Raw genomic sequence first — 66,397 nt, 5'->3', positions numbered from 1 at the left:
CACCACGACTGGTATATCAAAGGCTGTGGTATGTGCTATCCTGTCTGTAGGATGGTGCATATTAAAAATCCCTTGCTATTAATGGAAACGTAGTGTGTTTCCTCTCTAAGAATATATGTCAAAATTACCAAATGTTCGACATCTAATAGCCGATATTAATAAATCAATGTGCTATAATGGTATCGTTAAACAAAACTTTTACACCATCTCACTGAGCCATAAAAACTCATCATGCGTGGATGTTGATACTGGAATGCAAACACTATACATATATAGTGCAAGCCTCGAGGCCAATAGCTTGATCACCATACCATCTCACTGGTGGTACTATATGGATTGCTGTGTTTTAAACTGTTAAACATAGAAACTGATTCTGAACAATGGAATATGCGTTCGTGTCACAGAGAAAAGAAGGTGGGATTGGGGGATCGACCAACAAACGTTTTGACTAAACTATTTCTTAGGAATAGCATCTCGGTCAGAATAACATGTCCAGTTTTTTTCTCATTTTTGGTTTGAAATGATTACAGTATTCTCTCGAGACTATATTTATCGGCAGTTTATTTGTATGCAAATATATATTTATACTCGATTAGAACAATATGTTGAAAGTACCACAACATGAAGAAATTAAGTGGAAAAAACCAAGGGCTTATAGAGGCAATTTATCTACTACTATAATATGGCCTATTGTATTGTGGCGCTATTCTCATAACTTGGTCATGCTATCGCAGAAAGCAGCAGCTACGCTTTGAACACAGACACACATACATACACACATACATACACACACATACATACACACACATACACACACATACATACACACACACACACACACACACACACACACACACACATACATACACATACATACACACACATACATACACATACATACACACACATACATACACACACACACACACACACACACATACACATACATACACACACATACACATACACACACACACAGACACACACACACACACACAGACACACACACAGACACACACACAGACACACACACACACACACACACACACACACACACACACACATACACACACACAGACACACACACACACAGACACACACACATACACACACACATACACACACACACACACAGACACACACACACACACAGACACACACACACAGACACACACACAGACACACACACACACACACACACACACACACACACACACACACACATACACACACACACACACACACACACACACACACACACATACATACACATACACACACACACACACACACACACACACACACATACATACACATACATACACACAGACAGACACACACACACACACATACACACACACAGACACACACACACAGACACGCACACACAGACACACACACAGACACACACACACACACACACACACACACACACACACACACACACACACACACACACACACACACACACACACACACACACACACACATACATACACATACATACACACAGACACACACACACACACACACACACACATACATACACATACATACACACAGACACACACACACACACACATACATACACACACACACACACACACACACACACACACACACACACACACACACACACTAGCGTTCAGTTAAATGGGTACTCTTTAAGATGCACATGTCCAATGGTGGTTCAGCCATGTCAGACCTTGTCCTAGGTCAGAAGCGTTCAGTTAACCACTGATTTACTTACATTGACGTTTTGGTAGTAATAGCATTGCTGTTGGGGTTGCAAGTTAAAGATTCAATATAGGCGTTTCCCTGTTCCATCCTTTTTGACTCTGTAACTGACGTTTGGTTTATGTTGTAAACATTCACCCGTCTATACTACATTCATTCCATTTGTCCACTCATAGAGGGTATAGTTTTTTTTCTTTTTGATTTCAATGTTTTACTGGATTATCCCGGTGGATACATGACCAAGATGGACTAAAACCTTACGGTTTCTGATATCATGGCGGTTGTTGACATAAGTAGTAACGTGGTTATAAGCGGATAAGGTTTAAACTTAACCAAACAGATTTTAATGTTCTAACTGGTAGAAATTACAAATTTCATTAAATCAAAACCCGATTTGAAAAGCTTATGGGAAGCAATCTATCGAGGACCAAGAACGATAACCAAAGTCATGGTATTTAGAATAACAAGTTCTAACTTTAAACAGTTTAGTAAATATGTAAATGTATTTATTCAGGTTATGTAGCTTTGGATTTTTTAAAGTGGGGTGGGTGAGAAATAGTGCACTACTCTCATTTTCAAAGATTGGACAACCATTTGTCGGCCTACGAGATGCATTTATTTAAACAGAAACTGATCCTTACAAATAAAATTAATCTTACTACAACCTTTGCGTATACTAATATTCCATGGCATCATTTTCATCCATTGTAATGCAGGTGATGAAGTCACTGATGAATGTTTAACGATACATGGACAATATATGAGCCACTGGGTGTCAAACAAGTGCGAATAGAGTCGATGACTGAACAGATTGTGGGGGTGTGTTGCTTTTACATCCATACATCAGATGTAGAATTAATTAAAGGTATATTCCTGGATTATTTTGAATCGAAGATGCCCAAGTACATATTGGGACATTTAAATCTGAATTGTGGTAAAAATGGAGGACGGAGCTCACAGCCCTCTTTGACCCAGCCCTATTAAGTGACAAAAGAAACGCTTAGTGCAAATTTATGAAATAAGTCGTTTTAGGTGGTCATGTGAAATAAACACTGTATCGGTACTCGGTTACAGCGAGAGTGGAGTGTTGACAATTTTTGTAACGGCGTGTTGCTTGTTTCTTGCACGAGCTCCGGTAGATATTTAGACAATATTGTTTATACTTATACGGTAATTTTCATATTTAATTATTCAAACCACTCCGATATTAATTTTAACGTACCGTGTTTAATTTAGTGCATAGCGATGTATAGCGTAGTTTAAAGTACTATTTAATACAGTGTCGTGCAATATTGCATGCAAAAAAACACAAAAAATAATACAAGCAATACAGTTTGTGTATAGAATAAATATGTTAGCATTTGTTGTCAAAACATTGCTTTAAAATATCAGAAAATGCATGTTTATCTTTTCTAAATCAAAACAGAAATGATACTGAGTTTGATTTCTATTTATAGGTTACTGCGTTTTTCCAACGCTGTTACGGCGTTTTTTTAACCGAATTCGTTTGATTAATGAATTGTCATTCATTAATGAATCGTCTGTTATTAATGAAACTGATATATCAATGAACATACCTTTGCCAGATGTCAAAGAAAATAATATCAACAATTCTGACAACTGTACTGGTATTAATGTTGACATTAACAACTGTAAACATGTTATACCATTAACCCCAAAATCAAAGGTTAGTGAAGTATTAAAGAAAAACAAAAGTGATTTTTGTACTTACGAAAGTCCATTTGGCAGTAATTTGAAACGACATGTCAAGGCTAAGCGTACGTATTTGAAACATCCATTCTTCTTAATCCAGGTTACTGTTTACAATTCAGTTGATTTTATTGAGTAATGCTAATTACTCATTTGCAAGATGCATTTAAGTTTAATAGGGTTTGGACGTGGTACAGCGTTCACTCGATGCGCGGTCGGTGTGGGATCGATCCCTGTCGGTGGGCCCAATGGGTTATTTCTTGTTTCAGACAGTGCACCACGACTGGTATATCAAAGGCCGTGGTATGTACTATCCTGTCTGGGATGGTGCATATAAAAGATCCCTTGCTGCTAATCTGAAAGAGTAGCCCATGAAGTGGCGACAGCGGGTTTCCTCTCTCAATATCTGTGTGGTCCTTAACCATATGTCTGACGCCATATAACCGTAAATACAATGTGTTGAGTGCGTCGTTAAATAAACATGTCTTTCTTTTAACATTTAATAATGAGTGCTCTTTTGTTATGTACTGTAAAACTATTACAATACTTAAATAGCTTATTGTGATTTTCGTTACGCCAAACCAGTCACTATCATCATCACAGGCCATCTAACACATTACATTAAAAAATATGGAAAATTTAGTATGACTATTTTGTTTTCAATTCAGTTGAATTGTTGATTTAATTGTTCATTTGACTCTTTGTCATTATGATACTGCATTGGCTATTCCTCCTCAGATATTAATAATTGAAAAAGTACATTGTTATTTGACCATTTTAAAATGTTTTTGTTTTCATCAGATAAAACATAGTTGATAAACAATGAATATGGTTTTGTCACTTCTAAAATTCAGAAGTGCATTTAGTTTATATGTCGGATAATCCCATCCGAATATGGGCCAGGATCTTTGAGCTATCCATATGGTGGAATTGGCGAATTGGTCGTGTTTCCGTTGCAGGTTGTTCGACACTAGGCACAGCTGCTTTCTTTCGAATTGGTTTGAAACGTTGTCGTTCAGTCAAATCAAAACTGTGATTTCTGCAAGATATATATACACACACGGGTATGCATATATACACGTAAACTCGTACACACACATTCACAGTTTATTGTGGTTTATTTTAATTATTAAATTAAGATGTTACAGAGAGAAAGAGAGAGATAGAGAGAGATGGGTGGACAGACATACGGAGAGAGACAGAACAATGGAAAGCAATATAAACAGGATTTGGAACAGAATTTAGTATTAATAGATGTTACTGGTATGTTTAGTTTATTGGTAGTTTCATCAAAATATACATTCTTAATATCGCATCCATTTTCTCTACATACATCAAATGTTCTTATTCGAAATTTAGATGTTAAAATGTCACTGGATGGTATAAAAATGGACACTTTCTTTTTTGGGTGAATCTCCAATGTGTCTGACAGCTGACGTAACATTTTCAAATTATTTTCGACCATATTTGCATCTTGATATAGAATTCTGAAACAAATAAGACAAAAATCATGAGTCGAAAATCGTAAACACTCCGTAATTCGATTAAAAAAAATCAACAACAGTTCGTATCCAGACCGTAAACGTTCCGTAGCATTTTCAATAATTTTATTAATCTAATTTAGTCATAAATACTATATTTCTGTCATAATTGCGGCTTTTGCTGAGAGTTATGATATATGTATTCTACTTTAATTATAAAATTTAAACAATAATCAGGAAACTATTAAATAATATTAATATAATGTATGCACAGTTCCTGTAAATATACGTCCAAATCTGTACAATACTACAGAATATGTATTCATTTTAAAGCGTATAACGTGTTTGTTCTATATTTCAATGTAAATAGAGGTCTTACCTGTGTTTTTGTCGTCTGTTCGATAGCAACAGCCACAGCCATGTGTTCATTGTACTAAAATCAGTAAAATGTAAAACGTCCGGATCAAAAACAAGCAACACGCCGTAACAAAAATCGTCAACAGTCCACTCTCGCTTTGAACATTGAAATGTCGCCACTTCATATTTTAATTAAAATGATACATGATAATTTACACTCTGAGATTATTTACAGGGTATGGGAGTTACTTGCGTTTCATTTGTCGTCCAGTGTATTTATTACACCAAACGTAATTTTTGGAAACTTGTTTTTTTTGGCTCTTCCTTTACCGTATGCCATACATATTTTATTTTTGTTTTGGCATTTTGACAATGTGATACCTTGTTATTTAACATCTTAACAAGATGATAAACCCGTTACTGGCTCAATTTATACTAATTTTAGAACCGACCTTTTTAGACACGTTTTGATCTATAGTTGTTGTGCATTTATATTTGTTGCTAGTATTATATACATACTTCAGTATTCTTTTTCTAAGTTGCTAAGATTTGTGCAATAAATAGATATTTTAAAGTTAAAGCGTTTTTTTTTTTTATGTTGACCCCTGCGTGTGCTGTAACCTCACCGTGGTGCAGGGGTGTAACATTCTCTTTGAGAATGGCCAATACAGCACAAAATTGAAGTTTTGAGTAAAATTCAGTATCCGTAAAATTGTGTTTTTGCACAGTTCTTTACACTGTTTTTGTTTAAGTCTTGAATTTTTATATTGATGTTGATCATCACTTTATTTATTTGCATTACCATAGTTTGACACCCAATAGCCGATGTATTTTTCGTGCTGTGGTGTCGTTAAACATTCATTCATTCATTCATTCTTTTTATGTTGAATTCTATCCACGTTTCATAAATGTCATCCTAGACTGAAAACTGTTAAAGTTTTGTTTAATGACACCACAAGAGCACATTGATTTATTAATAACTGGGTATTGGATGTCAAACATGTGTCTCTTTAGTTGCAAAGGATATTGGACATCAAAACATTTTTAAAGGATTTTTATATGCACCATCCCAGGACAGGATAGCACATTCCACGACCTTTGCTATACCAGTCGTGGTACACTGGCTGGAACAAGAAATAGCGCAATGGGTCCATTGAGGGGGTCCATGTTTGGCATACTAATAGTCGTGGTAAATGTGTCCTGGCTTTCAGAAAGTACAGAGACTCTGTGTTGCTAATTTAAAGAGGTAGCCAATGTTTCTTAAGGGGCATCTATAAAGTAAGGACGCCCAGGGGAGGGGTTTGGATATTACGTGAAAAACATATAGAGAAGGGTGTTAAGAAAGGAGCAAGGATTTGGAAGAGAAGTTGAGGAAATTAAGGGATGGATGAGATTGCTTCCAGTAGTACGCCTTTTAACTTATATCGCAACCACGTTAAGTACAATTCGTTTACGCCAGAATCGGGATTTAGCTCGCTTTATTGGATACACGCTTGAGGTGCTTACGTCGCAGGATCGAACCACCTCGGTGGATCCATTCAATTGATTCGAATTTTTTTTATCGTGCCAACCAGTGCACCACAAATGGTCAAAGGCCGTATGTGTGTTTCTGTCTGTGGGAAAGTGCATATAAAATGTCCCTTACTGTATTAGAAAAAAATGTAGCGGGTTTGCTCTGACTACGTGTCAGAATTAGCAAATGTTTGACATTCAATAGCAGATGATTAATTAATCAATCAATGTGTTATAGTGGTGTCGTTAAACAAAACAAAATATAACTTTAACTATACCCGTCAGTACGCATACATATACACGTTGGTAATCTCGACCTCCCTGTTATTGAAAACAAAAACATATATGCTTTGACTGACAGCGAGGTGCTCCGACTGTTTTCTCACTTACATTGTTGCCTCGACCGAACTGTTTTATTAAGTCAAGTCAGTTCAGGTCATAGGTTTTAGCGGACACATTCAGAACAATTTGCTAAGTTAAGTGTTTGCAATTTAAATATGTTGCCACGAGTATTGCATAACACTTGTGTAATATAGATCACGTGATCTTCTTGGCCAATCAGGAACTCTGGCTCCCGGTAGCGTTAAAATATGATCTTCTTCGTCAAACAGAACAGAACAGAACTTTATTACACTCAGACGCTACCTAACAAGACTGATCAAAGTCGGCTTTGTTTAAAGTTATGACCTAGAGCCTTCTCTTTTTACTCTTCATACGAAGTTCGAGGTTCTGTCTACGACAGATGTGCTTGAACAGTTCTATGATGGAACGAACCATTCACACCCAACTGCATTCGTTATTGTTTATGAGGTTGGAATTGATTTTGTTCGTGAATTTAAAATTCATGAAGTGCTTGTATAATGTATAAAAACTGGGGACAAAAATGTGATATACAAAATATGTATCCAATAATAAATGGGGAGGGACGTAGTCCAGTGATAAAGCGTTCGCCCGATGCGCGGTCGGTCTAGGATCGATCCCCGTCGGTGGCCCATTGGGCTATTTCTCGTTCCAGCCAGTGCTCCACAACTGGTGTTAAAACGGCCGTGTATGTACTGTCCTGTCTGTGGGATGGTGCATATAAAAGATCCCTTGCTGCTAATCGAAAAGAGTAGCCCATGAAGTGGCGACAGCGGGTTTCTTCTCTCAATATCTGTATGGTCATTAACCATATGTCTGACGCCATATAGGCTAACCGTAAATAAAATGTGAAGAGTGCGTCGTTAAATAAAACATTTCCTTCCTTCCAATAATAAATCTTTTTTCTAAATTTCAGTTGCCTTCTTTTACCCCTACCCCCTTTTCTCATTTGGGCCACATTTTCTGGCGCGTCTGTGCCCCCAGTGAGCGTGTTTGAACATTAATTTGATATAAGCACGTTAAATTCCGACATTAATTTGATATAAGCACGTTAAATTCTGACAGTCTTATATGGGCATACATACATAAATGTGATATTTATTTTTATCATATAATATTTTACCTTTTCAGTGCAATCAAAGTATGTGATATTTTTCAGATCACATACTTTAAGAATTTGATAACTTTGCAAATAAGATGTAAATTAATCGAGGTCACGGCACTAGGTTTATTGACATTTAAGCAAACGTACTAAGGCGACAGTCCATAATTGACGTATGCATTCATAGTCATCAAATGACCGGCCTCGGTGGCGTCGTGGTTAGGCCATCGGTCAACAGGCTGGTAGGTACTGGGTTCGGATCCCAGTCGAGGCATGGGATTTTTAATCCAGATACCGACTCCAAACCCTGAGTGAGTGCACCGCAAGGCTCAATGGGTAGGTGTAAACCACTTGCACCGACCAGTGATCCATAACTGGTTCAACAAAGGCCATGGTTTGTGCTATCCTGCCTGTGGGAAGCGCAAATAAAAGATCCCTTGCTGTTAATCGGAAAGTGTAGCCCACGAAGTGGCGACAGCGGGTTTCCTCTTAAAATCTGTGTGGTCCTTAACCATATGTCTGACGCCATATAACCGTAAATAAAATGTGTTGAGTGCGTCGTTAAATAAACATTTTCTTTCTTTCATAGTCATCAAATAAAACATTTCAATAGCAATTTTACACTGAAAGCTGTCAAACGTTCAGAAAACAAAAAACGTTATGCACTAGTTTATTTTGATGTAAGGACAAAAAATGACGTCATTCGAGTTTGACGTCATTTCCATTCAAAAGGCACCGCGCCACATATTCTTACGTCATTTGAATATCTAGTAATGGCGGACTGGAATTAATGTTGCGTGTACAGTTTACAAAAAACACGTTTTATTAAGCTTGAGATTATATGATAAAGAGATTATTACCATCGTGTGTTTCAGTATCTCATAATACAATTTTTATTCCTAATATATATTGAGGATACCGAAAAACCACTATGGTAATAACCTCTATGTATGAGACCATACATGCGAAGAAAAACGAAAAAGAATATTATTGAACAAAGTATAATATTTTATTTTCTTAAGTGAAACCTTTTGGATATAAAACATTTCCTGAGACCGTATGCGACAAATTGACAAGTTGTAAGTATACATGTATGTAGCTAATGATTAATACAAAATAATAATATTTGATATAGCTGAACAAACAAAACAATATATGGATAGCCAAAGTACAAAAAGGGATGGGTAACAAACGTACATCACACCTTTTGGCCGTAAACATTAAAATATTTTGGGCCAAATTAATACATCTGGGGCCTGTTCCACGAAGCGATCTTATGTAACAACTTATATACTTAAGGTGATCTTAGCGCATGAGCGTACTAGACAGGGGGCGGGGGGGGGGGGGAGCAACTGCCCCCTAGTGCTGAAGCAAAACCTCAAATTCGGGCAAAAATGATACCGATATTCGGGCAAAATGTGCTAACCTGAAACCTTTTCACCATGTATTTCCATCATTCTACCCTCAAAATTAGTTGCAATCCATGTAAAAATGCTCAGTTGCATAGCTGTTTGATAGTAATGCTAATATGAATAAATGATGTTATCCAGATTCTAGCATTTTCGTTTAATTCGGGGAAAAGTCAGCCTGCACCTTACACAAACTGGAGCCCGTACGCCTGTCTTAGCGCTAAGATGGCTTCGTGGAACTGGCCCTAAACGACAAAACTGTAATACATGGTTAGGGCCGTATTTCTGCACAATGCAGTCGAATGGACATTTGGCAAAATAGTGGTCGATTACATAAATCTATCTAGTGCTTAGTCTACAGGAGGACAGCCACTTTCGAGAAAACTGGAAATGTCTTCCCTCTTGCGCAGCAAAGATGATTGCCAAGCCCAGAATACGCCTGTTTGTGTTTTACACGCATGGAATTTTTAGATACATTTACAATGCTTAAATACCTGCGTTTAATCAAAACAGGTTTCGTAAATTCGACCCTTTATTTCCTAATATATAATCAGAATTATAAAAATTATTTTTGACTGAATAGAAAAGGACAGAGTTTTGGTAAAGGTCACCATCGTGCATTTAATTTTTCGATGCGTTCAAAAAATGTGTGCATGTGCGTTTATCGTAAATAATTAAATACATGTATACAGCTGTTAAGGAGACTTTCACATGACTAATGAATAAAATACCGTTCATATGTTCGGCTCATAATATTCTGTTCCTGTTTTGTTTTCTTGTATATTTCATTTTAAAAAATGTAAACATTGAAACAAAGCATTAAAGAAATCGTTCAACTTGTGTTTGATTTCTCATTACCAGTTTCAACATTAAATGTTGCCAGGGCTATACTATGTAAGAATGGGTAGTTGCCTCCTGAAAATTACAAAAAGTGTTCAGTTTAGTTTAAAAATACCACTTTGTGTACATAAAAAGGATCGTATATTACAGCGCCTTGATTCTCTTTTTTTTAACTCCTTTCTCCTCCCTAATTATTTAGACTAAATACGACTCTAGGCCCCGTTTTACGAAGCGATGTAAGCTACTTCATGCACTTAAGGCGATCTTAGCGATAAGATCGCACCGTTAAAGAGGGCCCAGGTGCTTATTCACTGATTAGCTACCGCACGTTCTACATTTCTGGCAATTGCAAGTTGCAACCATATTTATACAATCATGAAAAATAAAACATAATTTTTGTGCGTCTGACGTGGATATACTAGTTAAGCTGCCGATTACGAATTCTGATGACGACCAGTTCAGATGTTCTTGTCATGACCTGTGTGTAGTGCTCCAGAAACTGTCAAAAACGTATTCTCTTGCATACACTCCAGGAATCCACACGACTTCAGAATATCCAGGACAGTCTCTGAAACAGAATGTGTACAACATTAGTGTCTGGAAGTACATGTAGACGATCAGTCAGCGTCGGGGTTTAGCTACACTACTACGAGGTCAAACTGTTTTACGCATCAGGGATCAGTTTCACGAAAACGTCTTAAGTCTAGTTTTGCACGTAAACAGGGCGCGACGTAGCCCAGTGGTAAAGCGCTAGTCTGATGCGCTGTCGGTTTGGGATCGATCCCCATCGGTGAGCCCGTTTGGTTATTTCTCGTTCCAGCCAGTGCACCGCGACTGGTTTATCAAAAGCCGTGGTATGAGCTGTCGTGTGTGGTATAGTGCATATAAAAGATCTCTTGCTACAAATGGAAAAAATGTAGAGGCTTTCCTCTCTAAGACTATATGTCGGAATTACCAAGTGGTTGACATCCAATAGCCGATGATTAATAAATGTGCTCTAGTGGTGTCGTTAAACAAAGATTTTGGACGTAAACGTAAATCAAAACTAAACAATTCACATTACTAATAACAGTACATCTAATATAGCTTGAAGGAAATATATTTCTATTTCTGTTTCGTCCTTACAGTGCGCCATCTCCCGTAATGATGCAATGTTCTGCGTGAAAACACATGTAAACGTACGACAAAGGTAAAATGGCTCCTGGTTTTTAATGTTTAAAAAGACAAAGTTGACATTTATTCAGTTTTTGTTGCTTACTATAACATTTGTCTATTCTTTAAGTCTGATCGAAGAATGCAAGCGATTTTCAACAGGTCTAGTTATACACATTCATTATTGATTTGGCATACGTTGTAACATAATTGTTGCATTTGTGTTTAAAAGTATATAATCGCTTAAATAAAAATGATAATTTCCGAATTTTCTGTACTCACCCGAAAAGCCAACCAGTGACACTCGGACACCACAAGACTCAAACTCCGTAACGATCTGGCAGAAAAATGGAATATTAAGTAATGGAGAATGCACGCCAAAATGTGAATTCGTGAAAAATAATTAACAAGCCCCTATAGGTACGAGTTAATTGATTTTCACGAATTCACACCTTGGTGTGCATTCTCCATTATTCATTAACTTTTTAACGTGACTGCCAAATTAGCTGATATTTTACATTAATTAATGACAATCCATAGTATTAGGTTTATACAGCTTAAATTACATATTTTTTCGATGATGCAGTTGTGTTGGCTCTTGGGCTAAAGCATTGTCCTTGTTTACAGTGTACAGATTTAGTCAGTTGTGAGTTCGAATCCCCGACTTGAACACACAAACATTTTCAAACTGCATTGTTCTCAACTGTGAATTCTTAAAAAATAATGTACAATTAGAACAACATTGTGACGTCACAGATGTGAATTAAAAGGCGAATATTAAATACTGCTATATTTAGTTAATGTAATAAACTACGAAAATATACTGTACATTAACATGACACAGAACTTAGGTTCACCCAAAGTGACTTCTAAATACCAATGACGAGTGCGTTTGTTTTCATAATGAACTAGTACGTTTTTGGTTAACATTTAATTTTTCAAGGCGAAGAACTGAAATAGAATAAAAAAAGGAAAAGAATTGCTAACATGAAATTAATTCACAAAAAACGATGCCCATAGTGAGTTTTGGGCAGAAAGGTTTCCATACTAGTATGTTATGTTATTGCATGCAAGGGGCTACAAGCGACTGAGCCATTAACTAGCATACTAGGAGAAACCACAGGAATGTTAAACGTCTACTACAAATGTCAGAATGGCCAAACAAGGACGGAATTTGAAATATTGTTGAACATTTCACAAAACGCTCTAAATAACATACCTGTTTGATGGCATTGATTCCCATCGTGTCAATAAAAGACACATTACTCATGATGATAATGACGTGACTGCACGTTGACTCAGAGTCAAGGTTATCTACTACGACATCAGTTTTGTTTCTGTTGTGTTTTTCTTTTTCTTCCTTTTGAATTAAAAATTATAAATATCTCCTTTTTTATACCATAAGAACTCTGTCATGAATAAAACTAATATGTATTGCATATTATTTGCGAAATATAATTGTTGTTTTAATGTAAAATCACGGTTAAAATTTTATATTGTCATGTTTAATATTTCACTAATGATAAGGTACCAGTACAACACGTTACTGAGATATCTAAAATTATGTCTTAAATATTAAAAAAGCTCTTTTCTTATTGCGCAATGTTTGTATAAATTGAAAAAAGAATGGTCATGAACATATATGCAGGAAGAAATGGATGTTTTCTTTAAATACACACTCAACACATTTTAATTATGCTTATATGGCGTCAAACATATGGTTAAGGACAACAAATATAATGAGAGAGAACATGGACATTTGGGTGAATAAATACATTTAGAAGCAAGCTAACACATAAACTAAATAAACAAAATGAGTTGATTTTTTTTTTAAATGGTACACTAAAATATACATAGTATGGTTTGCATACAAATAAAGTACTGCATATACTAATATTCCCTCATATACTCACCTCTGACACTTCACTTGAAGGTGTATGTGCCTTTAACACCTTTGTCTTTATGAGTTTTCTGGGGTTTATCGCAGTAACTTTATAACAATCCTCTTTGAACTTCTCAACGTTCGCAAAATAAATTGGAGAGTTGAAAGTCAGCATCACGGTACCTGTATATTTTTGAACCTACAAGAAGTCATTAGTCACGAATAATCATCAGTCACGAATAATCATTAGTCAATAGATGAATGATCAAGAAACAAAACCTTTGTATTGTAATAAATAAAAATAAAAATATACACAAATGTATATTTACAGGATTCGAATCAAATGCAGCGAATTACATTGTAACCTCTAGACTAACTGGAAGACTCACGGTCAGTCTTAGTTACGATCCGTATTGTCAAACACTTGGTTCCAATGCAATGTGTACTTGGCATCCAGCAGTTAATGAATTGCAACATGGTTTGTAAAGCTAATCCACCAGCAAAAACACAGAGCCTGTATATTATTAGTATTATTATTATTATTATAACAACACAAATGTATATATGCGTGTTCGCCACTACATCAACAGCTATGACATTCACGTGCCAAGATCTAAGGCATCATGTTCCAAAATATTGTAAGAATTAAGACAAATTAAAGAATATTCCAATATTTATTTTGTAAACTGGTTATATTCCAGACAAGATACCTTTGTCATGAATAGCTTTACTGCATTTTCAACATTTCCTGTCGTAAAAGCTACAACAACAACATGACGACAACAACAACTACCACCTGCAACATACTTCTGGTTCTACCTGTATCACAGTTTTTATTTGTATGTTTATTGCCAATCATATCTGTAATCTGTTACAAAAAATATGCCCACCTTACTCGTTAAAATTATTTTAACAAATCGCTTTATTTAGCAGTGTAAAATACCTTCCACTAATTTATCCTTCGTATAGAATTATAATAAGGTGCAAAAAAACCCACCAAAAAACACAACTGAAACTCGTTTCCTTACACTGTCATATCGTTTTTCCGATCTGTATTGACACGAATCTGATACGGGACCGACCTTAGTGAACGATGATCTGGAAGAACAGAATGGGTAACAACAACGTTTAATGATCATAATAATTATGCCGCAGTATTACTGTAATTAGTGAACTCGTCAATCAGCTTCCAAAGTGACTAGTCTACGGCTAGAAGCGTTTATAATATTTTGTTCAATACATAATATACACAAATGAAATGTTGGTTGAAAGTCGAAAGTGTATGGTGTGAATAGCCACAGTAGACGGTCAGTCGACAGGAAATGATATCACAAAAGGAAGAAAAAACCCCAAAAATAAAACCCAACTCAGGACTGATCTTAAATTTAAACAAATCCAGATTTGTCCTTACCATTTCTTTAAACATGAATATATTTACGATCCTAATTTAATGTGAGCATGGTTTGACAAGTTGTTATGATGACAGTATATTGTATTTAACAAGAACAAACCGTTGAGTTCTGATGACAACTGAAAACACGGAGAAGACGATGCCAATCAACAGTCCAATGTCTGTGTCTAGTACAACAGCGGAGGTGAAGGTCACAACCCAGATCCACTGAAACACAACATGACAATGTACATTGTATGTGGTATCAATCTGGAGTATCATCGATGGTTCTGGGAATCTGTTGGAATTGTATTATCGATCATCGGCTATAATCGGTTGACACCAACCGATCAACTTTTGATTACACTATAGGTTAAAATTATATGAATCTGAACGACAGAACTGTTATTCGTCATTACAATACACCTGCGAAGTCACAGTATTGTCTCAAAGCTCCATTATTTTTCAGTAATGGAGAGATGAAACCCTACTTAATTAACCCACCAAATTCATTGGTGTTAAACTCCATACTAACATATATTCACATAAAATTATTATTTAGTGGTGTATTTTAAGTAGGTTAATATCCTCGTAACTCTCAATTCCTAAAAAATAATGGGACTCGGCTCTAGCGGGCATCGTCTCCATTATTTTTCAGGAATGGAGAGTTACAAGGGTATTCCCTTATACTTAAGACAATGAATGAGCAATTGACAAGATAGTGGTTAATTCCTTGAATATTGATCTAGTGTCTCGTCTATAGGTGGACTGCTACTCCCGATGAGATCCTTTGCTGAAAATATATCCTTTTGACCGCCACAAAGAGGACTGCCATTCCCAGTCTAGTTTACTAAATCAAAACGAACACAGGACGGACCTCATTGGTATGAATACAACTGTGATGACATGCAACCACGAATCACTGTCAAATCAGCGATGATATCAGATGAGTTTGTATATAAGAAGAATGTGAATTATAAGCATCATGTACCTATTATTATATTCACAGGGATAGACATCGCAAATTGCTAATTTCACTTTTAATTAAAAAATAATATTGGTTTTCTTTATATACACATGGAAACAACATCAACCTCAATATATTTGCATCATTTCCATCATTTAAACTGGAGGTGTAATTAAAAGTAACATTTTTGGACACAATTGATTATGAATTTTGATAATCGACTATCACATCGGTACAGGCAAAACGATCAATTTTCGATTATACACGATAATTAGAAGATCGCTAATCACCAGTGTATGAACTTGTATACATACGACAAAACAACTAACGATCAAAATCTCTTTTCTACATTCACAAGGGCATTTCTTATATCAAATGGATTCATCTACCCATCCACCTCTTGCATGCATGCATCTATTCATCCATCAGTCCATTAGGAAAAATATTACTGCTACCATACACAAACATTGATTTCAATTCTTTGCAAGAACATTGCAAACAACATATCAGTTTTAAAATAAGAGAAAAAGATTTTTAAATGTTCAAGGACCCATAAGTATTATATCAACAATATGGATTCAACATTTACACTAACTATAACTATATGTTCTAACTTCAAATTTATTAGTAGCTTTTGTTCTGCATGCCTAAAAATGTGCAGGCAACAGCGTAACTAAATAAATATAATTATAAAATATATAGATCGTAAATTAAACATACGTTTGTAGATTTTTTCCAACAATAATTCACAAGATTAGAAAGACGCTTACAAAGTCATATCTAGATTTCTGCCACAGTGGTTTTAACTGAAGGAACTGTAGAAGTATTCCACGAAGATTAACAATTATTATCGAAGCCAGGACACACTGAAATTGAGAGAGGAGAGCGTATGCAAATATATCAACATTACATAACAACACGTAATAATAATTCAAAGAAAGAAATGTTTTATTTAACGACGCACTCAACACATTTTATTTACGGTTATATGGCGTCAGACACATGGTTAAGGACCACACAGATTTGAGAGAAAACCCGCTGTCGCCACTACTCTTTTTGATTAGCAGCAAGGGATCTTTTATTTGCGCTTCCCACAGGCAGGATAGCACAAACCATGGCCTTTGTTGAACAAGTTATGGATCACTGGTCGGTGCAAGTGGTTTACACCTACCCATTGAGCCTTGTGGAGTAATAATTCAAACGTTATAATATTATGAAACACAAAAACACGACTCAAAATAAAGTGGATACATCTATACAGACCCACATCTCAGTAGAGGCAGCTGCTACAGGTTTTCAAATAAACAAACTTAGTACAAATTCGCCTACAGTAAGTTAAAGCCACTAAACCTAGTTTCCAAAATACGTACTTTCTGTTTCGAATAACATATATGTTGAGCTACAAGAAACAGCAGGAAGACTATTGATTTGCCAAAAAATTATCATTTAAAAAAGGCGATGTGTGTAACGTGTATGATAATGGTAAAACAAATCAGAAAAAGCCAAAAATATTTAACACTGTCCAAAAATTGTTGCTGTTTTTTTTTTTTTTTTTTTTTTTTTTTTTTAAATTCCGAGTATTAACTTTTTATTGTCCCCAGAAACGAAATACGGTAATGCCAGGGTTGGGGGCCCTGGTATCACTACCTTACATTAGTGTTATAGGATACACATCATATAATAATACAAATAATATGTTATGATATTATTAAACGTTACCACAAAAAGGAAAGAAATAAAAGGAAGTAAAATACACAAATAGATTTTTTTTTTTAATAATAACAATAACAAATTTAATAAATGAAAAAACTAAAGATGATAATGAAAATAAATAAATAAATAATCTCTAGCGTTGTTGTCGGCTGATGGGTTTCTCAACAGCGTACTTTACATTCACCTATGTCTTTTGTTCTTCTTTTTTTTCTTTTTTTTTAAAAATAAATGTTTATTGCCCCAGAAAAATAATAGATAATGTCACCGTCTAATAATTAGTGTCAGTGACTTTAAGCAGTCAATTGTCTGTAAGAAAAAACACACAACACGTTTTGACATACATCTGGTTAAATATAGTCGTTGGTGGTTGCTTTACTCGCGCTGTCCCGGAGAGGCAGTCCAGGCTACTGGAATGTGTGCCTCGGACATTGAGCCTGAACTTTAGGATACAAGAATGTTAAATATTTGTAAGTCAATAAGTAAGTTTACTTGTCTTACTTACACTCCAAAGGCAGTGTGCAGTGTGCAGTGTGCAGTGTGCAGTGTGTGCACCCCCGATTTCCAAGTGACTGGAAACATCAGGGTTTAGATAATGAATACAATTACATTGTGTAATACCAGAGGAGCCTTCTTACACGTTTCACTCCCTGAATACTGTGGGTGCTCTTTTTAAGTGTTGTAACTCCTTTATAAAAAAACATTTCCTGCATCTGCCCTGTTTTCACATTTGCAGCCACACGGCTGGCACAACAAACGATACAATAATACACTAAAGCATTTTCTCTACTCGTCAGCGTCTATTTAAATGTGAAACATGTATAGGCCAACATATTCGCTTCCTACATCGTGATACGATGTATAGGGCGTGTCTCACCTGTGGTAGGGCGTACAGCAGTGGACCAACAGCCATAATAACTACGAGGACAATGCAACATGAAGACAGAGCCGCCACCTGTTAATGAAGAACACTGTGTAAAGGAAACATAGACGAATCATTATGTATAGCTATACCATTCATTCACATTGTCAGTAATAATACATATTAAGACAATGATTTTAATAAGTTAGTACTACCTCCTGTACTTTGCAACACAAGTTACATTCAGTGATGTGACAGTAACGCATTTCATTTGTTTTTGAAAATCTCCTGTTACTGACAAATGGTGAATCCATTAAATCCATTATCTGAATTCACCTTGAAAATCAAAGGTTTTCTGTTATTTAAACACATTTACCAAACTGCTATAAAATTTATTTTCTCGCAGTATATTAACAGTGTACTTTTACTACGATCTCCTACATCTATAAACCATAAAATATCGTTTTGGGTTGTGGAAAAGAACCCACAATAGTCCTTTTGGTAACAGCGTTTACACAAAAGATACATGTGTGAGGACGTTGACTTTAAAATTAATACCCGTGTTTATGATTATGATAGAATATACAGTAATAAACTAATTACAAAACATTCGACCACAACTAGCTATGACAGAAACAGATTTTATTATTTTATATTTCTCTTCGTTTTTATCCCCTGCGCGTGCTGTAACCTCACCGTGGTGCAGGGGTGTAACATTTTCTTTGAGAATGGCCAATACAGCACAAAATTGAAATTTTGAGTAAAAGTCAGTATCTGTCTGTGATATTTCTTTTTTTGCACAGTTCTTTACACTGTATTTTTGTTTAAATCTTGAATTTTTATATTGATATTGATCATCACTTTGTTTGTTTGCATTACCATAGTTTGACACCCAATAGCCGATGTATTTTTCGTGCTGGGGTGTCGTTAAACATTCATTCATTCATTCATTCTTCATTTGTATGGGCCGAATGTACAAAGCCTGTTTATGTCTTACACGCGTGTAACCACAATGCTTAAACACCTGTGTTTATGTCTTACACGCGTGTAACCACAATGCTTAAACACCTGTGTTTATGTCTTACACGCGTGTAACCACAATGCTTCAACACCTGTGTTTATGTCTTACACGCGTGTAACCACAATGCTTAAACACATGCATTTAACAATAACAGGCTTCGTCATTTCGGCCCTATTTCTTTAACAAAATAAAACTTATTTCTATCTATTACAAAACGTCGGACATACCTTGTTATTTTACAATTTTGCAATATAAGCCAACATCAAAATATTGTTCTATTGCAATGCATTATTTATACTTGATTCGTAATATTATTTAATACATCATCAGGATATCAATAATTCTTGACTGCACCTAGGATGTTGACTTTTATACTAATATAAAACATCAAGTCACAAATAGGATTCCATCGAACAATTTAGTTAAAATAAACCATTAACACCATGGTGCAAGGCACAAGTATAAAGGACAAATAGCCATGATCTCACTTGGACTGAACATGAGAAGTGTTTTACCAACACTGTAAAATTACTTTGATAGGTCATTTAGTGAATGCACCACGAAAAAAAATATCTGCAATCTCCCAAATGACAAGAGGGACTGAAAGTTATATGATCTTTCAATGGTGCACTGTGGTACAAGTTTATGATGTTGAAGAAATTCGAACACTCAATCGAAAAGACATTCTCGAAAAAGTTGCAGAAACATTTAGAATTTTAGACGGTCTCTGTGAACCTTTGTTATATTTGATCTGTACATTAGTGTAAAACATATCTACAGACCTGAGTCTTGCCTCCAGCCCCCTCTTGAAGGGCACTTCTTGCTACTGATGCTGCAGTAATGTAGCCGGAGAAAAAGGAAGACAGCACACTACCAACGCCGTAGGCGAACATCTCCTGTAATAAGAAACACTGCAATTTAACAGGTATTCTTTTAATATAATTAACAAAGTAAACCGATATTATGATTAAATGTAAATTATTATTGCAGTCGACGATGCTACAGAACACTACATAGAAATGGACTGCATATAAATATACTGTTTATTTTACAAATATATTTGAATAACAAAACCGTAATATATGACCAGAGCTGAGTCAAATGGACATTTGACGAAATAGTGGCAGATTCCATTAATCTATATATAGTACCTTGTCTATAGAAGGACAGCCACTCCTGAGATCTTTACTGGAAATTTCATCCCTCTTGCACCGTCACAAAGAGGACGGCGCCACTCCCAGACTAGTTTACTAAATCAAAACATGCTCTTGCACCGTCACAAAGAAGACTACCACTCCCAGACTAGCTTACTAAATCAAAGCAAACAAAGGACAAAGCTCATTAGAATAAGTATAAAGTTTGCTTTGCTTTTGTAACCAATAAACTAGTGTATATACATATGTTCATGGTTGGGTACTTTTGATATATTAAACTAATGGCGGTGCCACACGATACGAGAATAATTAATTGCATTACAACCGATGAAATCGTAACCATGTGTGTCTTGTCTATTAGCTAATCTCGTGGTTATTATCGTACGAGGAACTTAAGGGTCATGGATCTTGATGTCAGCCAGTTAAATAGTGTTTTAAACACAGCATCGGTGGCCGTAATACTCGCCTGATTGGCATCAACCGTGTAGTTATTCTTCAGTGCCAGCGTCTTCGCCATGGACACGGACTGCGCAAACGCAATGACCCCGATAATGAAGGCGTCACCAATGAGTGACCTCACCAAAGATACATCCGGAATTGTTGGGTTGGGAATCCTAAAACACAGAATGTTATCTTGTGTACTGAATTGTATACCGAAGACTAAAAGAAACGCCAATATTTTAATATCTTTTTATAATAAAATTAACTCGGTACATAAACTAGACACTGATAATTTTAATAGACACAAAATGTAACGGGGTTCAACTGAATAATTTAAAATAAAATAAAGAAAACAAAATTAATAATTCGCGTTTCTTTTGTTGATCATTATAGTTTCTAAAAGGAAATATTTTAAGTTTTAATGAATTTATAATAAAGTGAGACACTTGTTTTAATGAGCACTTTGAGAGGTAAATCTAGGATATCCCTCAGGAGAAGATGCCCCAAGCGTAATTATGGTTTTCATAGACCCGGGAAGGCATCGCCACCCCTAAAGTACTGATTCACTAGTAGGTCGATAAAATAACCACCTGTTTTTAAGAGACAGATGCGCATATTATTTCTACGCAAAATTGTCTCTTGAAGGCTACGTCTGTTTTGTAGAATTTCACTGTATTGTATTTGACGTTTCCTTGTGACGAATAACCTATACTGCATGCCTTTTATCGACCATCACTTTGTCATACTCGTAAATATTTCTTCTCTTTTATCTAACGATTCCCCCTCCCCCGTCCTTATTGGATCCAACACACGGTCTATTATGTTAAAAAAAAAGAAACTTGCTGTCATGCTACCCGTTTCGAGTTGCATCAAGGGATCTTTCCCAAACAGAGAGCACACCTTATCAAGACACTGTTTAACTGCAAGCAAACCACAGAGCGGGCACGATGCCAACATTCATTTCGTAGCATATCGTTTCCTGACTTGTACATAGCAATCACTACTTTGTTTTTTAGTGTTGTTAATATTTAGATATTCCATCTTATCAAAATTAAAATATGAACACAGACACTGACAAATTGTCACTGCATAAACCTAATGCTAACCCTGCCGGAATTTCCCCCAAAATTCTCAAGTTGAAGTTGTCTCCAAACTGGGAAAAGTATGACACAACAGTTGATAGGATGACCTGCAAAGCAAAACGAGAAAAAAAGTCGATAAATTAAAATAACGCATTACAGTATATACTTTTAAATCCTTCAAAATTAGCATATGGTGTGTGTGTGTGTTGCAAAATTAATTAATGTGGATACATTAATACAAAAGTGTATTATACATCTTTCTTGGCAACAGAATTCGAAGAAGAAGAAAATCATACCACCATGAGTTCAATGGGGATTGGTATCCGCAGCCTTGATTGGAATCGAAGGTTGACGCAGACTTTAACGAGATAAATAATCACCATGCTGATCAGCGATATAACCACAGGAAGCCAGTTGGTTAGATGGATGTATCTAAACACTTCAATCCAAGTCTGCAGGAAAACAACAAAAATACCAAAATGTTTACATCACGTCAAAGTGCAGAATACAAATTGTGTTGATTCTGCACAGCTTTCTATCACTCCATTCTATATTCCACTTACTGGCAACTGCGTTTCAAATGATATTTTACCCTACCTTCACATCCCAGTCCTTGTCTAACAGTCCCAGATAGCTGTATTGTGCGTTTAGCTAATCATTTCAGTGTTCGATGGTAACTTTGGACCATAAAATACGCATAGTAATCATTTTGTTTACTGCCCCATTGCGTTCGTTAATTTACGTCAAAGAAGACAAGTTATTAATTATGATGGTATTTCCACATCACTGAACTTTAAAGAAAATCTGGTAACTAAATTTATTTTAAAACTAGTTTAGCAATTAGCTTCGATATAAAAAAAAAAAAAAAATTGTTATCAGCTCTATTCACTGATTGTATAGTAATTAATTCATTCATCCACTCATTCATGAATCCGTGAATTGATTACTGAATCCGGGACGGGGTTTAGCTCAGTCGCCCGAATGCTCGCTTGAGGTGCTTGCGTCGCAGGATCGAACCACCATGGTGGGTCCATTCAACTGATTGGGTTTTTTTCTCGTTTCAACCAGTGCACCACAACTCGACAAAGGCCGTGGTATGTGCTTTCCTGTCTATGAGAACGTGCATATAAAAAATCCCTTGCTGCATTGGGAAAAATGTAGCGGGTTTCCTCTGTTGACTACAAGTCATAATTACCACATGTTTGACATTTAATAGCCGATGATTAATTATTCAATGTGCTCTAGTGGTGTCGTTAAAAATATCACTGAATTCATTTATGCATGCATTCAGCCAACCATCTATCCATTAATCATTTACCATTAATTACTATTTCATTCTAAGATTCCGTATACAAGCATTATTATAATGTCACAAACCCTAATGGCCTTGAATATCCCGTTAAACCTGGCGATCCTCAGCCCGAGCAGGATGCTTGCTTGACTGGTGATGACGTGGATACCGACCGCTGTCGTGAAGCCGCTGATGAGGTGCTCCGACATGTACGTCGTCACTACCCCCAACCCCAGCTTCCCTAGAACAATCTGACAGAAATATGTTATTAGTAAACTGTATATACTTGATGTTACATATAATTTCCCATCACCATATCTACCTTCCCCAGAACCATCTGACATTGAATACACAATACAATACGTACATAAACATTTTATGCTGAATGTTATTCAAGGTTCTAACGGCCGCTCATGTAGTATTCTCTATGTAGCATTCACATATCACATTCGTTGACATAACAGGCTAAAAGTCGCATTAACATGGTACATTTCTTTAAATGAAATACTGAAACAGTCCATGGAGGTGCAGTGGAAGATGGTTATTGATGTACTTACCTTATTTGACACCCAATAGCCGATCGTTATTGTTGTGCTGAGGTGTCGTTAAACATCCATTGATTTATTTATAAATATACAGACAATAAGACTGCATATTTGAAGACATATATGTAGGCAGAGAGAAAGACAGACAGGCATACATACAGCTGTGAAGTTTACTTCTTACAAACCAAGATTATTAGGAAACATTTTATTAGAACATATAATAGTCTTACCATTATCAACCCTGATACTAGAGTGAGTGCAGTCACAAGTTCTATTTTCCGCATGTCCAATTCTGAAAACCCAGACTGGGTGGAACTGACAGTACTATCTAGTGTACCCCCGAGACCATCAGATGGAAACGCAGAATCCAAAAGAGATCCAAGCATGAGACTCACAACAGCTGTAGTACCTGCAGAAAATTAGTTTTAAAACAAGTAAGATATAGAATAATGGTAGTATCTATCCCAGGATATTCAATATCGACAATACAAGATAAATTATTATTGATTAATTTATATTTGGGTGAATATGTAATTTATACGTTTTATTATATGTGCATTTTAATAAACATTTTGGTTTATTAATAAATTTGGAACATTTCAATCAAGACGTGAAAAAGTGTTTAATTATAATGCTGGTGTTATATATCCAATTTGTTTTAGTTAGAAAATAGTCAACATTTTACTTTCAATGCCTTTCGTTTTGGCTTAAAGCTCCAAAATAACTTTTAAAATAAATATTCACAATTCTTAATTTTAGTAGCTTTTTTAAAAGAATAAGTGCCATATATTCAAATTGGCCGAAACAAAAATTGCATCATTGTTTTTGGCGTCTGGAACTAATAAATTCCAAAAAGAAGTTATTGTCTAAATTATTAGTTTATTACAATTTATAGTTTTACGGCATAGAATTACACAAATGTTCATTAAGCGTCGTACTGTAAAGAAATACAATTGAACGCACCCATTGACGCGTGTTTTGATGACCCCAGGAAGAAATAAATCAGGGGAGCAAAGAAACTCGTGTAGAGGGCGCAGATCGGCGGGAGAGTCGCCAGATTAGCGTACGCCATTCCTGTAATTAACATAAATATTAATTGACATTCATATTTTATATTGAAGAAACAGATTTGTTCATTCACTTTTCCCTCATTTTGTACAATTTGTTACATACGGTATTACTGAATACATAATGGTGTATCTACCCTTAATGATGGCGCTTGGCCTGTATTGTCAGTGCAATTTTTAAGAACTATGCAAACTTTGGACGTTAATCAAAGGAATATTATTAATTCTTTGGATTCATTTTGATTAATATATAGCCAAAATGTAATTACAAAAAAATATATAGTCTAAAAATCACCTAAACGTAAATGTTTTAGATGTCTCATAAATGAAAGCAGAATACTGAATTAAAACTGGCTTTGTTTGCTTTTTTCATATAATCCAAGCAACAACGTAACCAGACTAACCTTGTGGTATTTGCATAATTCCGACTGTGACACCAGCGATTACGTCATTGGGTAGATCTCGTAACAGCGAGTATCCTCGCATGATCGTCAGGAATGGAAAGGTTTTAAACAGAGTTGTCTTCAGGCACTGTTTGGAACAGTTGTCTTTCACCCAGGCTCTTCCAATGTCGCGAATCGTCTTTTCGTTCGTGTCCTTTCTGTAGCGCTTTTCGAAGTCATTTAGCTTTATCGGTGGGCTTTGGTTTACATAGGCTTCTTGATCGTTACCTTTCAGAGAAGTATCGTCATTAGGAGAACCTTTCTGTTAAAAGAGCCACAATGATAAGCAACGGTTATGGAGACTAGGCCTAGTCTATTTTTAGAAGGAATTTTCTCATTGCAACATCACAAACTCTTGTTTCACTCTATTGAAACTGTATCCAGATGTATTAGAGGTTTGTATATTTAGTATCAATTTTCACGCGTTCAAACTAGTGTCTGTGACTTTAAGACTGGCAGGCGCTTGGTTCGTATCCCAGTACTAACTCCTACCAAGAACTGAGTTTTTAACAGCTTACGAATGAGACATAAGACCACTACACCAACTTCACTATCACTAACAACTAACTATTAACCCATGACCTGGACAGACAACACAGATAATTGTTTTGTCCCAAGAACAACGTGTTTGATCTTAAGTGGATACCAACATGAAATTAAAATGATATGAAATGAATTGACTAACTTCCCTGTTATATTAGTACGTTAGTTCTTTCAGAGTTACGGGCTCATAGACAAATTAAAATGATATGAAATGAATTGACTAACTTCCCTGTTATATTAGTACGTTAGTTCTTTCAGAGTTACGGGCTCATAGACAAATTAAAATGATATGAAATGAATTGACTAACTTCCCTATTATATTAGTACGTTAGTTCTTTTAGAGTTATGGGCTCATAGACAGATTTAAGTTGCGCAAACTGTTTGACTAGTTATTACTAAGTGCATCGAGAAATCAAACAGAGACCGTCTCGTCCCCCTAACTCAGCTTATATTGCTAATGAACAAATTCAATTATTGTAAGAAAATGTATATTTTAGCACAATGACGATTTGGGAAACATTTAAAAACCCCACAAAAAACCCAGAGAAAATGAACAATCCCGGCACTAACCCCCCAAAAGCACAAAACAAATCTTCATTATACTAAATTTAAACTTTTATATACACTATAATTAGCGAGTGACAAGTATCTTAGAAATCCATATCAAACCATCGCAAACTAACAAAACCAAAAAGACGTTTGTTGTGTTTAACGATACCAAAAGAACACATTGATTTATTAATCATCGTCTACTGGATCTCAAACATTTGGTAATTTTGACATAGACTCACAGAGAGGAAACCCGCTACATTTTTCCATTAGTAGCAAGGGGTCTTTTTATATGCACCATCCCATAGACAGGATAGCACATACCACGACCTGGAAAGAGAAATAGCCCAATAAGCCCACCGACGGGGATCGATCCCAGACCGACCGCGCATCAGGCGAACGCTTTACCATTAGGCTACGTCCCGCCCCTCTAATATAACAAATTCAAATAGCAGCTTTTTTAGTATTTTGTGCTCAACCGAGAAACCATGTACGATTGCGGTGTGTATTTTTTTATTTTTTTATTTTTTTAAAGAGAGCTTATAAAGATACATATTTTCGTAATGTACCTCTGTAAAATAACGGACATTTTATACATAAGACATTACTTAAATACTTTTCTTTCTATATTTTAATTAACTATTTGGTACGTTTTTTCCTGCTTTTATTTTTATGTATTATTCTTATAAATTGTAAAATGTTTATCGAACTTGTAGCGGCGTTCTAATTCTTTCATCTTTCATATTTAACTGAATAACTGTTGCAAATATCAAACAGTTGCCGCAGAGGCAATAACTGACGAGCTGAAATTATTATTTCAGCAATGGATGTTATTTTATTTTTAATACCGATTTACAGTTAATCCATTTTTCAAGTACATGTATATAGAATATTTATTTTAAGTAGATGAAATACTTACAGGTGTACTGTCGTTTATACTCTCGTGGCTTTGTGACTGTGTAGTTTCAATTTTACCCCCAAGTTCATTCTCCGGAATACGCGTAATTTCAACTTCACGATTATTCGTATTTTCACTCTCCATTGTACCCGTAATGTCACTGTTTACATTACCCGTAATGCCACTATCCTCGTTATCTGTTCTTTCCCCTTCTGGGGTATCCATATCATCACTTTCCGGGACACCCATAGTGACGCGCTTCTTTAAATCAAAATGAATTAACTAAAACGAAAACCAATTTATACTAGCTGGTCACTACAATATTTGGATTTTTAAAATGATCAATGAAGTTTAAATAGGTGCATGTGGAATGAAAACAACGAAAAGAGAAAAGGAGTGTTTCTAAAATTCCCGTTCAGTGTTTGTTTTGTTTTTGTTACCTCGAGGAAGATGGGTGCCCGTGTCGCGTGCAGGAAACTGGATTTGACGAAGAAGTGTGAAAATAGAAGTTCGAAATGTTAATGCACGTAGCGAAGAAAAACTGTGTCATTGTGCCACCTTCGCTGACCACTGTTACGAATTAGGCAGTTTGTTTTCTTTCTAAATGGGTGAAATACGTGAGGGAAATGGTTAGTTATTCCACTCCAGGAAATGTTCGTTTATATATATGCATAAGTTAATGAGTAAACAATTACATTGCAAAATATATTATGTTGTAAATAAATGCATAAACAAATACAAGAATTAATGAATCAATTAATAAATTAATGAAAATATGAGCAAATGAATATTATTAAGTATATGCATGCATGCATGGATGGATGGATATATGCATTTATAAAAGAGTAAATGAATGAATGAAAACATTAATGAAGATACAAATAAGTAAAATAAAAATAAATTAATAATGTTTCTTGGCATTCAAATATGCATTTGTGAATTCGTCTATAGTTCATAATTTCAATGAGTTATATCAAAATCTTATATTTCAAATATTAATCATGTGACTTCTTTTAAAATCTCCACGGACATATAGCAGCTCTGATTGAGGTAACTAATGTTTTACGTTACAAAATACTTTTCTCCCCAACCCCAAAACAGATTAATGTTCAAATGACCAACGAAACACTAATTAGGGCGATCTTTAAAACTAGTTTTGTTTGACGATTTCTAATTTTGAATAATACAGTATACCGGCAATAAGAAACTCAAATAGAAAAGATATTACGGTCAAAACATGAGTCCACTTGGTCAGTTAACAGCAAACATTTCTTTTAAACTGACCTGATGAACATATATATGTTTTGGAGATGGAAATACACCTGCATCAAGTTCTTAAAAAAAAAAAAAAAATCATAGCATTTGCAGAAAAATAAAGCTTGTGGGTCAGAGAAAGCTCTCACCTCCAGATAACACAATTTAGAAAGTTTTTCTATAGCGTATTATTTTAATTTTGTTTATGCAAATCCACTATGTACAACATACACCTTGACCTACGTATCCACCTACGTGTAAGCTACTATATATAAGCACAATAACACATTAGTTCAAATTTGTGTACATGTACGTACACGTACACACACGTGTGTGTGTGTGTGTGTGTGTGTGTGTGTGTGTGTATTTATATTTATAAGGTTAACAGCAGAAGGGGAAGAAGAAAAAAAAAAGAAGAGAAAAAACCCAACCAATAATCGACTAACAAACCCCCAACTTGTCAAAGAAACAACGACCTTTGGTAATCAGTTACAGACCATTGACATTCGCATATTTTATTAGCAAAACAGTCATGGAACAAAAATACCACGGTAGTAATATCACATTAATACTAATCATGGTAAACGTATTAGGCAAAAAACATAAAATAATAATAATTATATAGCCGGTCTTCAGTTCCAAAATTTATTAGCGACGCGTTTTGTTTTTCAACTTTTTACTTTTGAAAATCATGTATACATTCACGGATTTACAGGGCTTATTTATCTAAATATGGATTATAAATGAAAATTACATTCAGTTGGAATTCCAAATCTCGCTATTGTATCATCCAAAACATTTCAACTGAACCACGATGGACGGAATCCCATGACAACTCCTGAACGTTTCATTTTTAAATCTTGGAACTCTTTTGTGATGAATATTTGTTGAACACCGATTTTGTGTCTAGCACATGGATATTTCAAAACTTTGTCTATCAAAACAGAATCAAGGGTTCTTTTATATTCACTTTTTCATAGGACAATACATACCAAAGGTTTTTGTAGGGTACTAGTTAGGATTCTGCGACCCATCACACTTTAGGTGATATCCCAGTACTTCATCTCGTCTCTATAACTCTAGAAACCCAATATAAATACGACGGACAAGATACACTTCATAAATAACGTTACAATTCATAAATAAAGTTAAAATGTCGATGTTGCTTTCAAAAGAACAGACTACTTAGAAACTGACAACATTTTTTTTGTGTAAGTGAATTTCTGTTTAGAAACGAAGATAAGCGTTTCTTTATGTGTTCGACGTCATATAATCGTGTACAAAAATGTGCGGAGTCCATGGTTAAAGCTGCAGTCCCTGGAATATTTTTATTATTTAAGCATATAGACTAGATGTTTCAGTTCTGTTTGGTACATAAAAGGTCCACCACATCGCTATAGTTTCACATGCTCGCTTATCTACATTATCTAGGTCAACTACAAAGGCAATGGCCAGCTTTGTTTTTCTTCATTTAGCGGGAAGCCAGTAGAACTGGGATTTTACGTGATTTGCGCAGGCGCTGAGCTTCTCACGTGATTTTGAACAAATTTAACGGTCTTGATCGAGGGGTCGTCTCATATCTCCAAAACATTTATATCCACAGAGGTACGGTACAACACTTTTCCAGGTGTCGGTGGGGGACATTCCTTGAAATTTTGACAGTGGCCAGCGGGTGGCATACGCGTTACATGTAAGGGGGTGTTAATAATTACGTAACGCTCTAGGGGTAGAGGAAGAGGGTGTTGTATTCATTACTTAGACGTACAAAGGTGTTTTTTGGAAATGCGCTGTCAGTCTGGGATCGATCCCCATCGGCGGGTATATAAAAGTGGCAGCAATGTACAGACATTGAAGTATAATCTTTGTTTCTGCATCTACTTGTGTACTTTACAACACCCCCAGACATGGTTTGCGTTTGAAACATGTACTTTGTCTCACAAATAGAACCCTCTTCCCAAGAAGCTGAGGGCAGCGTTTTCTTTTTTTCATTTAAAAGGTCTTCCAGTCTCTTAAGACCTTTGTAGGGATTTCTTGATCAAGTGTGGCTTGGAAGAACCCCTTTCACATGAGAAATTTAGTGCTAAACCACAAATGCTGTTATTATGCTACTGTGGATTAGTTGCAAACCTTCCATCCAGTAGATATTCCCTGAAAATATGCTGTACCAATAGGGCAAATTGGAAGAGAGCAAATTGCCATGGTCTCATATTAGTCATATCACAAAATCCAGGGTATTCCTCAACCACATAGAAATAGCTGAGAAATGTCCAAAGAAATACTGAAGCTGAATTGGATGGTTTGTGATCTGATAATGCAAGAGCTGTTGACATATTGAGGGAGGAACAAGAGAAAAGGCCCAGAGGAAAAATAGAAAATTACAGATATTGTGAACATAATAGACATTATATTTGAGTCAGATGATAAGACTGAAATAGGAAAGAAAGTCAAGTGCTAGATATGCCTGATGACTATATCTGATGTCAATTATATAAACCTAAGCATAAATTAAGCACAATTTAAATACAAATATGTTTTTAAAAATAGTACACGCTTCTGTGAGATAGATGAATTGTAAATGTTTTAACACACATGCCGAGGAAAGGTACTTATAATTGGCTGGTACTAATTTGAATAATGAAGCCTCAATATGTTAAAAAAAAAGCCAGTTGTATTTGTTTTTTTTAATAATAAAAGCTTCAAGCAATCCTAAGTATGTGTATATACATAGAAATTAATACATTGCTTACTAGTAACTTACTTTGAGAAGTATAAAATTATTCATACCTCATATTATATTGTTTTGTAATTGTTATTAACATCTACTTTATAGAATAAAAGAAAGGATGTAGAAATAGAAAGTTGTAAACTTCACATATATCATATTTGGGTCACATAAAATGATTGAGAATTGGGAATGAAAGTTAGATTTTTATAGTGCTAGATATTTGCCTGATGACAATATTCTATGTAGATATCAATTATATACACCAAAACATAAGTTAAGCATAATATAAATAGAACTACAATTCTAAAATATAACAAAAGGCAACAAAAAAAAACCCTAGCTATTGTAAGATGAACTGTGATATCCATGTAAATGGTTTAGACAGCATGCACTGCACCATATTTAAGTAATGCTGCCCTCAGATATTAAAAACAATACAATAATAAAAGGATCAGAATGTTTTAGGTATGGTATGTATATATACACATGTACATAGAGAATAACGTATATCGGGAAATGTGTAACTTTTATCCCTGGTACTATATCCATACCACATATATTGCATTGCTTTGTGGTTTGTTGCTATAAACATGTAATTTAGCATGAATAGCATTCATAATTTGGTCTTAAACCTGTTTAAAATATGTATGCATGTTAACTTCAACATTGCCATGCAGTTTTTTCATATACTATGTTTGTAATACTCAGGACATTTCAAATTCATTGACTCACTATACTTAGTCAGATGCCAAAAATGTATTATATTTTGGTGGAATACATTCACCAGTAACCCAGCTTTAAAGTAAAAGCAGTGATATAGTCCAGAATTATTTTCAAATATTTCTAAAAATTATGTGAAACATTCACCTTGATCAGAAATTTGCCCTGTTAAAAATAAATAGGGTGCCTACACTCAAACGTGCCCTACAGGCACACCCTCCAACAGATTGCCTGCAGACAAGCTGATTTGAATATGTCTATGGATAGGCATCAGAGATATACTCATCTTGAAAAATCCCAGGGGGGGGGGCATGGGGTGGGGGGAGGGGGGTTATAGTGGGCCCACGATCTAATATACTGTGTTGAGTGAAGTTTATATGGGGCCAAGCTCCCCTAGAAAATATGTTTCAATTTTGTAAAGTTTGGACAGGTAAGGATTTCGACATCCAATACCCTCCCCCTGCACATGCACCCGATTCCTCTCTAAGATTATATGTCAAAATTACCAAATGTTTGACATCCAATTGTTGTAGTTAAACAAAACAAAAAACAAAAAAAATAAAAAATAAACCACCCCAAAACACTTCTCCAAAAACAACAACTAACTAACTTTACCTTTTCCAAATGAAAGAATATTTATTTGAATTCCCAATAGTCGATGTATTTTTCGTGCTGGGGTGTCGTTAAACATTCATTCATTCGAATTTGTCGATTTTAACACACGTAAAATTAAGAAGTGAAAACGTTCATTGTCTACTTAAGTATATTTTATTTTAAAAATATATATACATGATCAATGTGTCACTAGTATACAAACTAAACTTTAGAAGTTCTACTGACACTTTATAAAATATTAATTCTGAAATAGGAAGGTACGATTGTCGATAATACATTGTCAAAATCAAACCAGTTTTAACGAAGTACCGTATCCTCAACCGAACGTTCTTCGTACAGCGCAAAATTTCTCATTTCATTTTTTGAGATGACCCCTACAATTTGAAATCGGCAAACGCACGTGTTAACTGAAACTGACAGCAGGTTGTCGTTTGTGCTTTGCCGATCAGTGGCGGCACAGGCGACGAATCGAGCGTATACTTTTGACGATCTCCGTTCATAGCGAATACACACGAGGTTTTTAAAAGTGCATTTGAGCTTGTATTTCATATTTGTACATGATGTTATAATATGGTAACCAGAGACTGTAACTTTAAGTAAAACATTCCTTCTTTTATTTATGTAACTTAAAGGTCATACAAATGAATGAATGAATGAATGTTTAACGACAACCCAGCACGAAAATTACATCGGCTATTGGGTGTCAAAATATGGTAAATGCAAAACTAAAGTGATGAGCAACATCAGTATAAAAATTCAAGAGTTAAATAAAAAGTGTAAATAACTGTGTATAAAAAATACAAATATCACAGATATATGAACTTAAAATTTAGAGTAAAAGTCCGTATCACGTAAACATTGTAAAACAGATTCTAGATGGAATCGAAATGATTCCATCACATTTTTCTGACCAACAATATCTATTCTAGTTTCTTTCAGATGCTTACACTCCACCAAAATGTGGCGAACCGTCAGAGAACACTGACAATGCGCACACTGAGGTGGAGGATCTTTCTTCAAGATAAATGGATGGGTCAAGTATGTATGACCGATGCGAGCACGACTGTGACGGAACATGCTCGTAATTTTGTTTTCGCCTGTGGCGATATTAATTGTGTTAGAGGGCCGTGTGCCGTCCAATAAGCACTTAAGCTCAGGTGAACACTTTGTAACGTAATACCTTCGCGCGACCGTACATTACAATATGCACTTAGTGAAGGTGTGGAGGCCATGTGGCCAGTAGTTACGTAATACCTCTGCAAGTGCGGTTTTTACAACCGCGATTTGGCGAATGGCGACAGCCAGTCTGACGATCAGAGAAAAATATAACGACTCTGGAAGAGGTGGAAATATCAGATGATACGTGAGGTACCGCCTTGTACCCCCAGGCGATATTCGCTGTCTCTGAGATTTTTGAATAAATAGCTAGGATTTTAGAGATATCGCGGAGAACGATAGGAAGGCTCCAGGGGATCGCTGTCCGTCCACTGAACGATCTATATTAGTTCAGACGGGACTTTGGTAAATATATATTTTCTGCTCTGTGTATAACCTTGATGTGATTGATGTGACTTTAAATATTTTAATACTGTATTATACCAATATTATTTAGACGGTGCTGCCGGTCATCTGACGCAGTAATCTGTAGGCTCACTGTCCTAAATAATTATAAAAAGCTTAACCAGTTATCCTAGAGGACCTAGGTAAACTGTAGGTTATTGTCTTTATTGTGATAGGTACCAATATTAATTCTGTGTTACAAGGTTAATGAATGAGTAGTTAAGGGTTAATTAAAAATTAACCAGTTAGGAATATAGTTGTAATTCCTTTATTAATTAAGTTCCCCTGGCAGCGTTTCTCAATTATCACACGTACTGAATGAGTAGTAAGGGTTAATTAAAAATTAACCAGTTAGGAATAGAGTTGTAATTCCTATATTAAATAAGTTCCCCTGGAAGCGTTTCTCAATTATCACACGTGTGGGTGTTGTGTCACGGTGAAGTGATTAGCATATTGTGTAAACTAGACACCTAGAGATTAACTAATTAAGTGATCAGTTCTGGGTTGTTATTATTGTTATTAATTAACTACTGCGGCAGTACATTTGTCAGCGTAGGTTAATACAGATTCCAAAGTGTATTGTGTTTTGTTGTGTTTTTTTAGTGAACTAAACGTGCTATAATAATATATACTTTATATAAGATCTTATCTCTGATCATACCTAGACGAGCCACAGCGGGTATAACTGCTCGATACAGAGAGATCTAATAGATATACAGTTAGGAGAGATATTTGGATAATCGTGTTTCATCCAGTTACGGGTATTATAGAATCCCCGTGACAACGACACAAGACTATTTCATCTTTCCTGCACTGCCTATAGGAGGACTGCCACTCTCCCAAGACTGGCTTGATAGCATGAAGCTTGTTCGCAACCGCACCGTCCCAATGACGTTGCTAAGTCGAAAAGATAAATTGGTTGATACTGTAATACTGCAATTCCAAAGCAGACTTGGCAGGTGAATCTGCCTTTTCATTACCCCTGATGCCAACATGGCTGGGCACGCAACAAAAGACAATATCTTTATTGGCAATGGATAAAAAGACACACTATCGTATCACCATCCCAATTTAAAGGTCATACAATGGCAAAGGGTCTACTGTCACATGTTGACTCCAACTTTGAGACTATCATATTACATTGATAGTTTCCTGCCCGAGACAATCTGCTGCATCACAGTAACAAAGTATCTTTCAGTTTAAACAAAACAAACCCACAAGAAGAGTTAGGCCACTAAATTCGAGCTCACTTTTAAATTACAAAGCAAACCCTAGTTGTTGATAAACTAACTTGTGAAAGCTACCATTGTGTATGCTCTGTGATTTATGCAACATAACATTTTGTTAACTGTTAACTAATTAGATACTCTTGGACAGTAAAGTTACTGAAATTTCGAGAACTGAAATGACGGACACCCAGAAGAATGGAATGGGTGTTACAAAAGGAAATAGGATGGCGGATATTCCAGAAAAAGAAATGACGGATACAACTGGAACACAAATGACTGAAAATTTGGAAACTGAAATGGTTGATATGACGGAAAGGGAAATGTCGAAGACCGCTGGACCAGTAAGTTGATACTTTTTGTTACACACCCGTTAATGAGTTAATGAGTTAATGAGAACACCAATCGTTATTTTTCATAACACACACTAATAACATATTTAAGTGCGATTGCGATTTAAATACATACGGTTGGATGCTCAAAGTGACGAGTAGTCGCCAAAAGCTATACCATCCAATCAAAAAGTCATGTGAAGTTTACGTTAACATGCAAATGACTGCTCCGTGACACACAAGCGCAAACGTTGTAAATAAATGTTAGGAAAAGACGTATACATTTATTTCAAACCTGATTTTCGAAGATATATAAGAAATATATAAGAAATAGAATACTACATTGTTGTCCGTTAGATAAAATTATCTTACAACTCGTTAATATTAATTTTTAGTACATACCTATTCAATCTTACTATATAGTGATAAAGTCATTTTGAAACCGTGTGATAAATTTATTTTGTATCGCACATATGTGCGATCTGGACCGGAACTTTTAAATAGGGAATTCCCTTTTTCTTTTTACTGCAGTTAGCGCCTTTTATTCACTGACGTCATATATGATTTACAAATGACGTCATATCGTATTTGCCGCAGAGTATGATTCTTAACGTTAAATGAATCCATGAAAGGAGTTTTAATCATAGATTTAACAAAGTGTTGTTATGATATTACAAAAAAACTTTTTTGTAAAAAATAAAAGAAGGTATGTAATAAATACAGAACTTCACATATATATATTGACAGGCCGGTACACAGAAATTTATATGGGGGGGGGGGGGGGGGGGCGGGGGAGGGGGGGCGGAGTTGCTATGGGGGTCCGGGGGCATGCCCTCCCCCCCAAATGGTTTTAAATCTAGAATGCAGGAGATGCCTTTTCCTGCATTCTGGGAAATAAATTTGAAATGTTTCTTTGCCTCAAACATGTCAAATTTTATACAGAAATTGTAGAAGATAGGTTATTGCCCCATTTATACATCCACGGACGGACCTCGGAAGACTATGGGGGTGTGTGTGTGTGTGTGTGTGTGTGTGCATATGCACCCCTCCGCCCCCCCCCCCCCCCCCCCCCCCCCGCGTACGGGCCTGACTGAGTCAAATTAAAAACTTAACAACCGTTTCATCTTGACTAATTAGCAAATATGACACAAGAACGTGTTAAATAAGGTATTTTTTTTATTGTATGACGTCCAAAGAACCCACAACCCATAACTGCAAGGCAACGCCTCTTCACTGACTGACTGATGCGTGTAAAGATTGCATTAGGAATACGGCGCCATTGTTCCACTAATGAGGCACCAAATTCCAGCAAAGTCCGTGGAGGGTTCCTGAGAGTGCGCAGGCGTCTTCCTAGCACATCCCAGACGTGCTCGATGGGATTCAGGTCGGCCAGCATTCCTCAGGTAATCCCATGTCAAGATGGCCGCGTTGGGTCTGGCGTTGTCAAGCTGAAAGATCAGGCCTGGACCATGAGCTACCATGAAGGGCACAAGTTCCCTGGCCAGCACCTGGTTGCGGTATGCAGCAGCGTTGAGGTTGCCACGGATGACAATAAGTCGAGAACGTCCATTTCCATAGAAAGCACCCCAAATCATTACACTTCCGCCCCCGAATCTGTCAACTTAACTGACACAACACTGAGCATAGCGTTCACCACGCCGTCTCCAAACTCTATGTCTTCCACGGCAAATCGCAGTGTGAATCTTGATTCATCGCTAAAGACGACTCTATTCCATTTCCTCTGAGTCCATCGCAAGTGGCGTTGTGTCCGCAGATCATAAATTGCCCATCGACTGCAACCCAACGCCCTTGCAACGTCAGCTACTGACATTCCCGCGTGCAACATGCCGACGGCACGTTCACGCTGCGCATGTGTGAGGCATGGCATCGAAACAGGTCGTAACAAATATCGTTTTAATGTTTTTTCGTTGTGTCAGACTACTGTGAGCAAGTAACGATGAAAACACGTATGCTATTATAGTCACGTGACCATTGGCACGTGCAAAACCACTATTGTTTCAATGGTGCTGTGCACGTTCTATGGATCGGGTCACGTGGGCTGTGATGGGCTTGAAATGGAGTGTCGACATTGCCATTACAATATTAAATTCCTTATTTAGATTGTGAAGGTTTTAATTTGACTCAGTATGTCTAACCACTAACAATGAACTGGACAGACCGACGAAATATTCATGTTTACCAACTACATAGTTAAAAGATATTTCCCATTATATTTATAAATCGATGCAGACATGTTGTAGGGCCGTGTTTTTCGAAACGATCTTAGCGTTAACAACAACTTAAGTCCATAACAAACTAATACACTTAAGGTGATCTTAGTGCTAAGATCGCTTCGTGGAACGGAGCCCAGGTCTGCAAAGTTGAATACGTTTCAACTTCTCCTATCGGTTGCACCCCCCCCCCATCTCTCTCTCAAGGCTTTTACTAGTTTCAACCCGTGAAAATTAATACTAAATTTAGTTATCTACAAACCTGTAAAACATTTGGATAAAGTTACAATTAAGTGAAACATGAGTCTGTCACTTTGAAATAGTGAAATACCCTCTAAAAATAAACTAAAACTCGACTCCATAACTGTTACTTCTCAGACGCACGTGCGTTTTTAAAAATATGAGAAATGCATTTTGTGATATTAAAAACACCAGGATGACCAAAACCATTTCGAATGTACGGAAATTGATAATCTAAACAATAAAATATAAGTAAAGTATGATTTAAGTTATCAAAAACGGTTATAATAGTCAAAAATATGCGTTAGTGTTTAAAAACTAGGGCATGTCCCTTTAATCCTTGCAAAACACGCATTATCAACTTTCCGAATTCATTTATCTCATGTCGACCTATAATGACAAACAAACAAATTTGATAATGCGTATTTTCTTTTTCTTTTTTTTCTTTTTTTTATTGTCCCAGATCACAAACATAGCAGTGTCAGGGATGGGAACCCCAAATCACTGCTGTACATATAATAAATATACAGCACATATATCCATACACAAACAGATACGTACACACGTACCCGGATGTCCTCCGATACATACACATATGTACATACATAGATTCACACATACATACACATACATATATGCAAAAAGGCATCAATGTAAGTGAGTACAAGAGGAGTAAATATACATACATGTAATTGGTTTAATCTGGGATATTATAAAGAGAAGAGAGAGGATAAGAAAGAGGAGAAAGAAGTAGAAGACGAGATAAGATTATACGTGAGGTGTATGTTTATTTTCCCTCCAAACAAGCCATAGACAAGAACAAACTTAAGCTAACATCATATATTTCATTTAATCGTTAGCATTAAATAAATTAGCCCACGGAGCCCATTGTTTATTAAACATTTCGTATTTGCAATTTTTATATAAAATAAATCTTTTTATTTCAAACTTTCGCTTCAACAGATTTTTAACAACTTTGATTTCTAAATATTTTTTTGTATCTTAGTTCCATAAACATAAGATTTTATGTTAATAATTAACCAGTTAAGGAAGTTAGATTTTTCGTTATTAATAATACCAAAGATAACATTATCTTTATTGAAATTAATTATAATACCAGTCTAAGTCAATATCCAGTTTTGAACTGCAACCCATAAGTTGTGAACTTTATTGCATTCGAAAAATAGATGTGGTATGGTTTCTGGATGGTTTGACTCAACATGGTGAATAATATATAAGAAAGTGTTCGTAGCTAAGATTCGGTGAACTAGTCTATATTGAAACCATATTAATGTTGAATCCTGAGTGCTCTGAAAAGGAAGTAAATAATATTTTGCCCATTCACTTGATGAAAAGATAAAACCTTGATTGGTGTATTTAGCTTGCGATTTTAGAGTTATGGATTTAGAGTTTAATAAGTTGTACATATCCTTACATCCTCTATGTCTTTTTAGTAAAAGATTAAGTTTAAATGGAAGAATTGGGCTAATGCGTAGTTACTCTGCCAAATTTGCTGCATAATCTTCAATCTAATTAAAATTAGCTCCACTATTACATGTGGATCTAACAGCTGCCAGTTGGAGCTCATGTCCACTTGACCTTTCATTCGACCAATCAAACCTTACTTGTAAAATCATGCCAGTGATTTGAAAAGAATTTGAAAAGATTCGGGATTATGCCGAGGGTATACGAAATGATTCGGGTGAATTACGAAGTATGCCGGAAACTAATTTGAATATAAAATTTTATATAAAATTCGTTTCAAGACGAAAAAAACCCGCGATGGTATAGCCATCAAATCTGTTTATACTAGTTTATACAGAGTTATACTGCACTTTTCCCCTTGTTTTTTCAATGTTGAAATAGACCAACAAGTTCGCCTATTGCATAGATAGTCTCGACCGATATTTTAATAATTTTTATGCTCCCGAATAACGTTATAAAAGGCGAAGTGTAATTGGTCGATATTTAAATTGTTATTTATAGATGAAATGTCACCTGGACATGGGAGTCCACGCAATGCTGTTAGATCTACTGGTGAGACCAGTGGAGCTAATTTTAATAACATTGCATAATCTTGTTCATCTCCAGTAAAACGTAGGATAACAAAAGTCAAACAGTGGTTAAACAGTGTTACTGTTAATACATGCCTCCACTACATTCTTCTTCAAGACTTCCATGACGTCATTTCTCCAAAATACATTTTGTTAAAGGGACAATATAAAATTAGAGCTGGGCAGTATTGAAATTTGAGATTTGGTATCGATATCGGTATTTTGGGGGTGATTTACCTCGGTATTGGTACGGTATTCAATATTGACACGATACCGATATCGAGCGGTATTTTCGGTATACTCTGCTTTAAATGCATGCCTGAGTTAAATTAAATTCCATACATAAGGCTCTCATCTGATTTATACCAACCCATTTTGCGTTCGTCAGATATATTATTAGTGCTTTACTAAATGACGGGAAATATTTTTCAATACCGAAATTTCGGTATTTTGAAATTTGCTCGGTACGGTAAATCGGTGTTGACATAATACCGATACCGAACGGTATATACGGTATACCGCCCAGCTCTATATAAAATACTATAGTCCATCCCAAAATATTTTGGAAATAAAAAATATACTATTTTTTTGTGCAATTAGAAAACAATCGGCTCAAACATAAATAACTAGTAGTAAATTTCATCGTATTAAAATAACGTTCCCTATGTGACGGATTTAGTAGGTTTTATTAATAGTATCAAAGACTTTCAAAGACTGTAATTTGAAAGACAACTTATTTAAAAAATATATTTTTCTATCGTCAACTATAGTGCTATGTAGTTATTGAAAAATAATTATTTTGTTTAACGACACCATAGAGCACAGTGATTAATTTATCATCGGTTATTTGATGTCAAACATATGGTAATTCTGACTCGTAGTCATCAGAGGAAACCCTCTACGTTTTTCCTAATGCAGCAAGAGATCTTTATATGTACTTTTCCACAGACAGGAAGACACATACCACGGTGTTTGACAATTGTGGCGCACTGGCTGGAATGAGAAAAAACAACCAAGGTGCTTCGATTCTGCGACGCAAGCACCTCAAGCGAGCATTCAACCGATTGCTGTAGTTATTGAAATCACATGGTTGGAACGACGTCTAAATGAGAGGAGACAGAGACAAACACACACACACACAAAGAGAGAGAGAGAGAGAGAGAGGGAAGAGCAGGAGAGGAGGAGATCGAGAGAGAGAGAGAGAGACGAGAGAGAGAAGAGAAAAGAGAAGACAGGGAAATAGAGAGAGAAGTGACAGAATGACAGAGAGAAGAGACACAATCATCACACACACACACACCACACACACACACACACACACCACACACAGAGAGAGAGAGAGAGAGGAGAGAGAGAGAGAGAGAGAGAGAGAGATATCACAGTAGTACATTGAACTAGTTAAAGTTTGTTTTGTTTAATGATACCACTAGAGCACATTGATTAATTAATTAATCATCGGCTATTGGATGTCAAGGATTTGGTAATTATGACTCGCAGTCATCAGAGGAAACCCGCTACATTTTTCCATTAGCAGCAAGGGATCTTTTATATGCACTTTCACACAGACAGAAAAACACATACCATGGCCTTTGATCAGTTGTGGTGCGCTGGTTGGAACGAGAAAAATTGTTATTTGAATGAATCCACCGAGGTGGTTCGATCCTGCGACTGATGCACCTCAAGCAAGCACTCAGACGACTGAGCTAAATCCCGTCTCTTCATGTCACGGTGATCCTATAATACCCGTAACTGAATGAAACACGATTGTCCAAATATCTCTCCTAGCTGTATATCTATTAGATCTCTTTGTAACAGGCAGTTATACCCGCTGGCTCGTCTAGGTATGATCAGAGATAAGATCTTATATAAAGTATATATTATTATAGCACGTTTAGTTCACTAGAAAACACAACAAAACACAATACACTTTGGAATCTGTATTAACCTACGCTGACAAATGTACTGCCGCAGTAGTTAATTAACAACAACAAATAATAACAATCCAGAACTGATCACTTAATTAGTTAATCTCTAGGTCTCTAGTTCAACCAATATGCTAATCACTTCACCGTGACACAACACCCACACGTGTGATAATTGAGAAACGCTTCCAGGAGAACTTAATTAATAAAGGAATTACAACTCTATTCCTAACTGGTTAATTTTAATTAACCCTTACTACTCGTTCAATAACGTGTGATAATTGAGAAACGCTTCCAGGGGAACTTAATTAATAAAGGAATTACAACTCTATTCCTAACTGGGTAATTTTAATTAACCCTAACTACTCATTCAATAACCTTGTAATACAGACTTAATACTGGTACCTATCACAATAAAGACAATAACCTACAGTTTACCTAGGTCCTCTAGGATGACTGGATAAGCTTTATATATATATATATATATATATATATATATATATATATATATATCAGAACGGTGAGCCTACAGTATTACTGCGTCAGATGACCGGCAGCACCGTCTAAATAATATTGGTATAATACAGTATTAAAATATTTAAAGTCACATGAATCACATCAAGGTTATACACAGAGCAGAAAATATATAATTACCAGTCCGGACGGACAGCGAACCCCTGGAGCCTTCCTTATGTTTCTCCCCGATATCTCTAAAACCCTAGCTATTTATTAAAAACCCCGAATATCGCCTGGGGGTACATCGCGGCACCTCACGTATCAAGTGAATTTTCCACAGCCACCACAGCCGGCATATTTTTCTTAGATCGCCCAGACTGGGTGTCGCCATTCCGCGAGCAATCCCCTGGTCATAAACAGCACTACCGGAGTTATTACTTAACTACTGGCCACATGGCCTCCAAACTGCGCTGGGTGTGTATTAGAAAAGCTCGACGACCGTCGCGCAAAGGTATCACGTAACAAGTTGCCCATCTGGGCTTAAGTGCATATTGGAACTGCACACGGCCCTCTAAAACAATTAATATCGCCACAGGCGAAAACAAATTAAGAGCATGTTCCATCACACTTCAACTAGTTCAAATTAAATCACAGGAATTTACTGGCCGAATGAAACAACATTTTACTACAAAATTTTACGACAAGAAATACAGTCACATTTATCACCAATATCAGAACTGGTAGCGTTAACTGTGGGATAAAAAATCAGGTAAAATACTATTCGGTGTACCTTTACCGGCTGGTTGGAAACAGTTGACTGGAGCGTTAAACACCGCTGTTTGCTAATCGTTTCACGACATGTGGAATCAGGCATTTACCAGTTTTGTTTATGTGTGCGGTTTTAGCCGGAATGCGGAACACAAAACAAAATAGATTCTCTGGAATAGAATAGAATAGAATAGAATAGAATAAATGTTTATCGAAAAATACATCGGCTATTGGGTGTCAAACTATATAGAATATCTGGTTATGAACAGCAGTGTTTTCATTTGAGCAGCGTGGTTAACTGTACCGCGCCCACGCCACACCTAACACTGCGCACATGGAAAACATTTCTAAATGCCTGATTCCACCTAAACGTTTTAGTCCTCGTTTTAACCCCAAGTGTCGTGAAATGACCAGCAAACACGCGGAGTTTAGCGCTCTTGAAGTCAGCTGTCATCTTGGCGGTAAACGCGGGAAGTCAACGTTCGCTGTCCGTCAGTCTCGATGACCTGATCCCAAATACAGGAACAACAACAACAACAACAACAACAAAAACAACACACCCCCCCCCCCCCCCCCCCCCCCCCCCCCCCCCCCCCCCCAAAAAACAACAGAAAAACAACACCCCCCCCCCCCCCCCCCCCCCCCCCCCCCCCAAAAAAAAAAAAAAAGAAAAAAAAAAAAAAAAAAGTTTTTTTAAAAAATCGTACACCGGGTGAAAGAAACACTCCGGAAAACTCTTTTCGCATAATTTGGTATATTTCACACCGCGGTGGCAGAGCGTAGGTTTGTTTGTTTTTATTGTTTTTGTATTTTTAACGACATGCTATGGTGGAAACCTTTCCTTTGTAACTAAAAATACAGCAAACAAAGACTTTTAAAGACGCAGGCATGGATCTAGAGGTGGACCGAAAGGGTCTGCGTCCCCCTGCTGACGACCCAAAACATGTTTCCCTTATATTAAAGTGCATTCACTGCTAATATACAACTTCCATTTAAGTAGTTCCATGTAGACCCCCCCACCCCCTATCTGCAAAACACCCTGGAACCGCGCTTCGAGGTGTCAATCGTGTACTGGTAACAGGTTGGAAGCCAACACTTTAGATATTGATGATATGGCTAATACTGCTTTGAACAGTGACTGCATTAAGTTGCAAATACTCAGTTTGAATGCCTGTGGTTTGAGAAATAACTAATTACATCTGATTTCTTATTATTAATATAAAAATATGATATACTATGTTTTTTTAGAAAGAAAAACAGATCAAACTGACTGCATGTCAAATTTTATTCCAGGATATACAACTTATTTCAATAATAGAAACGGTATATGGCCCTCTGGTGGCATTGTTATCAGTGTTAAAATGAACTGATTAATATTGTTAAAATTAATGAAACAAACCACTCACAGTATGCGTCTTAGTTTAGTATCACAGGCACTCAGACTAAGAACGATAGTAATTGTCTAATGGTTGGTGTTGTATATATTCCACCTACTGGTTCACCATATTACAAAGATGACACTTTTAATATTATTGAAAATGAAATATTTTACAATGTGCTATCAGGAAAACCACTGCTTCTGCTTGGTGATTTTAGTGCCAGAACCAGATGTTCTCCTGATTACACAACAGTTGATGATAATATCTATATTGATGATACTGATATGGATACCTTTCTGAATGACAAACTTGATAACCTTAAAGGGTGGGACGTAGCCCAGTGGTACAACGCTCGCTCGATGCTAAACCAGTGTGAGATCGATCCCAGTCGGTGGCCCCATTGCGCTATTTCTCGTTTCAGCCAGTGCACTGGTATATCAAAGGCCGTGGTATGTACTACCCTGTCTGTGGGATGGTGCATATAAAAGATCCCTTGCTGCCTGTCGTAAAAGAGTAGCCTATGTGGCGACAGCGGGTTTAACCTCTCGCCAAATCTGTGTGGTCCTAAATAAAACCTTATTGTCCCTGACGATCCCTTCCTGGGTAAAAGATATAGCCTATGTGGCGAATAAAATGTGTTGAGTGACGTCGTTAACCGTTAAAAATGTGTTGAGTTCTTTCGTTTAATAAAAATTTCTTTCTTAAATTTCCCTAGAGACAGGATAAGCCAGGACCAAGGAAAAGTAAATCAGCATGGTGTGAAACTACTAGATTTATGCAAGTTACATAACATTTATATTCTCAGTGGCAGATGTGGAAATGATAAAAATACAGGTAAAGTTACCAGCAAAGATTGCAGTTTAATTGATTATGCTATAGATACTTACCATGTTTTTAAAACTGTTACTGATTTTGAAATATGCGATTTTGACCCACTTCCGTCAGATATACACTGGTGTGCATATACTCCACGGGGTACAGGGGGACGCATCCCCCCCCAAAAAACTTGCAGATGCAAAACACTGACAAGAAACCCAAACAATTCGGTTAATAACAGAGAGCAAAAGTGCGTAAATGAGGAATTTACTAATAATATAGACGTGAACTGTAGGAATTCATATTAATTGTAAATCAATATACCTCATGGCGACGCATCTGGTGATACTTGCAGAAAAACGCGTGTTAATCAAGCAGCCGATATGAAAAATCTAATTTTAGACACAGCAGTCTCGACATTCGGTCACACACGTGTGTACAAAAATAGCCGAAGTAAAATGTCAGGGAAGTGGTTCGGAGCAAGATGCAAATATTTACGAACTAAGTATCACGAAGCCAAAACGTTATACGCAAACATAAAACTGCAGATAATAAAATGAGATTAATAAATGCTAGTAAATCGTATAAGAAATCTATATTTAAAACATATTCACAAAATAAATTTAAGACAGAAAAGAAAATGAGACAATTACGTTCAGATAACCCAAAAGTTTTTTTAACAAAATATTTAAGAATAAAGAACAATGCAACCTGGACAGAAACGCCCCTTCTATAGATAATTGTTTTGAGTATTTCAGTGATTTAAATAAGGGTGAACCAAATGATGATAACCAATTTCATTTAGATATGGACCAGGTACTAAACGAAGTAAACAATGACTGTCATTTTATTAACGGAAAATTCAGCGAAGATGAAATAATGAAAGCTATAAAACAATTAAAAAACGATAAAGCAGTAGGTGTAGACAAAATAGCCAATGAATATATTAATTCAACCGCCACCTTGATCATGCCAGTCTGTTAAACTTTTTAATACTATATTTAATCACGGCGTTCTACCTGAGGAATGGCTTACAGTTATTATTATACCAATTTTCAAAAATAAAGTGAACAGACTATTACCCGAAAATCATCGACCAATTACACTACTCTGCTGTTGTTCTAAGCTATTCACAACTTTACTTAATAACCGGTTAAACTTATTTATTGAGGAAAACAATATCATTAGTGAGGCACAGACTGAATTTAGTAAAGGCTATTCAACTACAGACCACATATTCACATTACATAACTTGATCGATTTCTTGAGAAAAAGACAAAAAGAAACTATACTGTGCTTTTATTGATTTTCAGAAAGCTTTCGATATGGTACCAAGAACTCAACTTTGGCATAAGCTGTTACAAAATAACATAACCGGTGAATTTTTCAGAATTATCTACCAGATGTATCAAGGTCTAAAATCATTAATTTCCGTAAATAATCAGCAATCAACTTTATTCCCTTGCAACAACAGTATCCGCCAAGGCGAAAATGTATCCCCTCTTCTGTTCTTGTATGTCAACGATTTAGAAGATTATTTATCCAACCAGGGATACGAAGGAATTCCAATTAAGACAGATAATCAAGAAAACCCGGTAGACATTGCTATGCACATCTTTTGTTTGTTATATGCAGATGATACGGCCTTATTAGCAACAAATGCAGGTGACCTACAATATACTTTAAATACGTTTTAGCAGTATTGCAATGATTGGAAACTTAACATTAATAGTAATAAAACAAAAATATTGATTTTTAACGGAACTGCTAAAGACTATAAACATATTTTTAAGATTGGAAACACTATTTTAAAAAATGTATGAATACAAATATTTAGGAATTACTTTTAGTAAATTAAGTAACTTCCGAACTACCAAGAGCAGACTTAGTCAGCAGGCTACCAAGGCTATGTACTTTGTACTAGCGAAATCAAAGGAATACCATCTGTCAACTGAATGCAAACTTAAAATGTTCGACTCGATGGCCCTGCCAATCTTATTATATGGCTGCAGAATTTGGGGGCACGAGAAAAAAATTATATTTAACTCTGTACAAATCAACTTCTTAAGACATATTTTACCTGTTAAGAAATCAACACCATTTTTGCATGTTATAAGGAGAGCTAGGACGAATGCCAGTTGAATTATTCATACATAAGAAAAGAATCAAGCCTCTCTTTCTTATTATACAAAGCTATGTTAAATGATCATCTTACTAACGGAATCAACTATAATTGGACCACCGCTATCAAAAACGTTTTGGATAACTCAGGAATGAGCAATATATGGATATCTCAATCGTTAATATCAGTAAACTGTCTCTGCAACAAATCAAACAAAGACAATACGATCAATATTTACAAATATGGAGAAATAACTTATCACAATCAGCGAGAGGGAAAGATTACGAACTATATAAAGAAAACTTATTTCTTGAAAATTATTTTGGTATACTTCCTGAAAAGCTGTGGTCAGTTATTATAAAATTTAGAACGTCTAACCATTATTTACCCGTTGAAACTGGTCGTTGGAATAACACACCTATAGATGAGAGACTTTCTACGCTATGCGACGTCAATTATATTGGCGATGAGTTTCATTATCTTTTTGTTTGTAATTTTTTCATGACTTAAGGTTCCAGTATATACATTCATATTACTATAAACGACCAAGTACTTATACATTTAAAGAATTAATGAACAGTAAGCGAATCGGAATATTAAAGAAATTAGCATATTTTATAAATGTAATTATTAATAACTTTAAACGTCCCTAACCAAACCAAACAAAAATATATAATTATTATTACGATGACATGTTTGCTTATAAGTACTTGGCCACACATGATGTTTATCCAGTTTATATTTGTATGAACACCAACTTGTGGTATGTGTATAACGATGTTCTTAAATATGTACATGTATCTAATGCATTTAGAGTTTTTGTTATACATATTGTTCTTATAGAATTTTATTTATTGGTCTTTTTATATGTTTATTATCAATCATTTTGTCACATGAATGTTATAAATTGTATATGTATATATTCCTCCTATGCCCTTGAACAACGGCCCGAGTGTAAATAAATTCTTGTCTTGTCTTTTCACTTTATTTCGGTGTAATTTGAAAAGGTCTATAGTCCTCCTTAAATAATTCCTTGCACACGAACCTTGACACATTAAAACATCATACCGAATTACAGTGAGACTTTGAAATGAAGGACATATTTTAAAGCTCATGACATGATACATTGCCCATGGAGTGCACTCTCAGCCAAGCTACGAAGCGGGACAGTTGTTTATTGGTGTAATTTAACTGTTTACATAATTGTATTTGAAGTTTAATTAGTAAATTGTAATTACTTTTTCTATTAATTGTTTAGTGATTACAATCCGACTGTATGCAAGTGTGTACGTAAGTCTGTGTGGCCTTTTTAACTTAACACGTGCGCTAGTGCTTAGCTGGCTATTGCCAGGTAGTTAGTTGAGCATTTCTCACGTTGTTTTTCCGTTTCATCCTTTTGGCCTATCTTTAAATGATGGCTGAATCGGTAGACCTTTTCTAAACTTGACGAATGTCTTAAAGAATTTACATCTGTTGTTCACAACCGTACCGCCGGGTCCCTCAATGGGTCTAGCCTTCCGAGCCTAGGGTCGGAAGCTAAAGTAGCAATTACCCCTGTGTTTGTTGTTAAACATGGCGAGGTAAGCGCCGTTCTTTCTGATTCACCAACTTTATCGGCCGAGCGTTCTTCACCGAGGTCACCTAAAACACCCCCACCGCCCCCCTTCTTGTGGGAAAGACCAGGTTGAGGAAGGCGCCCAACGCTCGGCCGATGGAGGATCCGAAGAAGAAAACAGGTCAGTTTGGTAGTTTTTCGGTGGAGCCGAGCTGTAGGCACCCCCCTTCCCCTTCAACCGTTCAAAAATGTTAAAACCTACCAAAAAAGTAATTGAAAACATTCCAGGATTGAGGAGGATTTTTTCGGGGATTTAGATCCTACTGCTTATGGCTTTCAGTATTTGCAGCACTCAATAGCAGCCCTTCAAACTGGCGGATCAAATGCCAGCGGTGGTCCCTTCTGCGTCGCGTCCCCCGACTTGACCCATTCCATACACGAGGCTCTCGTCTGATTTCTGTTTGAATTATGAATGAAAGATTGTTTAAGTTTAACATGGAAAATAATAATATAACTGATGCACACTTATTTTAAATGCTTTGATAAATAGGGCGTTAAAGTTTCGCAAACGGTTATATTGCTGTTTTGTTGATTACAGAAAAGCATTTGATTTTATCAACAGGCAAATGTTATGGTATAAATTAATTAAACAAGACATCAGAGGAAAAATGCTTACTATTATAAGGTCATTATATTATAATGTTAAATGTTGTGTCAAATATAATAATATAATTTCTGATGTCTTTATATGCAAAAATGGATTATTACAGGGAGAAGTGTTATCCCCCATATTATTTTCCATGCATGTTAATGATTATGAATTGCATTTAATGTCTGATAATTGACCATATATTGATATACAGATGTTAAATATTTTTCTTATAATGTACGCCGATGATATGGTTCTTTTAGCGGAGACACCCGAAGGACTACTTAAAAAAGATTAATTCTCTGTCAAGTAATACACGTAAATGGGATTTAACAGTAAATACGAATAGTGATTTTTAGAAATGGAGGTCGAATTCGAGACAACGAGAAGTGGTACTTTAATGGATGTAAACTTGATGTTGTAAATGAATTTATTTATCTTGGTGTTTTATTTTTCTACAACGGCATATTCGCACGCACACAAAAGCGATTTGCAGAACAAGGGCGAAAAGCATTGTTTTCTTTAATGAATGTATGTACAAATTATTTTTTCAATATTGAAACAATGCTGTCTGTTTTTGATACATATGTAAATTCTATTTTAAGCTATGCTTCTGAAACATGGGGTTTCCACAAAGCCCTTGATGTTGAAAAGCTACACATACAATTCTGTAAAAGACTATTGGGTGTTAAGTCGGGAACGTGCAACGAATTTGTTTATAGTGAACTTGGGCGTTTCCCGGTGCAAATCACAAGAAAACTCAGAATATTTAAATACTGGATAAAATTACGTAACTCTACTAATTATTTGGTACGCGGCATATATGAAATGATACAATACAATAATAATTGGTTAATGAATATTAGGCAGGAACTTAACATGCTGGGTTTGAATTACATTTGGAATTTAGATTATGTTGACAATAGATGTTATATTATTATTAAAGAAAGAATATGCGACACATTTAAGCAACTCTGTTATAGCAGGACAATTACAACATCCAAGGGATATTTGTACCAGCATTTATTAAACGAGTTCAAATTACAGCCTTACCTTAAATTACCAATAGATGAACGATATTTAAAGGAACTATGCAGAATCAGAATATGTGCTCATAAATTAAATATAGAATCTAGCCGATATCGTAACATCGAAAGATCAGAAAGAAAGTGTAAAATTTGTAATACAAATGTTATAGAAGATGAATATCATTTTATAATGCAATGCCAACAATGAAAAAGATTTGCGAAATAAGTACATAAAAATGTATTATCACAGCCGGCCAAGTGTTTTTCTATTTATACAGTTGTTAACTACAAGTAACAAAAAAGAACTTAATAACCTACGAAAATATCTAGTACAAGCAAACAAAATTAGAGATCAGCTATTACAGTAAGTAAGGAAAACCTTTTTTTCATATATTATTAGTGCTTTACTAAGTGACGGGAAATATTTTTCAATACCAAAATTGGGGTTGACTTAATACTGATACCGAACGGTATATACGGTATACCGCCCAACTTTATATAAAATACTATAGTCCATCCCAAAGTGTTTTGGAAATAAAAATATATACTACATAAATAACTAGTAGTAAATTTCATCGTATGAAAATAACGTTCCCTGTGGAACGGATTTAGTAGGTTTTATTAATAGTATCAAAGACTGTAATTTAATATATTGTTGTCCATCGTCAACTATAGCGCTATGTAGTCATTGAAAAAAATTGTTTTGTTTAACTACACCATAGAGCACATTGATTAATTAATCATCGGTTATTTGATGTCAAACATGTGGTAATTCTGACTCGTAGTCATCAGAGGAAACCCTCTACGTTTTTCCTAATGCAGCAAGGGATCTTTTATATGTACTTTTCCACAGACAGGGTAGCACATACCACGGTGTTTGACAATTGTGGCGCACTGGCTGGAACGAGGAAAAAAACAATCAGGTGAATGGGTCCACCAAGGTGCTTCGATTCTGCGACGCAAGCACCTCAAGCGAGCATTCAACCGATTGCTGTAGTTATTGAAATCACATGGTTGGAACGACGTCTGCTGGCAAGACGTCTGCTGGCAAACCTCCCTTCACAAATATTTGCCAAAAATATATGGTCCTTATACATTTTAACATAAATATCTTTCTGGATGTCTGTTTATATATTTATTAAAATTAAGAATAAATCTTATATCTTTTAACCAAACAATTGTACCATTATAACCATTCATTTGCTAAACTAATAACACAATTTGCGGTACAGACATCAGCGGCGTTATATTTGTTTTTAAAAAATGTTGTCTTTTAACTTTGGTTCGCGAGAACTCCCATTTCGTATTTGCCTTTAAATAGTTAAATGATCAAAACTATGTAATAGCTTACAGATAGCGGTAGAAAGTTCTTTTTAAGTACTTCTAAATCATGTGTTGTTACCATCCCATACTAATTATACACGTATTTAGAAAAATTGACAGGTACAGAGAGAGAGAGAGAGAGAGAGAGAGAGAGAGAGAGAGAGAGAGAGAGAGAGAGAGAGAGAGAGAGAGAGAGAGAGAGAGAGAGAGAGAGAGAGAGAGAAATAAAGAGGGGGAGGGGAGAGAGGGAGAGAAGAAAGAGACAGAGAAAAAGAGAAAAGCGAAACAGAGAACGACAGAGGGAGATAGAGAGAGAAGATACAGAGAGAGAGAGAGAGAGAGAGAGAGAGAGAGAGAGAGAGAGAGAGAGAGAGAGAGAGAGAGAGAGATCACAGTAGTACATTGAACTAGTTAAAGTTTGTTTTGTTTAACGATACCACTAGAGCACTGTGACGGAACATGCGCTTAAATTTGTTTCGCCTGTGGCGATTTTAATTGTGTTAGAGGGCCGTGTGCAGTTTCATTGCCCGTAGCCCAGGTTGGCAACTTGTTACGTAATACTTCGCGCGTTCGGGCATTCCAATATGCACTTAGTCCAGCTGTGGAGGCCATGTGGCGAGTAGTTACGTAATACCTCTGCGAGTGCGGTTTCGACGACCGTGATTTGGCGACGATGGCGTCAGTAAGTCTGACGATCAGAGAGAAATATACGGACTCTAGTAGAGTTGGAATATGAGATGATACGTGAGGTACCGCCTTGTACCCCCAGGCAAAATCCTGATTTATAATAAATAGCTAGTGTTTTGGAGATATCGAGAGAACGAATTAGGAAGGCTCCAGGGGATCCGGACGTCGTCCACTGAACGAAATATATTAGTTCAGACGGGACTTTGGTAATTATATATTTTCTGCTCTGTGTATAACCTTGATGTGATTGATGTGACTTTAAATATTTTAATACTGTATTATACCAATATTCTTTAGACAGTGTCTTCGGTCATCTGACGAAGTAAATCGTAGACTTTTTGTTCTAACATTATACGAGTATTTGGTAATATAAAGTTTAGCCAGTCATCCTAGACGACCTAGGTAAACTGTAGGTTATTGTCTTTATTGTGATAAGTATTAATTCTGTGTTACAAGGTTACTGAATGAGTAGTTAGGGTTAATTAAAAATGAACCCGTTAGGAATAGAGCTGAAATTCCTTTATTAATTAAGTTCCCCTGGAAGCGTTCCTAAATTATCACACGTTACTGAACGAGTAGTAAGGGTTAATTAAAAATTAACCAGTTAGGAATGGTGTTGTAATTCCTTTATTAATTAACTTCTCCTGGAAGCGTTTCTCAATTATCACACGTGTGGGTGTGGTGTAACGGTGAAGTGATTGCATATTGTGTAACTAGACACCTAGAGATTAACTAATTAAGTGATCAGTTCTGGGTTGTTATTATTGCTGTTATTAATTAACTACTACGACTGTACATTTGTCAGCGTAGATTAATACAGATTCCAAAGTGTATTGTGTTTTTGTTGTGTTTCTAGTGAGCTAAACGTGCTATAAATATATATACTTTATATAAGATCGTATCTCTGATCATACCTAGAGACGAGCCATACTAGGGTTTAACAGCCTGTTACAGAAAGATCTAATAGATATACAGTTAGGAGAGATATTTTGATAATCGTGTTTTATTCAGTTACGGGAATTATAGAATCCCCGTGACAAGCACATTGATTGATTAATTAATTAATCATCGGCTATTGGATGTCAAGCATTTGGTACTTCTGACTCGTAGTCATCAGAGGAAATCCGATGCATTTTTCCTAATAAAGCAAGGGATCTTTTATATGCAATTTCACACAGATAGAAAAACACATACCATGGCCTTTGATCAGTTGTGGTGCGCTGGTTGGAACGAGAAAAAATTGTTAGTTGAATGGATCCACCGAGGTGGTTCGATCCTGCGACGCATGCACCTCATGCAAGCACTCAGACGACTGAGCTAAATCCCGCCTCTTCAACTAATTCAAATTAAATTACAGGAATTTACTGGCCGAATGAAACAACATTTTATGACAAAACTTTACAAGAAATACAGTCACATTTATCACCAATAGCAGAACTAGTACAGTTAACTGTGGGATAAAAAATCAGGTGCACTTCGAACTTTGACCCGGTGAAATACTATTTGGTGTACCATTACCGCCTGTTTGGAAACAGTTGACAGGAGTGTTAAACGCCGCTGTTTGCTAATCGTTTCACGATATGTGAAATCGGGCATTTACCAGTTTTGTTTATGTGTGCGGTTTTAGGCGGAACGCGGAACACAAAACAAAATAGATTCTCTGGAACAGAATAGAATGGAATAGAATAGAATAGAATTGAATAGATGTTTAACGACAACCCATCGCGAAAAATACATCGGCTATTGGGTGTCAAACTATGTCTGATTCCACCTAAACGTTTTAGTTATCGTTTTAACCCCAAGTGTCGTGAAATGACCAGCAAACACGCAGACTTTAGCGCTCTTGAAGTCAGCTGTCATCTTGGCGGTAAACGCGGGAAGTCAGCGTTCGCTGTCCGTCAGTCTCTATGACCTGACCCCAAATACAGGAACAGCAACAACAACAAGAAGAAGAAGAAAAAAAAAAACCCAACAAAAATACCAGAAAAAAACACCAAAAAACCCCCACCAACAAAAAAAACACACAAAAAACCCCAATCGTACGCCGGGTGAAAGAAACACTCCGAAAAACTCTTTTCGCATAATTTGGTATATTTCACACCGCTTTGGCAGAGCGTAGGTTTGTTAGCTTTTATTGTTTTTGTTTTTTTAAGGACATGCTATGGTGAAAACCTTTCCTTTGTAACTAAAATTACAGCAAACAAAGACTTTACAGACGCGGGCATGGATCTAGAGGTAGACCGAAAGGGTCTGCGTCCCTCAGCTGACGACCCAAAACACGTTTCCCTTATATTAAAGTGCATTCACTGCTAATATACAACTTCCATTTAAGTAGTTCCATGTAGACCCCCCACCCCCTATCTGCAAAACATCCTGGAACCGCGCTTCGAGGTGTAAATCGTGAACTGATAACAGGTTGGAAGCCAACACTTTAGATATTGATGATATGGCTAATACTGCTTTGAACAGTGACTACATTAAGTTGCAAATACTCAGTTTGAATGTATGTGGTTTGAGAAGTAAACTAATTACACCTGATTTCTTATTATTAATATCAGAATATGATATACTATGTTTTTTTAGAAAGCAAAACAGATCGAACTGACTGCATGTCAAATCTTATTCCAGGATATACAACTTATTTCAATAATAGAAAAGGTATAAGGCCATCTGGTGGCATTGTTATTAGTGTTAAAAATGAACTGGTTAATATTGTTAAAATTAATGAAACAAACCACTCACAGTATGCGTCTTGGTTTAGTATCACAGGCACAGGCAGAAATATTTTACAATGTGCTATCAGGAAAACCACTGCTTCTGCTTGGTGATTTTAGTGCCAGAACCAGATGTTCTCCTGATTACACAACAGTTGATGATAATATCTATATTGATGATACTGATATGGATACCTTTCTGAATGACAAACTTGATAACCTTAAGGGGCGGGACGTAGCCCAGTGGTACAACGCTCGCTCGATGCACAACCGGTGTGAGATCGATCCCAGTCGGTGGCCCCATTGCGCTATTTCTCGTTCCAGCCAGTGCACTGATATATCAAAGGCCGTGGTATGTACTACCCTGTCTGTGGGATGGTGCATATAAAAGATCCCTTGCTGCTCATCGAAAAGAGTAGTCCATGAAGTGGCGACAGCGGGTTTCCTCTCTCAATATCTGTATGGTCCTTAACCATATGTCTGACGCCATATAACCGTAAATAAAATGTGTTGAGTTCGTCATTAAATAAAACATTTATATTTGATAACCTTAATTTCCCTAGAGACAGGATAAGCCAGGATCAAGGAAAAGTAAATCAGCATGGTGTGAAACTACTAGATTTATGCAAGTTACATAACATTCATATTCTGAATGGCAGATGTGGAAATGATAAAAATATAGGTAAAGTTACCAGCAAAGATAGCAGTTTAATTGATTATGCTATAGGTACTTACCATCTAACAGTGTACATTTTCCTTTTGATTATGTAACAGAGAAAAATACTATAACCCCATTTCGTTCCATTAATGCAACTTGAAATATATTTAGTTAAATAGTTTATTATATTATCACGTCATTTATGTTGTTTTAAAGTCAGGTTGACCAAAGAGAAAGCCTTGTCGAACATTACTGCTTTTGTTTACACTGTGCATACAGGATTTGGTCAGTCCTGATCTTGCGTCACTTCGCCCCAATCTAGCTGTACCGGACGCCTCGAAAAGAAAAGACAATGGCTGCCCCAGTTAGCAGGAATAATCACGTTTTTTTTATTAACTCTAAAATTACGCGTTTTTCATTTGTTTACTCTGCCTTTAAAAAAAATATCTATTTTTAGACACAGCAGTCTCGACATTCGATCACACGCGCGTGTACAAAAATAGCCGGAGTAAAATGTCAGGGAACAACAAGTGGTTCGAAGCAAGATGCAAATATTTACGAACTAAGTATCACGAAGCCAAAACTTTATACGCAAAACATAAAACTGCAGATAATAAAATGAGATTAATAAATGCTAGTAAATCGTATAAGAAATCTATATTTAAAACATATTCACAAAATAAATTTAAGACAGAAAAGAAAATGAGACAATTACGTTCAGATAATCCAAAAGTTATTTTTACAAAATATTTAAGAATAAAGAACAATGCAACCTGGAAAAAAACGCCCCTTCTATACATAATTGTTTTGAGTATTTCAGTGATTTAAATAAGGGCGAACCCAGTGATGATAACCATTTTCATTTTGATATGGACCAGGTACTAAACGAAGTAAACAATGACTGTCATTTTATTAACGGGAAATTCAACGAAGATGAAATAATGAAAGCTATCAAACAATTAAAGACAATACGATCAATATTTACAAATATGGAGAAATAACTTATCACAATCATCGAGAGGGAAAGGTTACGAGCTATATCCTTTTGTTTGTAATTTTTTTCATGACTTAAGGGTCCAGTATATACATTCATATTACTATAAACGACCAAGTACTTATAAATTAAAAAAATTAATGAACAGTAACCGAATCGGAATATTAAAGAAATTAGCATATTTTATAAATGTAATTATTAGTAACTTTAAACGTCCCTAACCAAACCAAACAAAAATATATAATTATTATTACGATGACATGTTTGCTTATAAGTACTTGGCCACACATGATGTTTATCCAGATTATATTTGTATGAACACCAACTTGTGGTATGTGTATAACGATGTTCGTAAATATGTACATGTATCTAATGCATTTACAGTTTTTGTTATACATATTGTTCTTATAGAATTTTATTTATTGGTCTGTTTATATGTTTATTATCAACCATCTTGTCACATGAATGTTATAAATTGTATATGTATATATTCCTCCTATGCCCTTGAACAACGGCCCGAGTGTAAATAAATTCTTGTCTTGTCTTTTCACTTTATTTCGGTGTAATTTGAAAAGGTCTATAGTCCTCCTTAAATAATTCCTTGCACACGAGCCTTGACACATTAAAACATCATACCGAATTACAGTGAGACTTTGAAATGAAGGACATATTTTAAAGCTCATAACATGATACATTGCCCATGGAGTGCACTCTCAGCCAAGCAACGAAGCGGGACAGTTGTTTATTGGTGTAATTTAACTGTTTACATAATTGTATTTGAAGTTTAATTAGTAAATTGTAATTACTTTTTCTATTAAAGGGACATTCCTGAGTTTGCTGCAATTTTTAAGATGTTATCGACTAACCGAGACTTTTTAGCGATTGTAATTACATATCAAATATATTTTTTTGCATAAAATATTAGTGGCTGTATATTAAACGTGTTTCTGATCGTTCTAATATTTGTACTAGGTTAATTAAAATATAGTTTTTTCGTACGTACGAAATTATTTGAAGACAAAATCCAGTTTGGGCTTCTTACAAATATTAAGACGACCAGAAACACATTGAATATACAGACACTGATATTCTAAACAGGAAAATATATTTAGTATGTAAGTTTAATCGTAGAAATATTTTATTTGTCTGAAACATCTTACAATGCAGCAAACTCAAACGGTGTCCTATTCACGGCTCCCAAATGGCCAATCTTTTATTAGAGCCTCAATGACACCCCCTTTGCTGCCCATGACTTGGCTTTGTCTGGTCAATTGCACAAACTCATAAACAACTCGTGCCACTCCTCTCTCGATAACAATAGGGGGCTTGGAAACAGGCTCGAGATTGGGAGTTGAAAGTGACAAACCTAATACTTAGGTGTCCTGCGACGTCCGTGCTAGCGCTGATAACCTTGATTTAGACACTCTCAGCTTGACTCACGATGGGATTAGACGTGTCATCAGTTCTCTCGCATTACGCCCCTTCCCCCCCCCCCCAAACTGGGGGGACTGATACAAAGCTACGGGGACTTACTCGAGTACCGCATCGCGTACAACGGGTCACGGACAACCGTGACTTTGGTGTACGGCGACGCGGTCGAGAAGACGAAGAGGAGGAGGTGGAGGCAGAGGAAAAGTGCGCCAGGGGCGGCAAGGAGGGGGGGGGGCAAAACTGGCGGCTCAACCGCCAGCGGCGATCCCTTCTGCGTCGCCACCCCCGACTCAACCCAAGACGAAAGAACCAGATCATCCGGACCCGCCGTCAACACCGAGGGATGCTCTCAACGCGCCGATGTACGAGACACCCGCAGACGGACCTCCATCTCCCTCTACACCACCGCCTACGCGTAACTGGCCACTGTCACCAATCTTGCCAGATCGGAAGACGGTGGTCCGGGCAGGAGCCGTTGTGAAGAGGAAGGCCGTCGCTCAGCCGAGCGACCAGCCTGAAAAGGCGAGGCCTTCACCTTCACTGGCACCGTCCCCCTCCGACTCGGAAGCCGTCTGGAAAGTTCAGATCCAGAAAATCAGGTCCGGATTCCTGAAGTTCGTGCAGGGGATCACCTCGGATTTGGCATCACTGATGGCCGGACTAGTGGAACCAGAGCTACAACAACTGCCTGATCGAAGCGGTTACGAGCTACACACCATCAAGTATACACCCGGCAAGACGTAGTTGGTACTAACTCAGCGCCGAGAAGAAGTCTACCGACAAGCGGTCCTGGTTAGAGAGATGGATAGCCACACCATCCACAGGATTGTCAAGGCCCTTTTCGGCAACGATTACCAGAGTGTCATCACCATCCTCGTCGACCAGAGATGGAAGCACTTCATCACCACCTTTGCTGGTTCTCCGCTCATCAGTTAACCGTAGGCCAACCTCCAACGTTGCCTCTAGGCAAGGGCTTAGTCGGACTTCAAACATTTTGGCTGTAATTAAAAAAATTATATTTAGTTTTTTATAAATAGTCCGACACACTTTATTTTTGATAGCCCGTCTAAATTGCACAAATCACTGTAAAACCTTTTCGACCGAGCACTCTAATTTTATTTTTGGACTAAAACTCTGTATTTCAGAACAGCACTACACCTGTCAATCTAGGGGTTTTCTTGATGAGCAACCCATCTCATCCCTTCAAGCTGTGCACCCTAACGGCCATAACGAGGCCACTCACGTCGAAATTCCTTTTTTTTTTTTTTTTTTAAATGTTATTAAATAGTCCGATCCTCTCTTCTTTCTCTCATTTACTTTTGGACTGTCCTTCTAAAATTCTCCAGATTATATAAATATTCGTCCGAGCAGTCAATTCCTTCAAAATTCTGCCCATTTTCAACTCTAACCCCCCCCCCCCCCCCCCCCCCCCCCCCGAGTCAGGCCACCGATCTTATCGGAGGTCGCACTCTGGATGGGCGTGTTCGAAACCCAAGTGATATATGGGCACGTTAAACTATCTATCTATCTATCTATCTATCTATCTTGATTTAGATTCTTCTCGTGCTGGCCGGTCACGTAGGGCATCGACTGTGCGGCCCGAAGTAAATCTAAAAGATGCTTCGGTGGTATCCGGTAGTGCTGCGGAAGCGGCTGAAGCCGGGGTAAACAAGCCGGGTTCCGGCTGAGTTGTACAGGCACAAGATAAACTAGTTGGGGAGGGCTTCTGGGCGAACGAAGTTTGTACCAGAAGACCGACTCTCAAGATGATTTTACTAAAGTAAAAGCAAAAAAAAAAAAAAACAAAAAACAAACGAAAACGGAAATACGCAAACTCCCCCGGATCTAACGTTGAAGACTCACCCTCATAAAGAAACCTAAAAGGATCCCCACCCCCACGGCTGATAAACCCAAGCCCAAAAGGAGTGTTAAGTTTGATTCTACTAAAAAACTAAACAGCAGTGTACCCCTGAGTTTTGCAAATACTGAAATGGAGGTAGACCCCTTCCCCACACTGGAGGCGGCGGTTTTATAAAAAAAAGTGAACCCTGCCAGAGAGGGGGGGGGGGGGGGGGGCGAATGGCTAACCTAGTGTGCGGTCTACCCCTAGTTCTCAGGCACCCCCCACCCCCACCCCCACCCTTTCAGGTCATCAGTAAGGGTGGGGGAACCAATTAAGACAGACCAGGTAACCGTGCTAGAGCTGGCCTTACAAAAATACTAAAATCTAGTTTGGCCGGTTCTCAAGGTGTGAACCTCTTGGGAGTGGTCAAAAGGGCGAACCCACACATCGTGATATCTAATATCACAGTGTGGAACAACGCGTTCTTAGACATTTTGCTTCACCACCCCTGTGTGGAAGAAACAAACTATGTCAACAGTGTGGCCTACCAACTTTCGGATTATAAACCCAAACCGGTAAAAGTGTGCCAAATGCCATAGGTGGGGGCATACAGTTCGACGATGTAAGAGCATCAGGGAGCATCCCACCTGTTTCAGGTGCGGTTCCTGTCATCCTAAGATAACCCCTGACAATCCATGCACAAAACCCTTGTTTTGTGTTAATTGTCGGGGTGATCATTGCACCCATGATAGGAACTGCCCTGACTACCGTAGAGCCGTCCAGATCTTGAATGACAAGGGGGGACCTGGGGGTGGGTGGGGGTGGGGTGGGGTGGGGGTGATGTGAGGGTGGGGTGGGTGTGCCCTGCTGCTCGGCGTCCCCCCCCCCCCCCCCCCCCACCTCTGGATTGGTTAAACCTAATGTGAATTTTGCCGCTGCCGTCAGTAAAAAAGCCCGGGGAGCGGAACGTGGATCCTTTCAGGGGGCAAATTTGGCAAACTCTAATCCCACCATCTCATTTTTCGGATATTATTGGTAATCATACTTCAAACTTAATTGTACCGGCCTCGGTGGCGTCGTGGCAGGCCATCGGTCTACAGGCTGGTAGGTACTGGGTTCGGATCCCAGTCGAGGCATGGGATTTTTAATCCAGATACCGACTCCAAACCCTGAGTGAGTGCTCCGCAAGGCTCAATGGGTAGGTGTAAACCACTTGCACCGACCAGTGATCCATAACTGGTTCAACAAAGGCCATGGTTTGTGCTATCCTGCCTGTGGGAAGCGCAAATAAAAGATCCCTTGCTGCCTGTCGTAAAGAAGAGTAGCCTATGTGGCGACAGCGGGTTTCCTCTAAAAAAACAGTGTCAGAATGACCATATGTTTGACGTCCAATAGCCGATGATAAGATTAAAAATCAATGTGTTCTAGTGGCGTCGTTAAATAAAACAAACTTTACTTCTTTTTTTTCAAACTTAATTATTTTAGGAGATTTTAATAGTAAAAATGTAAAAATAGTAAACTAGGCCAAACATTAGAAGTGAGCTCCGTGGTCTAGTGGATAAGCTGCTGGACAATCAAGCTGACGACAGTGGTTCAAATCCCGTCAAAGCTGGCTCACACATTCATTCATCTTTTTCATCTATCATTCTCATTATCTTAATATATTAAAAAAAAAACCTTTCCAATTTCTCCCACGATTTCAATCTGTTTCGACCCTTTCTGTCAATTTCCTCTGACTCTTGTCTTCTGACCTGTCCACACCATCGCCTACCTTCCTCAACGGGTGCAATCTCTGTGTATATCCCTGCACCCACCTGGCTAATAAAGCTGGTCTGACCCACGGTACTAACTAACGACCGCCGGTAGTAGGGGTGCATAGTAGGTGGTTACAAGTGCCTCTTAACAATGCCAGAAGTAACTACTGAACACTCCCCGAAGTGGTCAGACTAAGCTAAAAGCTGATGGGGAACAGGTGTGTGGCACAGATAGCCACAAGAGACAAGCACCTGTCGCGGTTGGAGAGACAAGGACTGGGATGTGGAGGTGGACAGCGAAAGAAGTTGAAAGATAGGAGGAGTTGCCAGATCGGGAAGAAATGAGATGGAATTCAAAGGCGAGGAAGGAAAGGGGGCACTGGGATAAAAAAATAAAAAATAAAAAATAAAAAAAAATAAAAAAAGAAGAAGAAGAAGAAGCTGATTTGGTCTGTTTAGATGATGGCTCCGTTACTTTTCATTCACAATAGTTGGTACTGTCTAGACGTGACCTGTATTGCACGCGAAATGGCAGCCAAATGCGAGTAGGAGGTGTTGGATGACTTGGGTAGTGACCATCTTCCCATTAAAATTTTGTTTAATATTCAAGTAAATTTTCACGAATTTAATAAAGATAAGAATAGATTTAATTTTAATAAAGCAGATTGGCTTAAACTTAGAACAATGTGTGCGGATTTGGATCACGAGCAGATGAGAGATGATAATTTGGATATTTTTAATGATAATTTAGTTAACAGTATTATTAATATTGCTAAATTAACTATTCCTGTTCACTGTAATAAATTTAAAAATAAATTAGTTCCATGGTGGACGGAGGAATTAAATAAGCTTAAAAGTAAGAGAAATAAGTGTAGAAAAGAATTAAGAAAAGATAAATCAGATTTAAATATTAGAAATTATAAAGAAAGTAAATTTAATTTAACTTTTAATATTAATACAGCTGAAAGAGCCTGTTGGGAACAGTTTTGTGCTTCCATAAACTCTGACTCTAACGTCAAAGAGGTATGGTCTAGGACCAAGAGAATCCAGGGGAAATCTAATGATATTTTAAGAAATAGCAAAATTTTAAAAACTAATCAAGCTAAAGCTAATATTTTAGGAGCAACTTAAAAAAAAAAAAACTCGGCTACTTTAAATTATTCTAAAGAATTTCAAATTAGGAAAAATAAAATACAAAAAAGTAGCCCTACTCCCCTGGAGTCTAAAACCCGGAAAGGTGACAATAACTATGATGTGCCTTTCACACTTCAGGAAATGCTCACGGCTTTCAGCAACCGGAAAGGCTCTGCTCCTGTGCCTGATAAATTTAGTTATTTATTTTTCAAAAACATGCCCACTGAAACTCTTGAGCTTTTCCATGGATTTTATAACTTAGTCTGTAGTGAGGGATATATTCCTCTAGCATGGAAACATGCGGAAGTGTTTGCTTTACCTAAAAAGGCAAAAGACCTCACTAACCCGATTAATTATCGTCCGATATTATTAACATCCAGCGTCTGCAAGACCATGGAAAGTATGGTTAACAACCGCCTTTCCCACTTCCTGGAAACTAATAATTTCTTATCAGTTTTTCAAAGTTGGTTTAGAAAAAAACACTCGACTACTGACCACCTTGTTCGTCTGCAAACCGAAATTAAGGATGCTTTTCGGAGTGGACACAAGGTGGCCGGTGTTTTTGTGGACATAGAAAAGGCATATGACACGGTCTGGCATCGCGGCTTGTTAATAAAAGTGTATAAAATGGGCGTTAGAGGTACTATGTTTTCATTTATTGATCAATTCTTGAGTGACAGAACGTTTGTAGTAAATGAAAATGGATACCTTTCGCCCAAATTGGAACTGGAAAATGGTATCCCCCAAGGCTCGGTGATTGCCCTACACTTTTTGGAATCTTTATTAATGATTTGGCAGAGGCACTCATTGGTACCAATAAAAGTGATAAAACCAAATTAAGTATCGGGTTTTTTGCTGATGATACTGCAGTTTGGAGAATTGGAAATTCAAATAACCATATCAAAACTGATCTCCAAAATTATAATTTAGAAAGATGGTCTGGGGCTGGGGAGTTACCATTTCCCAATCTAAAACCAATAGCATTGTTTTCCAAAAATCTCATAGATTTAAATCTATAGTTAATTTAGATCTTAAATTTAATAATAATGTTATTAAACCGGTACAGTCTGTTAGGTTTCTGGGCGAGATCTTTGACCATTGCCTGAGTTTTGGTGAACACATAAACGAAATAGTTGGCAGTTGTACTATATTTATTAATGTAATTAAAATACTGTCCCTTGGGGCTCTGATAGGAAGATGCTGTTTGTGATCTTTGAAGCATTCATTGTCTCACGTTTACAGTATGGGTCTCAGGCTTTTTATTGTGCCACTGATACCAAGTTAAAAAAGCTGGAGAGTGTATATAATAGGGCCCTGTCAATTATAGTTGGGGCCTCTACTTGTATATCTTATGAAAGCATTTTGGTTGAACTTATACATACCAACATGAATTGTAAGACAAAAAACGTTATTTACGCTATAATATGTACAAGAAAAGAAAATTATATTGGAGAGACCGGTATGGAACTTCAATACAGGGTCACCTTGCATAAACAGCACATTAGGGACTCTTCAACCAGTATTTTGTGGGTAAGCCATCACATCAAAAGCTGTGGGAACGGCAAATTGACTATATTCCCATTTTATAAAGTTATGATGGATGACAAACATTTTCGACAGCAAAAGAAAGCCCATTTTATTCGCATTTTCAAACCAAAACTTAACATACGCTAACCCATACTGTGGTGGCTACACTCCAACATAGTTTGAAACTTTGTTGTACAATGTATCTACTGTTAGAACATTTGACTCTTATATGCTTGTTTACATGTATTACAATGTAACAATAGCAGCGTTAATATGACAGTTATATACTGTCACTATAATTATAATTATTATTTCGTTTAAAGGGACACACCCTAGTTACGTTTATTTGTTAACCATTACGGCGTTGTTTTTCGCTATTAAACCCCATTTTTCATAAATAAAATTGCACTTTACTTACATTTTATTATTTAGAATACACATTTCCATTCACCTGAAGTGCTTTTTGGTAATCCTGATGTTTGTAAAACCACGAAATGCATTTTTTGCATTTTTTCACAAGACGTGTTGTCGAGAAAAAACCGTTAAGCAAGCGAGGTCCAATCTATTTTTAGAGGGGATATTTCCATTTCAATGTCACAGACGTTGGTATATCACGTGACCGTTATCATTTTGGTTCGGTTTGTTTTCTCGTGCACGGTTCGCGCAATCAACATCCGATTTGTTGTTGTTCATTTGTGAGATTTTTCTTCACAGTTCGTGAACATTTTCAGTAACAATAAAGTTCAGACAAGTAAGTGTCTCAATACAAAACGTTACAAACCCTTAAAACCAATAATTTTGCTAAGACTTACGATATCTGGAGAGGGGATACAACCAGGACAGAACAATTGGAACATGTCCAGGAGAGGTGAAAGGAACGCACCCCAAGTCTGTGCGCACTCTGTGAAATTTGTCGTGACGTAGGCATTGTTGTGCTTCGAGCGACATCTACCGGTGACATCAGAATACTAACTTTCAAAATTATTTCAAGCAATTGGGACATGGGCATTCCCATGGTATTTATCGATATAAAATCTGATTTTGCACTCCATTTAATAAAAACGTGATCTAAGTGTGTTACAGGTTTGTAGATTAACCAAATTATAATTTATTTTCGCTGGATGGAACTAGGGCGTGCGGCTTTAAGTAAATCCATGAAAGGAGTTTTGATTATA

The 66,397-nt window shown here is 36.7% G+C and overlaps 1 protein-coding gene across 1 annotated transcript; it reads right to left on the bottom strand.

The window, feature by feature from the left end:
- Positions 1-10,966: 10,966 nt before the first annotated feature.
- Positions 10,967-27,754, bottom strand: LOC121374429 (sulfate transporter-like). The gene is made up of 14 exons (XM_041501531.1): positions 27,527-27,754; positions 25,477-25,777; positions 24,969-25,079; positions 24,236-24,414; positions 23,547-23,711; positions 22,194-22,276; positions 21,113-21,260; positions 20,275-20,388; positions 18,487-18,564; positions 15,054-15,160; positions 14,571-14,640; positions 13,574-13,741; positions 11,943-11,997; positions 10,967-11,076 (listed from the first exon to the last, which is right to left on the bottom strand). The coding sequence occupies exons 1-14, from the start codon at positions 27,752-27,754 to the stop codon at positions 10,967-10,969; spliced, it is 1,917 nt and encodes a 638-aa protein (XP_041357465.1).
- Between the last annotated feature and the right edge of the window lie 38,643 nt (positions 27,755-66,397).

Source organism: Gigantopelta aegis, chromosome 6 (assembly GCF_016097555.1).
Source record: "Gigantopelta aegis isolate Gae_Host chromosome 6, Gae_host_genome, whole genome shotgun sequence".
NCBI classification, from domain to species: domain Eukaryota; kingdom Metazoa; phylum Mollusca; class Gastropoda; order Neomphalida; family Peltospiridae; genus Gigantopelta; species Gigantopelta aegis.
Note: the sequence above shows the minus strand (reverse complement) of the source record. Positions and strands in the feature narration are given on the sequence as shown.

What these genes read in the sequence shown, in the direction of transcription:
- LOC121374429 (XM_041501531.1), bottom strand. Translation starts at nt 27,754, where the DNA reads ATGGGTGTCCCGGAAAGTGATGATATGGATACCCCAGAAGGGGAAAGA. An exon ending in GTATAAACGACAGTACACCT is followed by an intron (nt 25,778 to 27,526) that starts GTAAGTATTTCA and finishes CTCTTTTAACAG; the next exon opens with AAAGGTTCTCCTAATGACGA. An exon ending in TGCTGTACGCCCTACCACAG is followed by an intron (nt 15,161 to 18,486) that starts GTGAGACACGCC and finishes GTTGTGTTTCAG; the next exon opens with TGGATCTGGGTTGTGACCTT.